Genomic DNA, 72,089 nt, shown 5'->3' on the forward strand with positions numbered 1-72,089 from the left:
GAAGATTTAATATGCAGCTGCAAGAAGAGGCATGCGGATGGGAAAATGTTAGCTGGGGAGCAGCGGTTTTAAGAGGACAGTCTAATCAAGTCATTTTGTTCTGAAAGTGCCTTGTTACCTCGGGAGGTTGGGCTCCTCGTATATAATAGTGATAACTACACAACAACAGAGTAGTATCTTACACTCATATGGTGCTTTTCATTTTTCAAAGTGATCCATTTAAATGGTTTTTTTTCCCTCTAATCCTCCTAATGGCCCTATATGCCTGGGAGGGTATGATTACTCCTATTTTATAGATGGAGAAACTGAGACTCAGAGAAGGGAAGTGACTTTGATCAGCGACTCTCATCTCAGGCATGTAGAGGTGAATTGCCAGGGGGTGGGCGGGGAGCGGGGAGAGCCTGCACTTCTAACAAGCTCCCAGTAAGGCACACTTTGAGGAGCAAAGACTTGATGATGTTTGTGTACGTACATGGGTTGTTACGGGTCTCTTCGAATACGCTGTGGCTTCCTTTCAACTGCCCTCCCTCTGACGACCTGTTTTGGCAGCTAAAACCTGCTGCTCATTGCTTCCCCAAGATCCGAGCATATTTCCAGTCTCCCCCTGCCCGTGCTGTCCTGGTGTACTTCATTTGTCTGCCTGCCTCCTCTGCCTCTGTCTTTGGTTTTTCCTTTTCCCTGGGGTGAGCCAGCAGATGCCTCAGCTCAGCGCTGCTGACAAACCCACAGTGGTCCTCGAACTCTCATGCTGCCCCTCTGCTGGGGTCCCCCAGAATTTTCAGCAGGGCCTCCTGCTCACCCCTCGCTGTGGCATCTGGGCTACGCAGGCTGGGGCAGGAGTCCACCAGCTGCAGGGGACAGGCAGCTACCTGAAGGGTGAAGGAGCCCTTCAAATCAGGGAAAAAGAAAGACGTGTAGGAATCATGGGGGCTGCAGGGCCTGCGGTGTGCACAGCCCTCTACAGTTACAAACTGTAGTGGCCGCCATGCACACCAGATCCTCCCAGCCACCCCAGGAGGAACTTCTTGGGTCAGATGAAGAAACTGAGGCTTCAAAAATTTCTGTGACCTTGCTCAAGGTCACAAGCCACTCGGGGCAGTGCCTGAACTCAAAATAGTTCTTCCAACTCCAAGTCCAGTACTACTGGTGGAGATCACCGGGGTTGCCTTGAAATACACCCGGGGCAGCTCTTTCTAGAGGCATTTACAGCTTTTCCTGCATTTGGGACCAGTAGTGGAAGTCACACTGCAAAACCATTTCTGGCTGCTTCCTGCCAGCCCATGGCACGTGGTATGAGTTCCGTAAATGTTAGCTGAGCTGGATGGCTGGACAGGAGGCGCATGAGGCACGAAGCCTTCAGTCAGATTGCCCTGCTTCCCCGGCCTCCTCCTAGGCAGCTCCGGGTTCTCACTTGCTTTCAAGAGCATCCCCTCTCCTGCTGATTTCTCCGTTTCTTTTTCTCTCTCCCCTTGTCTCTCTCTCTTTTTTTTTGGAGAATAAAAATGACTGGACTTGGCATTATCTGCTGGTTTCCATGGTAATAAAATCTGTTTCCGATAATGGCCCTTCCCTGGCTGTGGTTAGTTTGGGTAATTTTAGCAACACTGTTGCACAGGCCACCTGCATTTCAATACCGTGCAAGCTGGATTCGACTGCCGCTTTCAGGTTGAATAGAAATAAGGGAAAGTGCTTGCTCTCGAATTTCTAGGCTGGGTAAATGCTCAAGAAGAAAAGAAAAAGTTATGTAAACCCTGCAGGCTTGAATGTGAGCACAGCTTAAGACTCGCATGTGATCATGTTACTCTCCTGCTTAAAACCCTCCACTGTGACCTCTGTGCTTGTAGAGTGAGTCCAGACCTGGTACCCAATCACTGGTTCTGTCTCATCTCTGGGCCTCTCCTTCTCTAAGGCTCTGGCCATAAAACGCAATTTCTTGCCTTTGAGCCTTTGCATATGTTGTTCCATCTGCCTGCAATGCCTTCCCTACCTTTCCTGCCCGGTGAGCTCCTACTCAGTCGTCAAGAGTCCATCCATGCATGCTTGCATCTCTCCCTCATCTTTTTTTATGCTTCCCTGTAGCTTGTACATTCTTTTCTTATGCAAACATATCCCACCATATCAGAGTTTTTGTTTCTCTCTTTCTCTTCCGTGACCTAGCAAGCTTTTCAAGAACAGAGATGCCGGTGGGGTTCACCTGTGTGGCTCCAGGGCTTGGCACATAGCACGTACTCAGTGAATAAAAAATATATACGGTAACAGCTACCAAGGGCGGCTCACTCTCTCCATGTGCAGGACACTCAGCTAAACCCCATAAGCGCATCTTCTCACTGTCCCTTGCTCGCCCGATGAATGATCATGGAGGTGCTGCACCCTATGAGATACCATCATTCTCCCCATTTTACAGAAGAGCAAACTGAGGCTCAAAGGGGTCAAGATGCTGGCCCCAGATGATAAAGTTGGTTAATGGAATACGAAAATGGATGAATTCAGGTGAAACGTTTGAATGACTGGCTCTGCGCTCCTCCTTTTGAATCTGTAGGAAGATTTTCTAGGAAATCTTTAGGGGGAGCTCTGAGGGCTTTAGTTGCAGGCAGAAGTGGTTCTTGTCTACAGTAGGGAGGAGGGGGTAGGGTGAGGACTGGAAGGAGGGAGGATGGGAGGAGAGCACAGATGTGGGAGCTGCGTACACAGATTTTGCTGATGCTGCGAACGTCTGGGGAAGTTTCAGGGAGACCTCGGGGGAAAGGGCTGGAGCCTCAAGCAGCCCAGCCTGAAAATGGGCTCTCATCTCAGCCCTTGAGTGAGGCTTGATTCCTCCAGAGGCGCTGGAGAGGGTCTGATACGTGCCTGGGCCCCATGAAAGATTTAAGACGAGTGAGCATTGTCAGAAGGCTGAGAAGGCAAAGGCAAGAGAAGAAAGTGCAGGGACCAGTTGGAAGACCGCTCAGCTTCTTTCTGCTGACAGCCGCGCGAACCTTGCCGCGCGAACCAGCCGCGCTCTGATTCGTGCGCAAGCCCAGCCCACGGCTCCCCCAGGACCTGCTTCGAGGCAGCTGTACTTGGAGTTGAAACAGTTCTAGAGAAGCACTTAGCTGGGCCTGAGCCTATAACGGGGGCCCCTGGGACACTAAGACGTTTGGTTTTCTTAAGCAAGTCGTCGTCCCTACCCCTCCCAGTCTGCGGGATTGTGGCAGGAGTTTGCTGCAAAGCACAGAGCCCAGGGCAAAGAGAAGCCCTCGCTTTTATTCCCCGCTGTTCAGGGTCAACCAGGATGGGGCCTGCGGGGCCTTTTCACGGATCAAGGTCTAGAAGAGGCCGAGAGCAGTGGAGGTGTCTTCCGCTCAGGCTCTGGCTTCACGGGGACCGGAGTTGAGCCAGACTTCCTCTCCAGCCTCCTGAACCACACATGGTATCAGAGGGCATCCAACTTCATAACAGCTGATGTTCTTTCCTCATTTGCCTTCATGTGAGATTGGGTAAACTGACTTCAGAGGCTCTAGAAAGAGGGATGGCAGGAGGCGGTTACTAGTAATAACAGCAGGCACTTCTACAGCACTTACTATATGACAGTGAAGTCCATCCTAGTGTTAGTCCCATTTTACAGGTTAGAAAACTGAGTCACAGAGAGATTTAAGTTATTTGCCCAAAGTCTCACACACACATGGTAGAGCCAGGATGTGAATCTGGGCTCACGCTTTTTTAACTGTCAGGCAAGGAGTAACTGGTAGAAACCCAATCGGGACCTTGAAGAACATTTCTTCCTTCCTCCATTCGAGGAAGCACTTGGGAGCACCTTGATGGGTCGGCTGGGCTCCACTTGATGAAGGGCCGGGGAGGGTCATAGGGGAGGATGCCTGCTGGGCTCGTATGTTCCTTGGATGAGTTGCAGGCTGATGAGGCTGGGAACCCAGGGATGACCTGCAGCTGGGTTTGGGGATCTGAGACCAGGGTTTGACTCCCAGCTCAGCCACTTTCTACGTGCATGGTCTTGGGCAAGAGACCAGGATGCCTCCCAGCTCCGGTTCCTCTTCTGCCAAATGGGAAACACATATTTCACGTCAGCTCTCCTGCGGGTTGACCTGTGTCCCTAAGAGAAGATGAATGACTTTTAGTGTTTTATAAATGTAACGATCTCCCCAGGAGAGAAGGGGTTTTTAGAAAATATGAATTCTAGAAGGAAGGGCCCACGTTTCCTCAATGTGAGGACTTGACCAGGGACCTCGCAGAGGCACACTCCCTGTTCTGCTGCTGCGCCTCTTCTTCCATCAAGCCTTCGGCCAGGCTGCGCGTCAGGAATCACTTCTCTGTTTTGCACGTAATGATGTCAATAACTATTGAATTGAGACGTGAGCTTAGAGATACGGCAGTTGTTGAAATGGCCTCTGGCAGGCACGGCCAGTCTGGGACTGCTCAGATTCAATTTAGATCAACTTTTAACTCTGGCATTGAGAATTGCTGCATAAAGGTACTCTTCCCCAGTCCCATTTTGCAGAAAGTAAAGCTGAGGTACCCGGAAGTCCTGCCCAGCCAGTGGTAAGTTTGGAAAGTCTGACCTGCAACATGGGACATACCTCAGTTCTTGCTCAAAATTTTGCCTCAAGCCAGGATCTTTCTCTGGGAGAAGTTTGACTCAAAGTGGGACAGACTCATGAGTCACCCCAAGGATGCAGAGGGGCCAGGTGCCCCCACCCCCACCCCTACCCCCATGACTCTCCAGGCTCCTCTTCTCTGAGCTGGGCCTTCCCTCTGTTGGTCCATAATTCCTGCTTGGCTGATGCTCTGAAATAGTCTGTCCAAGCCTCTCCCAAAGTGGCACCTCTGTACTATACAGGTCAGAGCTAGAAGGACTTCCTAGTACAAGAGGGGAAACAGATGCCCAGAAAGGGGAAGAGGCTTTGCCCAAGGTCACCCTCCTAGCATCCTCAGTGAGTCCGTGTCTCTTGCTGGTTTCCTACGCTGATCCTTATGAAAGGACCACGGCACCCTAATTCCTCTTCCTGTCAGGTAATAACTGTCTTGTTTAAACTGTCTCTAGGATTAGTCAAACAATCAGAGATCACAGCCAACAGCCGCCCTGTTCTCTCATTACTGGGTACCTAAAATTAATATTTATAAACTGAGAGGGTGCTTGTCTTTCTTTGCCAAAACGAAATTCAGTATTTCCAGTCAGTGACTGCAAACATACAGCCTCTTGTTACCCATCAAGCTGGACTACTTCAGTAGACACACTTGTAATTGTAGCTGGCAGAGAACAGAACCCGGGGTGGGGGAGGCATCGGGCAGAAACCTGGGGTGAGGGTGCAGAGAGTTGGGGGGCAGGGAGACAGGCTGGAGGAGGAAAGAGAGATACAGGGAGTGTTCGAGTCACAGAGACATAGAGACACAGAGAAAGAAGAAAATTAAAAGCAAACAAATAAACAAAAGCAAGCAAGAAAGACTGTACAACCCCAGGGAGAAAGGCGGTTTCAGGCAGAGACCCAGGTGGAGTCGGGGTGGTGGCGAGGGGGCGAGAAAAGGACAGCAGCGGGGGAGACCGAGGCAGAGATGTACACCGGGGAGGCAGGGAGACAGACACACAGACAGAAAGATGCAGAAAGATTCAGAGGCAGAGAAAAGATAGGGAAGAAAAGGGAAAAAAATAAAGAGACTGAGAAGAGAAGAAAGGCAAAGAGTGAGAGTGAGGAAGATGGCAGAAGCCCACTGAGAGCAGTAGGATGAAGACACAATATCCAGAGGGAGACAGAGAGGCCGCCAAGTGACCTGGAGAAAGAGGCACACAGCGCAAAGTGACTGGCAGGGAGACAGAGGGGTCAGAGTTCTCGGGGCGCCTGCCATCCGGTGGGTGGCACCTGGCACAGAACCTGCACAGAGTAGGGCATTCAACCAGCCCATGACCTGGCACCCAGTTGCTTCCCAGCACAGATCCTGGCATCACTCACCATACAGTCTCTGACATCCAATAGAGACCCCCCACCCCCAGCAGAGATCTGGCCACTGGTAGGTGGTCCCCCTCTGTGAGTGGACAGGGCGTGGTACTGAATGAATCAGTAAAAGAATAAATTCCAACCTCTGAACTTTGGCCTCATGATCTATCCTCCTGTGACCAGCAGGGGGCAGTAGAAGGAGCACAGGGCTGGGAGTCAGGAAATCTGGCTCATGACTTGGCCACTGAATGGTTGACTTGAACAAGTCTATACTTCCTCCTGCCTCTGTTTCCCCAGATGCTAGTTGAGGGTTGGTTCCTAGTCATCTCTCAGGCTCCCTCCATATTCCAAATGCAGCTGAGCCACCCTCCCCTGTGTCCCCTGTGCTGTGGGGCCAGCCATTCTGGCAAGGACAGGGTTCTTCCCGGGGCTCTCTGATTCGCACATCAGAACTCAGGGAGGGTTTCTAGCTGTTCATGCCCCCGGACCTTGGTGATGCAGCTGGAGAAGAGGCAGCCACGGAGAAGAGGCAGCCTTGAAAGTGGGGCTCTCAGGAGCTATGAACTGGGCACTGTGAAAGTGGATGCCACATGGTTATTCATGAGGGCTGAGGCGAGGGGGCGCATGTGAAAGGGAGGAAAGGTGGAGAGGGCAGGGCTGGAGAGCTGGGAGCCGCTTGCTTAAAGGAAAACCAGGGACCTTGGAGGGAGATGCTTAAACCATCTCCTTTACTGTACAGATTGAGATAAATGCTACGTAACAAACCACCCCCCAAAACTCAGGGGCTTAAAATAACAGTTATTTATGTTCATAGATTTGTGGGTCAGTTGATCTGGGCTGAGCTTGACTGGGGACCACTCTGCTTCACGTGTTTCTCCTCCTCTCTTTGAGACCAGCGGGCTAGCTGTGTGTGTCCTTTTCAGGGCCATCGCAGATGTAAGAGAGCAAGCAGAAACACACAAGTTCTCCTGAGGCCCTGGGAGAGAACTGGGAGCCAGCCCGCCCTTGCCAAGTTGACCTCATGCTACTGGCTGAAGCAAGTCATGGGGCCAAACTCGAACGCAGAGACAGGGAAACACACCCCACCCACGGTGAGAGGGCACTACGAAGTTCTCGGCGAAGGGAGTGAAACTAGGAAGAGGCAAGGAATTGAGGCCGATCATGCAATCTGTCAAGAGCACCTCCTCTGTGCCCAGAGCTAGGGATTCACGGTGAACAGAACAAAGTGAATGCCCGTGGAGGTCACAAGAGACATGTGAATAATGAATAAGCAATACCATTGCAGATCGTGGAATTAAAATAAAGGAAGTCACAGAGAGTGTGATGGGGAGAAACAGGCGTCCACCTTGATGGTCTGGGACAGCCTTTGTGAGGAGTTGGTGTTTGAACAGAGTGGGAGGGTAAGAATAAAGAGATGGAGGAAGAGCATCTCAAATCGAGAATCTAGCGGGTGTAGGCTCCAAATCTGATGCTCTCTCCACGCCACCCTGCTGTCTCCTGGGGGAGGGCACCTGGGGATTCGTAGGGTGACCCCTTTTCTCCATCATGACCACTGCTGTCATCACCTCTGTCTGGATGACTGAGAGCTCCCCAACTGGGCTCCCACCTCCTGACTCTCCCCATCCAGTTAGTACACCCTCCGTGAATCTGATTGTGTTATGCTTGTCTCAGGACACTTTAAGTGATCCTGAGAGCATACAGGACACAGTCCAAGACTCTGAGCCTTGAATTTCAGGCTCTGCCCAAGCCACCCCGGCCCTCTCTCCAGCTTTGTCTCCTGCCCCACCCTTTTTGCTCCTTTCTCTTCAATTGGACCAAAGTTCTTTCTAAAACCTTCCCTCGTGCCTCTGTGACTTCTGCCTGTATTGCCCAACCCTCTTGTCAGTTCAGCTAATTCCTACTTTTCCTTCAAGACCCGGCTTTCTCAAGTGAGATCCCACAGGACCCTGAGCAACCTCCGCTATTGCTCTCGCCGCACTGTGTTGAAGCTGCCTGAGGGAAGCGCTCCAGGCTGCTTTGGAGCCAGGGAATTCAGTGTTCTCCCTACTGTACTAGCTGCCTCAAGGGTGGGGGAACCTGGGCTGGCTTTGGATGACCCCTGTGCTCCATCCCAATGCCATAGTCTCATTCTGCAACTGGGCTTCAGGCTCTTTGAGGGCCGGGGCCACATCTTAACCATCTCTGTGTCCCAGTTGCCAGTGTGATGACCAGCTCTCCCAGAGGAGGGGTCAGCCAATGTTGGTGTGACTACACAAAGGCATGGGCATGTTCTGGGGTGGCACCGTGGGCTGCCCAGAGGAAATTCTTCAATCTTTCTCCAGCTGCAGGAAACTCTGCACTCTTTTCTGTATGCTCCGGTCCAGCGGACCAGCGGTAGTGTGAGAGAGAGATGGGGCTTCTTTAGGAAACAAAGAGGACTTCCCGGCCCCCAAGCAGGCACTGGCTGAGGGAGATCCCCGCTTCCCTTCAGGTCTGAGGCAGCAGAATTCCAGGCCACGGCTGTAGGTGGAAGAGAAGTGAAGTCCCTGCCAACCTCAGGGACAAATCTTCTAGTGAGAAGTGGAGTGCCGGGCACAGAGTGGGGCGCTGTGCCATGATCTGTTGAATGGGCTGCAGGAAGATCTATGAAGTCTTACGAGCCTAAAGCCTGCTTCTCAACCTTGACGTTAGAATCACCTGGGGAGCTTTTCAAACACTTCAGAGCTTGGCTCCACACTAGACCCATGAAATCAGAATCTGGAGCTAGGGCTAAAACATGCCATTTTTCAAAAAGTCACACGTTAATTAAGGTAACCTTAGAGGCTGTAATAGACAAACGTGTGAATCTTAATGGCTAGTGCAGGAAAAGGATTTCTTGCTTATATAAAGCCCATTCCTCCTGGGGGTGGTTATGCTCCATGCAGTCATTCAGAGCTCAGCCAAGGGAGGCTCTGTCATCCTCAGCTCATGGTTTCCAAGGTCACCTGGGCTTCAGCATCTAGTCAGCAGATGGGGGAAGAGAGAGTGGAGGATGGCTTGGGAGGATTTTTATGGACCAGTTCTGGAAGTGAGGTACACGACTTCCACCCACATTCTGTTGGCTAGAGCTCAGTCAGTGGTCCCATCTCTATGCAAGGGAAATTGGAAAATTTAATCCTTGGCAGGGAGGCCACTTCCTAGCCACGCTAAGGGGGAGTCGTAAATCTTGGTGGCCAGCTGGCCACTCTGTCACAGCTTCTTGGGTGATTCTGATGCGTAGGAAGGGTTGAGAACAACTGGTCCAGAGCTTTACGGCTTGATTAGAATATTGTTACAATTCCTCCCCTAGTGTGATGGAGCTGCAGATAAACCCCCTCCTGGGTTGCCATGCCTTCCAACATCCCGCTGTTTCTCGCAGCCCAGCATATAGGATGGGTGGGATCTCGCAGAGAACCTCAGGATTCAGCCCTCTTTTCCTGGGGTGGTCCACACGAGGAAGGGTGGGAGATGAGGATGACCCTGGAGGGCTCTAAAAGCCAGCCTGGGAGGCTTGGCCTCTATTCCGAAGCCATCAAAGATTTGGCAGCAGGCAAGTGTCAGGATGCACATGAGCTTGCGAAGGGTTACTCTGGTGAAAGGGGGTGTGCAGAAGCCCGGAGGAGGTGAGGCTCCAGGGCTGCTGTGTTCAGATCAGGCTCTCTGTACGGTCCTGCCTGGTCTGGGGTCTCTTCTGTGCCTAAGAGGGTGATGGCCATGCGTAGGAGAGAAGCCGAGCCTCTGATAGCTTTAGGGGCAAAACTTTCAGGGAGAAGCAAAGGGCTTGGCAGATAGCGGGGCTCCATGATCTGTTTCCAAGAGGAAGTGATGGAGCCCGCACCTGCCTCGCCTCTAACATCCCCTACTAGGAAGTCTTCCTTTTACTGTTTACGATTGGCCACCCTGAGACTATTCAGAGGCATGTATTATACTCTGCAATTCTATAAAACGCATTTCTAATGTTTTATGCCATAGGAGCGCCGTTGTAAGAACTATTTATAGACTCCCAAGGGGATATCTTTGTAAGGGAAACACTCCTTTGTGGATACAAGGTCTGCTTTGTTTGTAAGGGGAAATCAGTACTTATAGCTAAATATATTCACTTGTTTATCTAACAAATACTTACAGAGCCCAGGTTTTATGCCAGGCATGAGGGACACGTGAGTGAGCAGGACAGGCCTGGAGGTCCCCATCCTCATGGAGCTGGTGGGCTTTCTCTCCTTCACTTAGAATCAGAAATGTGTTCATTTGCAGATGGCTCTACCTGTTCCCAAATGCCCATTCCTGAGCCCCGTTCAGGCCTATTCAAATTCAAGCCATCTGCGTGCATCCTCTGATAGAGATCTAATCAGAACATAGACACAAAGGTACCTTTACATCGCATGGAGTAAACAAAACAATATCCTCTTGAGAAGGTTTCGAAGATGGTGCCCAAAGCTGTTGAAAGTCACAGCACTAGTTTTCTGTGCGGGCAACGGTTTGTAACGCTCCTTTTCAGTCATACTTCATAGTCCTCGCAGTTTACAAAAAATGAGGTTTATTGTGTTTCTGATTATAAAAGTAATATATAGTAATATGTGAAACTAGGACATTTGGAAAACAAAGAAAATAGGAGGAAGAAAATAGTGATCACCCATAGTCTTATCTTTGAGAAATGACCAGCAGTAACATTTTGGGGTTTTTCCTTTAATACTTCCATTTAAAAAAAGTCACTGCTGAAACATTACATTATAAGCACTTTCTCGTTTTATTAACATTTATCATAAGTATCTTTTAAAATGAGTAGGATAAAATTAAAAAGACTAACAGCATCAAGTTTTGGCAAAGATATGAAACAACTGGACCACTCATACACTGCTGGTGCAGATGAAAATGGTACAACTATTTTGGAGAAAGCTTTGTACTGAAGATAAACCCACACATACTCCATGACCTAGAAATTTCACTTCTAGGTTTATACTCAAGGGAAATGAGTGTGTGACCATAAAAAAAAAGAAGAATATTCATAGTAGCTCTATTTCATTGTAGCCCTAAACTAGAAATGATCTAAATACCCATCAGTAGTTAACTGGATAAATAAACTGGTACTTACACGGAATGGAATATTATACAGCAATGAAAAGGAACAAACTACTGGTACATGCAACTGTATGGATGAATTTCATAAATATTAAGCTGAGTGAGAAAAGCCAGAAAAAATGTTCTATATGAGCTCATTTACATGAAGTTCAAGAACAGGAAAAATGAATCATTGTTTATTAAAATAAGAATGGGGGTTACTTCTTGGGGGAGATATAGCCTTGAAAGGTGCATGATGGAAGTTTATGGGGCTCCAGGAATGCTCCATATCTTGATCTTGGGAGATTACATGGATGTAGAGAAAAGTCAAAAAAAGTTACCAAGATGCACAATGAAAATAAATACATTTTATATACTTGACTGTGTGTAGGCTATCTTTCAGTTAAAAAAAGAAAGAAATTGGAGTGGAATTTCAATGACATAAGAAAGTGTCTCTGCCAGGAATTCAGAAATGCCAGAATCCAGCCTTCCCAGTTACTGGGCACCTGCATTTGAGGACTTAAAGAAGCACGATACCAGAAATGACAGCAAAACTGGAATCAAGTACCATTCGGTTCACAGCCATGCGAGTACCCAGAGTTCCAAATTCACGGCTCTAGTGCAAGTCCGAATGGGGCATGCATTAGTCAGGGTTCTCTAGAGAAACAGAACTGATAGGAGATTATATATATATATATATATATATATATATATATATATATATATATATATATAAAATCATATATATATATATATGAAGAGATCTATTACGAGGAATTGACTCATGCAATTATGGAGGCTGAAAAGTTCCACAATCTGCCATCTGCAAGCTGGAGACCCAGGAGAGCCACTGGTATAATTCCATCTCAGTCAAGAGACCTGAGAACCAGGAGATCCGAGGGCAGGGAAAGACTGATGTCCCAGCTCAAGCGATCAGGTGGGAAGAGCTGAGTTCTTCCTTCCTCCACCTTTTGTTTTATTTCAGGCCCTCAGTGGGGTGGGTAATGCCCAGCCACATTAGAGAGGGCAAACCATTTTAGTGAGCCCACCAATTCAAATGCTATTTTCATCCAAAACACTCTCACAGACACATTCGAAATAATGTTTAGCTAAGTCTCTGGGCACTCCATGATCTGATCAGGTTGACACATAAAATTAACCATCACAGGATGCATGGCTTAGGCTTGAGGCTTGAGTGCGGTCAAGTATGTCCCTTCTCTTTGGATCCAAGTCTTAAGCGCAGCATCCTCAACTGTGCCCACTAACTCTGTCCTACGGGATAGAAGCAAGAAGTACCATAAAGAGCTAAATTTAATGCACAACGACCCCATCTGCCAAAGGACATGGACTGATCAGCCCCCCGCACTATCAGCCAGATGGTGACTTCTCTTTCTTTAGGGGGACAGTGTGGAGTCCTAAAGGGATCAGGCAGGGGATGACTGGTATGGGGGTGTAGCTGAAGCATTTCTTCCCACTCCTGATTCCAAGAAGGGCAAAGGGAATGAACATTTTGAAAGTTTTAGTCAAATTGTCCTCCAGAAAGATTGCCTCAATTTCCACTCACCAACAGCACATAGGAAAGTGCGTCTCACCATGCCTCTGCCAGAACTGAGGATTGTTACTTTGTCAGGCAAGCTATGAGTCAGCAAGGTGCTTGCCCTGGATACCATCTCCAGAACTCATTCTCTCTTGCCTAAGTTGCTCTGACTGACACATGGTTGGGTGAAATGAAACCGGGCACTTCTTCTCCTTGGGATTGGGGAAATAGCTAGACCTCAGCTAGACCTGAGCATGACCCCAAGGACAGAGACAGGGTCTTGGAGTCCAAGCTGGGGGATCCTTTTTGAGTGGGGACCCGTCGAGTTCTCTCTCTGGGTACCATTCAGGTGGGCACAGACAACCAGAAGGCAGGCAGCTAGAGCTCAGCTGCATCCCAGAGTAGGCTGAGCTGTATTTTTTCTGTTTCTACTGGGTTCTGTGCCCACAGCAGCCAACAAGGGTGGTTTCCTTGTGACCCGTTCCACCTATTGACTTGATGGTGAACCCTTGACAGCAAAGGAATCTGCCCAGGGTCTTGTCTCTGCCTCCTGACAGACCTGGACTTACATGAGCATATTTTTTTTCAAAACCTTTTCTAATTTGACCTACAAAAGTGGTCCCTGATTGTTGTAATTGGCCTTTCTTTGACTATCAGTGAGGTTGAACCTTTCTTCCTAGGTTTATTGGCCAGTTGTCCCTCTACTTCTATGGACTGGCTGTTTCTGTCCTCTGCCAATTTCTTCCCGAGGGTTTCCTGGTAGTTTGACTGGCATCAGAGCATCCCCTCCTTTTCCTGCGTGGGGTGTGGTCTCCATCAGCACAGACCTTTTGGGTCGTGAGCCGTTCCGGGATGTATTTTCGTTGGTGGTGGTAGCACTTGGCATTTTTGTCTACAAGTACTTTCCTGGGAAGCTGTGTCAGCCCTGCAATTAGCTCCCTCAATCAGGAAAGCAGCTCATCGTGAGATTAGACACATCTCAGAGGCTGATTGCTGGGAATTTGGGAAAGAGCTGGCGGGCGATCATCTCCCACTTTCTCCCTTTCTCTGTGTCTCTTTTCCTTTTGCCATTTGAAATAACTGCTTGATTGTAAAGAGGGATGATTCACTACTTGAGATTTCTTCTGTAACTTTGTGGGGAGGTTAAGAGAAAAGACCTATCTCTCCTCTTCCCCCTCCCCTCACCGAGTCCCAGATCCCTTCTGTTCTAGTTGCTCCCACGGAAAGGCAGGGTGAGGGAAAAAAGAATGCAGCTCTGGCTGGGCCCTCCCCACACCGCCCGGGGAAAACCGGACAGCCTCCCGCATTCTGACTCTCTCTCTGGGAACCCACATCCTAACTGCAAATCTTCTTTCTAACCCACCACCCCATCCAGCTCCAGTACCTTACGTCTCTCATTGTTAAAAGAATACTTTCTATGTCTAACTCCAAACCCTCTTAAAGAATTTCGTTTGTTTGGTTCTCAAGTAGTTTATCCCCATCTTCTCTGATGCCCCTCTCTGAAAGTACTGGCCCTCCTTCTCCACCTCCCTCCAGCTTCCCTGTGTCCCTGCCTCCCTCCCTCCCTCTTCCTCCCTTCCTGCTTTCCTTTTCTTCTCTTTCTTTCCTTCTCTTCCTCCAACAGGTATTTATTGAGAACCTACCAAATGTCATGCATTGTTCTAGGCATGGAGGCTAAACATTGTACAAACCAGACACAATCCCTGCCCTCATGGAGCTTACATTCTACTTGGGGGAAGAAGACAATAAAAAAAATACATACATTCATATTGTAATGGCAGGTAGTGATCAATTCAATCAAAAAAAAAAAAAAAAAGGCAGAACAAGAAGGTGAATAACAACAAGGGATGCTGTTTGTGGTAGGCAGCAACGGCCTCTCCGAGGAGGTGACTCTTAGTAGAGAGCTGAATGAGGTGATGGAAAGGTCACATGGATATCGGGGTGGGGGGGAAAGTGTTCTGATGCAGGAGCAGCAAGTGCAAAGGCCCTGAGGCAGGAGCATCCTGGTGTGTTACGGTGGCAGCATCACAAGTGAAGGGCAGAGATTTTGCAATAAGCCAGAGAGATGGGCAAGGACCTAGTAGGCCATGATGAAGACTTGCTTTTTTATTCCAAATAGGATGGGAAGCTACTGACAGTTTTTGAGCAGAGTCACATGATCTGATTTACGTTTTTAAAGCCTCAAATGGCTGCTCTCTGCCGATTAGACTGTAGAGGAGCAAGAGTGGAAGCAGGGAAATAACCCAAATTACCTTTTTTTTCTCTCAGTGACAGCAGGGAGCATTTCAGCTGGAAGTGGCACAGGCAGCTCAACAACTGTTCAGCGAGGCAGAGCCCAGAAGACACTAAGGTGTAACTCGTCTTTTACAAAGAGAGAAGTTAAAAGGACAGATTATAAAATTCAGCCCAGTGTTGTGTTTTTTTACATACATAAACATCGGTAGAATTTTTTTTCTCTTTCAGATGTTTTGTTGAGCAAATTGTATTCTTGACATTTTGGGGACCTTCTATGTTTTCCCAAATGCCGCCTAATGATGCCACAGTGCAATTAAGACTAATTTGTTGGCAGAAATAATGGGAAGTTGTTCATTTCTACAAAAGAACAAACCTCGGCATTCTTATTATTATTATCCTTATTATTGAGGCCATTATTATTGCCAGAAGCGTGTGTCAAAGGGAGAGGAGCAGGAGGGAAGACGAAAAACATCTGGGAAGGGAAAAAAGGATGCCTCTGAGGAAGTCAGAGCACTTGGAGTTGAACTTTTAGGGGTCAGATTTCACCTGCACCACCTGCTCATTGTGTGAGCTTGGACAAATGACTTAACCTCATCAAGCCTCAGTCTTCTCATCTGTAAATTGGGTGTATTAATATTATCTCCATCATTGGATTGTTGAGGAGTAAATGAAATAAGATATTTAAATTATTGCCAGAGAGACAGTGTACAGCATCTAGGATTAAGTTTGATTGTGACAACTTCAAAATAACAATCTTAAACAAAATGTTTATTTCTCTTTCGCCTACAAGTCTGATGTAGGCAATGCAAGGCTGATGTCAAGTTTGCTTCAAGTCCTCAGGGACCCAGGCTGTGTCTAGCTCCCTGAACTAAAATAGTGGCCAGAAGTCTATCCGTCATACCTACTGTCCAGGCAGTGGGATGAAGAAGGGGGACAAAGAGGGTGTCAAAGGACACATGCCAGCTAACTTTAAGGCTCCCCAAAGCAACCATATGACATTTCCACTGTATCTCATTAGCTAGAACTCAGTCACATGGCCGTATCTGGCTGCAAGGGGTGCTGGGAAATGTAGTCTTTATTCTGGGAGGTCTTTTATCCAGCTAAAAACTTGGGATTTTAATATAATAAAAAAAAAGGGAGACTGGATACTAGGAGATAAGTGGAGGCTCTGCCATAGGTGACCCTAGAGGGAGGAGAAGGCAGGGAGAGAGACCCAGAAACCACCCCACACGTCAGATTTTGTTTCTCTTTCTCTTTCTCCTCAGTATCTAGTCAACCACCAAGCCCTGTTGGCTACACATCTTAAAAGACTCTTAAATCCATCTTGTCCCCCAAGTCTCTAGGGAAACAGCTCTAGTTTAGATTTTATCATCACTCACTAGGACCATTGCAGGGGCTCCCCACTGCCTCTCTTCCCAACCTGTGGTCACTCCTCTTTACTAGTGAGTTGCTCATGAGTGAGATCCAATGGGGTCCCCACTGCTTACAGGATAAAAATCCAACTCCCTGAGCTCAGCCTTCAAAGTTCCCAGGAATGACCCCCAATTTCTTGTTGCTTCTGCTCAAATACTCTTCCTGGCAGCCAGGCAGAACACTTCACTGTTAGCTGAATAAGCCACATTCTCTGTCTTTGTACTTGCTTTTTCTTCTACTTTTTCTCTCTTTCCTGCTTGCAAAGCTCTTATTCGTGCTTTAAAATCCACATCAAACTTCCCTTCTTTAAGAAGTTGTTAGAACTGTGCCACTTATTTTACTGCTTTGCCCTCAAATCCATCCCTTGTTCTTCCTCTTCTCTTCCTGTCATGAGGGGAATGGGATGGCTTACTCTGGCTGTGTTTTCTATGCTCCTGGCAATCTGCCTTTTGGCTGGGTTTGGCCAATAAGACACTGGCAGGAGACTGGAGGATGGAAGGGAGGAGCTGGGGGGCATTTCTCACCTTTTTCTTTGCCTGGAGCAGCATCTCTGGCAGATACATCTTCTGCTAGACGGTGGCCCCCTCTGAGGTTCCAGGTCCTCTGGGCAGCCTTCCCCAGGGTCTGGCTCTCTGTAGGGCAAATCTGACTTCTGGAATCTAATAAAACCATCTCATCTTACTGTCCTTTTATTCCTAGGAGTGCCAATGGCTTCCTGCTGTTGCTAATTTTTGAATGGTGCAAATTTGACCTTTAACTCTTCCATCACCTGTAACCAGTCCCCTGCATTAAATTCCCACTGTATGAAACAAATAGAATGGTTTCTGTTGCCTTAACCAGACCCAAACCGGTTCCAGTGCCTTGCCAAGTACTTGGTATAGAATATGTGTTTAATAATAGCTGCTGAATGAATAAATAACTAGAGGTTCCCCACCCCTTCCAACCATGGGCTTCCCCAGCTCCTCGGTCATTAACTGACTAGAGCATGCATTGCACTTGTTTGTGGATTCATCTTTCTCTGCTGTGAGACACAATTGATAGTTGGGGATGTAGACACAAGGATCCAGGCATTCTGACCCCTGGAAATGTTTCTTCCACCTTCTGCAGCTGGGAGCTGGGAAGAAAATAAGAAAATAAAATGGAGCAGGGTGGAGGGTTCTCTACGAGTCTCTCTCTGCCTCTCATATTAAACAATTTCTTCTGGGTTCAGGCAAGGATTTATGAGTAACATGAGGGGACCTTTGGGGGGTAATGTTCCCTGTCACAGTCTGACAGTCTATGGAGGAAGGAGCCTGAAAGCATCAGAAAGGAGGTTTTTCTGGAGTTGGCAGAGGTTCCTAGCTCAATTCCTGCCACTCCTGTAAATGTCACTTGGACACGTATGGGGGAAGAGGGGAGGTACCTGTGTGCTTGTTTGTTTGTTTGTTTGGCTGGATTTATTTATTTATTTATTTTGGGGCAGGATGGTGCTTTGTCAGCGAGGGAACACTGTATGAGTGTTGGATTTTAGTTTCGACTTTACTGAAGACAGAGCAAGCGAGTGAGGTTTCAACTGCAGTTGGGAGGATTTGGATTAGATATTGGGAGGAACTGTTGCCTCACCCTTGATGATGATGTGAAGGTATACTCGGTGCAGAACCTCATCAGTATTATCTCCTACCAGTATCCCTGTCCCCTCCACTCCAGCCCGGCTGGTCTTCATTGTGTCTCTCAAACGTGCCTCAGGGCCTTTACACTTACCATCCTCTCTACCTTGCCGGCCCTTCCCTCTCACTGCTAGCTCCTTCTTATTCAGATCTCAGGTTACCTCCTCAGGGAGACGTGCCCTGATAATTCCATCGAAAGTGTTTACCTTCTAGATTATAAGCTTCAGGAAGGCAGGAATCCTTTCTTTGTGTGTGTGTGTGTGTATGTTTATTTATCTATTTATTTATTGAAGTATAGTCAGTTTACAATGTTGTGTCAATTTCTGGTGTGCAGCATAAAGTTTCAGTCATACATATACATACATATATTCATTTTCATATTATTTTCACCATAAGTTACTGCAAGATATTGAATATAGTTCTCTGTGCAATACACTAGAAACTTGTTTATCTATTTTATATATAGTAGTTAGTATCTGCAAATCTTGAATTCTCAATTTATCCCTTTCCCACCCCCATTCCCTCCAGTTACCATAAATTGTTTTCTATGTCTGTGAGTCTGTTTTTCTTTTATAAATAAGTTCATTTGTATCTCTTTTTTTTTTTTTTTTAAGATTCCACATATGAGTGATATCATATGGTATTTTCCTTTCTCTTTCTGGCTTATTTCACTTAGAATGACAATCTCCAGATCCATCCCTGTGGCTCCAAATGGCATTATTTTATTCTTTTTTATGGTTGAGTAGTGTTCCATTATATAAATGTACCACAACTTCTTTATCCAGTCATCTGTTGATGGACATTTAGGTTGTCTTCGTGTCTTGGCTATTGTAAATAGCACTGCTATGAATATTGGGGTGTATGTATCTTTTTGAATTGGAGTTCCCTCCGGATATATGCCCAGGAGAGGGATTGCTGGATCAAAGGGTAAGTCTATTTTTAGTTTTTTGAGGAATCTCCATACTGTTTTCCATAATGGCTGCACCAGTTTACAGTCCCGCCAGCTGTGTAGGAAGGTTCCCTAAGAATCCTTTCAATTGCTTTTCCCACTCATATCTGATGCCCAGAACAGTTCCTGGTACATACAAGGTACTCACTAATAATTTTTTGAATGAGTGAGTAAACTGGTTAACATGCCTAAGAAAACTAATTATGCTGGCCCAGAAATGATCCTGGGTGGGCTTCTCTGAGGTCAGTCTGAGAGATCTTGCTGGGAGAGGGGAGAGAATGGACATAGTACTGGGCTCTGGGTGGTAGGCTGGTGCAAGGATCGAGGGATGTAATGCCTGCAAAGCGTTTAGCACAGGACCTAGAACATTATCAAAGGCTTGTTAAGTGTTGGCAGCTGATAGGCTCAGATGTGCTCCCTGAGGCTCCACGTGGAGACCCCCCGAGTGCCGCGGTGGGTGCCTGGGCTCTCTGGACTGAAGCTGGCTGGATACCAGGCCTGGGCTGGAGGTTGCCTGAGCTGGCCCTACCGTGGAGGTGGCAGGGCTGGAGGCCAGGGGACAGGTTGCCCTCTGGGGCCAGGCCAGACCTCCTGTACCCTCTGTGAGCCTCTGGGGATCTTGTAGACAAGCATATAACGCAGTTGCTGAGAATGTGGACTCTGGAGCTAGTGGCCTGAGTTTGAATCGTGGCTCTAACGTTTACTAGTTGGCATATTACTTAACCTCCCTGTACCTCAGTTTTCACACCTGTGGAGTTGGGACCATAGTAACATCTGCCTCATAGGACCCACCTGAGGACTTAATAAGTGTGTGTAAAGCACTTAGACCTGAGCTGGGCATGGAGTCAGCACCACATACGTGATGGCTTTCCCATCGACAGCAATCATTTTGTTGTTGATTTTCTAGGTGTTATGGGCTGAACGGTGGCTTCCTCCCCCTCCTCCCACAGAACTCATTTGCTGTAACTCCAAGCCCCAGTACCTCAGAATGTGACTGTCTTTGGAGACAGGGCCTCTAAAGAGGCGATTAAGTTAAAATGAGGCATTAGGGCAGTCCCAATCCAATCTGACTGGTGTCCTTAGAAGAGTGTCATCAGGGATGTGGACACACAGAGGAAAGTCCATGCCAGGACACGGAGAGAAGACACACCTAGCTGTCTGTAGCCAAGGAGAGAGGCTCAGGAGAGACCAAACCTGTCCACATCTTGATCTTGGACTTCGAGCCTCCAGAACTGTGAGAAAATGAGTACTTTTTATTGGTAAAGCCACTCGTCTGTGGTGTTTTGCTGTGGCACGCTGAGCAAACTGGGTGAGGAAATTCAGAGGCCCAGAGAACCGGGCTGAGTGTTCGCACCCTCTGGGACATCCCAAAGCTTGGGGCAGTCACTGTGCAGCCCAGGCCTCCCTCTGCCTGGACCTCCCTGAGTCCACTCACCTCTCCCGGGCATCAGCTCTCCCTCCCGCCTGGCGGTCATCATTGATGCGGCCGTAGGTCTGTCACTTGGTCTGCCTGTGACTTGCTCCTTGAATCAGAGCAGCTTAGCAGGATGAGGTCAGCCTTCTTGAAATCTATGCCTGGTGATAAGAAAGCAAACAAGTAAGGAGGCTGCTTTCTTGGACAGCTCCACAAACATAACCTCTCGACCATTGGTCCGTGGGCCGGGGCCACGCTCAGCTCTTTCCAAGGATGTCATCAGTTTATTTTGCTTCTATTGCAAGGATGCCCTGGGAGATTGAATGGGAGAGTGTGGCTGACTCTCCACAAAATTTCTCCACGTTCAGACTGGGGGAATGCTCGAAGCACCCATCCTTGTCCTGGCGGGAGGTAGCACCCAAGGTAAAGGCTCCCCAGACCTACAGGCTCTCAAATATCTAGTCTAGAGGGCCCTTAGAAGGACCCTATTTTACAGATGGGGAAACTGAGCCCCCAAGAAGGTCCTGTTGTTTACAACATACCAGGAATACTGATTCATTTCAGAGACAGTGACTAACTGGGGAGGGTTTAGAAGGGGAAGGTAGGATAGGAAAGGGGGCTTGAAACTCAATTTCAGAAAATCAATTTCAGAAAATCAAGTGAAGAAACAGGGCAGTCCAGCCTGGAGAAGATCAGACAATTCAGGATTGCTGAGGGCCAGAGGGTTCAGATGGAGGAAGGAGCTGGAAGGTTTACAAATGTAAGGAAGTGTCTTCCACAAAAGAATCATAAACTTGAACTCCAGTGGCCAGTCTCCAATCCCTTCCATGTCACCCATCCTCAGCTCCCAACTCTACCTCATCATTAGAGTCTTATATTCCCTTCTTGAACCAATCCCAGAGAAGCAGGTAGGAATGGGCAAACCTGATTGGAGCAGGGAGAGCCTTAAGGTGGGGCCAGGTGGCTGGCTGATGGGAAGGGCAGCCTGCCTTGGCCAGAGCTGTGGCTGCAGGGAGAGGGCTGGCGCTTCCTGCAGGGCAGGGTGGGCGGAGGCTCCAGAGCAGCTGGTCAGCTGGGGGCCTTTGGCACTGGCGGTAGCTCCACTCAGCTGGTGAAGTGATGCTCTCCTTTGATTGAGCTGATTATGCTGATTGAATTTCCTCCTCTCTTCAGGGCCTCCTTCTGCCTCCTTCTCTCTCCTGTCTCTCCCCTCCCCTCTCCTTTTTGAGAGAAAGGGAAAGGTTTCCTTAATGTGACTGGTAATTGTTATGCACACAGTGTCAGATGTTAATGCGGGCCGTGATTGACAGCTAATCAGCCCATCAGCTGTACAAAAGAGTGAATAACTTGGTAATTTGATTTCCCCTGATTCCCCTGCGTGGGATGGCAGGAAAGTCTAAATTAGCAATCAGGGAGCCTGTGGCAGATCCTGGAGGATGGTGGGGATCCAGGGGCTGCATGTGCAGCTGCAGCCTTGTGGGTCCCAGTATCCAGGGTCAGAGAGCCCCCATTGGCCTCAACTTGGGTAGAGGAGGAGCGTTGTGAGCTGCATAGACTAAATGTGAAGAGATGCTGTCAGTGGGAAAGTCCCCATCCTGACGGCTGCCCCTTCCTCGGTGGGGGTTGGGGAGCAGCCTCGGACTGGCCCCCTGGAGAGGGCTGGGGGTGCCTTCACCCTGTTATGTAGGAGACCATAATGGAAGTAGCTGGGATGTGGCAGGCAGGTGCCCCTACCCTCCCATCCTTTGGAGCTGGTTGCCAGGGTTTCCACGGTGTGACCCAAATTCTTCCAATTCAGAGAAAGCTGTCCCCTCACTCAGCTTCTGGCAGATTCCATTCAGATAAAATGGAGCACAAGAGAAGCACACATGGATTATTTGCTCCCAAATGAAGCTATCTCTGGTCCTCTTGGGCAGGCCATAGTAGCGGATCACAGTTAGCATCCACTGGGGACTCAGCGTGGCCCAGGAAACACACCAAGCGTTTCGTCTGCATCCATTGTATAAGGAAGAAAAACTGAGCACCTGAGTCCAAGTCCCACAGTGGGAAGGTGGTGGAGCTGGGATTTGAACCCAGGGTTGGGCCGGCTTCTTGGCTGTGGCGGTGGAGGCAGACTGAGCAGTTGTTGCCACCTTGGCCCAGTCTTGGGAAGCCACTTCCTGGTTAGAAGAGCTCCCAAGACTCCCTGTGAGGTCCTAGCTCTGGACACCCCCAGCTAGAGAAGTGGCCGTGAGCGTCTGTAGTCACAAAGACACGTGTGTGAATGTTTGTCCTTTTACAGATGGGGAAACTGAGGCCCGAGGAGGGCAGGGACCAGCTTGGGGCCCCGGCTTCCTCCTCTGTCTTGTCTCTCCTTCTGCTCCAAACACCCCCCTCACCTGCCCCACCACCAAGTGTAGGAGCCAGCAGGGAGCTGGGGTGGGGCTGGGCAGCCAGTGGTGTCTGGAGATGCCCAGGGAAAACTCTAGGGGGCAGCACTCATTGCTGAGAGGGAGCCGGCCCTGAGGCAGCTCCTTTGGGGGTGGGGTTTGGCCCCCCTGATGTTCTGAGAACATGGTGGCCTGGGCCTGGGGGCCAGAATGACTGGCTGTGCCTCCCATCAAACACGCCTGGCCCACCTCCAGCCTTGAAGCCTTATTTCTACATTGCTTTTCTGGATGCTTCTTGGGATGCAGGGATGGTGGGGGATTGGTGATGTTCCCTGATGGAGACCCATCTGCCTGGTCTGGTGGACTCAGCCACATCCTTGGACAGTGGGGCCCATTTCAGTCCACGCTTTGTGTGTGTGTGCACATTTGGCAAACCCAGATGCATGTGTATGTCGCCACACAGACATGTGTGTGAACCTTTGTCCTCGTCTTGGGGGCTAACGCACCAGTCTGTGTTTCTGTGTGCATGCACTCAACTGTACCTGACCTGCATTCATGCCAGAAGCATCACCCGTCTGTGGAGGTCAGGACCCACCCCTGTTGGGCCCCAGAGGAGCTTGGGAAGCTGGGCCTTCTAGACAAGCCACTCGGATGCGGAGAGAGGGACGAGGGTCTGGGAAGAGACATGACGCAGGAGCCACAATCTTTGTCCTCAAGGGTGCTTGGGGGGCTGGGTTTACAGAGGAACACCAGCCAGATGGTGCAGGAGTTGAGCAGGAAAGTTGTGGACCGTGGGCTTGACTTTGCAGGGTTAAGAGTGGGGAAATGGTCTTGGGAGGGGCTGTGGTCAGACCTGCATCAGGAAGGGGTGAAGCTCAGCCGGGGTGGGACTTGGAGAAGCCACGGCCCTGGGAAGCCTTGTGAGGCCGATTTTGTTCTAATTGATGTGCTGGCGAATGAGGGCGATTCTCTCTCAATGTGCAGATGATGAAACTGCGGCTCAGAGAGGTACAAAAGGAGCCATTCAAAGTCACACACCAAGGAAGAGGAAAGTCCAGATTGTGCTCTGCACTGAAGTTCATCCTTGTTTTCCCGTAAAACAGCAGAGGCTGGAGGCCAGGGGAGAGGAAGAGGTGGGAGCAGCTAGAGTCCGGAGCCTGAGCTCTGAGGAGGGGCACGAGGGCAGTGTTGAGCAGGCTGAGCTGCTGAACTCAAGTATTTACCTGTCTTTCAGACAACAGATGCTTTTTGGGAGCCCCAGGGACTGGTTTCTGGGCTGTTGAGGCCACTCAGTCCTACATTCACCCTTGACCATCTTGGGGGCCAGTGGGCAGCAGACCCTGCCGGCTGCCAACCTCTATATCTCCAAACAACATTTCCATAGTCTGACTGTTCTGGGCTGTGAGCTGTCCTTGGGGGCCACCTGGCACACCTGAATGGAAGGCTGACAGGGATCTCAGCTGGCAGAAGCATTTAGAGTCTGCCCCTGAACTCGCCCCTCCCCTTTATTTCCCTTTTTCACCAGCTGCTGTCCCCAGACTCTAGCCAAGGAGCTGGCTGGGGCTCTGAGGCTCCTGACCTGGGTCTCCTTGGGGACCCCTGGCCCCTTAGAGAAGCTGAGGGTCTGGTATCCCAGACCCATGAGCCCCATCTCTCAGCTCTAGCTCAGCTCCCACTGGCAGCCTTGGTGGACCCACAAGAACAAACTTCCCAGCAGTATGGGCATTTCCAGGGCTCTCTCACCCACACCTGGTCCTGATCCTTCCTCTCCTGATCTATCCTGATCCTCAGTCTCATCCTGTACCCTGGTGGCATCGGAGCAGACCCTGCTGACCTGCTGACACAGAATCCGTGCGTGTTACTGGAAGCTGGTATTGCATACCCATTTTACAGATGTGTGAACTGACACTTGGAGAGGATGAGTGCTTGCCCAAGGTAAGAAGCCGAGCTGACCTTCTGGAATCCAAGGTCCATATTCTGGAGACAGAAAGAGGTGCTGTTCCATTGCCTCCTAACCCACCTCCCCATCTTAGAGGGTGGCTGGAACCCCCAGCCCAGGAAGTCTGTTTGGGTGGAGGGGTCTTCCTGGTTAAGCTCATTGGAGGAGCCCTTGTCCCATGTCCAAGCCTGGATGGCTGGTATGGGGTAAGGTGGGGGGGGAGGGTTTTTAGGATAAACTGAGTCAGAGGCAGGCTTATGGGGATCCAGCTGGGTCAAAACTGCAAGCTAGAAGCAGAGGGCAGAGGCGCTGAGGGCTGTCTTGCACCAGAGTGGGGCCTGGAGGCTGGTCAGTTTTGCTGGTGAGCCCTCCCCCAGGGTGGGGCTGCAGTGGCAGCGGGCAGGGATGGAAGGGACAGCCATGGCGGCAGCTCCTGCCCTCGTCCCATCTCCTGCCCCCTTTCACTTAGGAGTGGAAGCTGGGGAACAGAGATGTCCTGTGAACCGCTGGAGGCCACATGGACAGAGGTGGTCAGTCAGAAACAAGGCCCCTGGTGTCTAGGGTCCCAGCCCAGGGACACCTGACAGCCCCAGGGGACCCTGCTTCCCAGGGCCAGCCATAGCAGCCAGCCCGAGCAGGGGCTGCATGAACTGCAAGACAGGAGACCCTGGTGCACGCGGCCAAAGGGCCCTGCGCGGTGGGGTGCTGGGCAGCAGGGCTGGGCCCCGAGCTGTGGAAACTCTCCCACGTCCAGACACTTACTCACAGACATACAAGCACAGATGTCACAACTCACAGATGTGCACAATCACACATATTCGTGCCCACCAGCTCTTCCAGCGGATTCACCGAGCACTCACACATAGACACACGCGCAGCACAACCAGGAGAGCTAGGGGCCAGGCTCCTGGAGTTCTGTGTCTGTCATGTCTTTGCTCTGTGACCTCGAACAGGATTGTCTGTTACTTTAAAGCCTTTTCTGGTAGCTCTCCCACCTCTCCATCCTCCAGAACTGACCACCTCCCTTGCACATCCCCCATCTCAGCACTCAGGACTCCTTCTTGCCTGCTTATGAGTCTGCTGCCTCCTCCAGGGACTGGACCACCCCCCGCAGGAGCTGCCCGGGCCTGACAGAAAGGAAGTGCTCAGCCAGTGCCCTCCAAACAGGACACCGAGCCATTTCCTTTGCCATAGGCCCGCTCCTCTTCCCAGGCCTCTAACTCAGGGCCCCTCACCAAGGATCTTGTTAAAATGTAGATTCGGATTTTGTAGGTCTGGTGGCTGAGATTCTCCATTTCTAATAAGCTCCCAGGTGATGAGATGCTACAGCCTGCGGACGCACTCCGAGTTCCAAGGCTCAGTTCTTCAGGCAAACCTTCATGGATCCCGCATCCCCTCAGTCACTTCCCACAAACAAAAATGGCTTAAACCCTACTAAGAACTAGATTGTTACTAGCCGTAGGGTGATGCTCCTTTACCATACAAATCCTGTAACTCAAATCCTCTTTTCTTCAGCAGGTTGGGCTCCATCTCCAGGAAGCCTTCAGGGATTGCAAACAAAGGTCAAGTCCTTCTTGATTTACTTTCCTCCTAGCTGGGCAGCTACAGTTCCTTCAGTGGGCCTGGGGCTCTCTCCTGGGTACATTTCAAAGTTGGTAAAGGCTTCCCTAAAGTGTGATGAGAGCTGTATGCAACACTCCAGGGAAGTCTGGCCAGAGCAGGTCAAGCAAGGCAATACCCTCCCTTAATCTGTACCTCATACTCCTATTGATACAGCTTAAGAGCGAACTATATTTCTTCTGCAGCCACCTCACTCTGGGGCCCATATGTACTTTGTGGTCACCTACAGACTTCAGACTTGCCCTTATACACATTCTTATCATGTAACAGTCCCAATGGGCTACAATTCTGTTGCATAAGTCCTAAGGAATAGGCTCAGTAAATGGGGCCCTCTCCAGTGCACACGTGGACTCAGAGCTCTCTGCAGTTTCCCTGTTGGCTGGCCCTTCAGTGCATTCTCTTTAGCAGGTTGGCGCTCCTTCTGCATTTTTGTCTTGTCTGTTCCCCTCTGCCCATTGCAACTCAGGAACTACAAACTCTGCTTGTTTTTTTTTTTTCTTTTTGGTCTCCCTAGTACTTCTGGAACCAGCTGCAGCAGGAGAAGATCTAAATTAGGGAAAGTGAGACAAATGCTAACCTGTCTTTTTCCAAGGAGTCCACTTAGCTCCCAGGCCTTGAAGACCTACCATGCACCATGCAGTGGGCAAGGCTCTGTTTACACCCGTCAGTTGCCTGACTTCAAAGCCCCCCCCCCACCTCCGCCCCGAGAAAGGGCAGGAGGAGATGGAGGGGATTGGAACACTTGATCCATTCATTTGTTCATTATTTATTCATTCGTTCATTATTCGTTCATCCAATAGATATGTACTGAACAACCACCCTGGCCAGGCACTGCTGTGGTGCTGGAGAAACAGGAGAGAACAAAATGAAGATGCGCCTATTTTCCTGGACTAGTGACATCCGACTGGGGTGACAGACAAGATAACCAAATAAAGATAAAGGGGAAGAAGCCACTTTAGTCAGAGGCAGTATAGCACAATGGTTAAGGATCCAGATGCTGAAGCTGGAATACCTGGGTTCAAACCCTAACTTGGCCCCGGATAAGCTAATGGCTCATGCCTCAGTTTTCTTACTCCCTGGCTTGTTATGAAGTACCCAGTGCAGTGCTGGCCCATGGTAAGTTCTTCTTGATACATGAGGTGGTCTAAGAAGGCTTCTTTGAAGAAGTGATATTTAAGATTAATCAGGAGCCAGCCATGCACAGATCAGGAGAAAAAAGAACAGCAAGTGCAAATGCCCTGAGGCAGGAATCGAAAGAAGGCCCACATGGCTGGAGAGGGTGAGTGGAGGCAAAAATCAGACTTTGGGTGGGGAGGGAGGAGACATAATTAAGTGGTCTGGCTTGCAGGTCAGTAGTTTGGAATATAAGCTGAGGCCAATGGGGCATCACTGAGGGGTTCCAATTAGGGATACAGCGTGCTTTGCTTTTTTGGGCTTTTGTGCTCTGTGGTGCAGGGAATGTCTTGCAGGGAGCCAGGAGGAGAGGGTGGCTGAGGACTAGAGTCCCAGTCTGAGGCCGGCTCTGAGCCAAACCCATCAAACCAGCCTGGAACTCTTGCCAATAAGGGTGTTTGGAGAAGCACCTCCCCACTGTTCTTGAATCTTCTTAAGTCTCCAGGTCCTTGAAGGGAGAGGCAAAGAAGCCTGGAGGGGAGCTTTTAAGGGATGTTATTTTGCATCTTAATTGTATGCTAACAGGCCCGTGGGCAGGGCCAGCTGCAAAGCATTAGCTGCCATCAAACTCCGGTGACTCAGGCCACAGAGTCTTAAAATATTTATTTTTCATCGCATTTGGAATTCAGCATCTGCGAGGGAGCCACCGCCGGGAAGAGGGAAGTGGAAGTGGGAACCTGTTGGCAACAGCAATCTGGAAACAATGTGGGGCCGAGTGGGTCCTGCCTCCTGAGCAGGGAACCAGCGCGGCAGGCAGAGCGATGCTCTCTGTGTTGATCGGCGGTGGCTGGTGGTGGCTGGTGGTGCCTTGCGCACTCCGCTGCCTGGCCCTCCCAGGCACCTTTCTAGAGATCAGATCGTGACTTCCTCCATTACAAATTGATTTTCCGCTTTATAGTCTGGGCCTGTAGTTTGCAGTCTGTCTCACATTCCTTCTGGGTCCATTTGAGGAAAAAAAAAATCTAACTTCGAGTCCTGGACACATGAGCATGTGAGTGGGCGTATTCTGGGAGTGTATGTGTGCAGCTGCAGTGACACAAGGATCTGACTCTCCCCAGGAACGTTAGCAGGCAGTCAGGTGGGGGTGGAGTTGCAGTTCACTCCCGCCACTTGCCAGCACTGTAACCTTGGCCCCGGCACCGTCCCTCTCTGTCTTTTATCTGAAAAATGGGACTGAAGCTCCCACCTCACAGGGCTGTCCTGAGGCTTATATGAGGTTATTCATGCAGAGCACCTGGCCCAGTGCCTAGCCCACCTGAGGTCTCCATAAATAGTAGGTATTAATATCATTGGTGCATTTTCTAGGGTGTGAGTCCTGCTCAGGGGGCAAGCCCGCATGTGACCCCTGGGGAGGCTGGCCATAGACTCCTGGGCACCTGGACACCGGGGGAGGCTTGAGCTGGGGACAAGACTCAGGGAAGTGGAGTTGATGGGGAACATTCAGCGTCCCCCCCATCCCCCTTCATACGCCTGACTGCTGGGGGGATGGGGCAGTGGGGAACTGAAGTGTTCGATGACTCAGATTCATCTCTTTTATCTTAGAGAGTCTGCAGAGGCTGGGAGCGGGGCTGGATTGCCGTGAAGTGCTCCTAATTTGCAGCGAGAGATAAGGAACTCATCACAACCAAGGGAGGGGGTGTTGTTCTTTGTCGGCAGCTGCTGCAAGCTGGTCCTAGGTGAGCCAGGCTCTCTGCACTCGGGGTGGGGGGCCTGGGCTCACAGGGGCCCATTCCAGGTGATCTCAGTCCTGGTCACCACGTTGTAGAGGGGGGAGGTGGCAAGGGAGGGACAGACACTCCTAGACAGATTTGCTTGGGGAGACACCTGGATCCAGAGAACCCTGAACTCATATATCTGAAAATTGGACAAGTTAAGAGCTTTGTGAAGGTTGGTCCTGCCTGAGGGATGCATGACTGGAAATTGGAGGCTGGGCTGCCATTCATCTACCTCCCTCCCTGTGTTACTTCCCCTACCCAGACACCTCAGGGGCAGGAGACGGTGGCCCAGCTTCCTTTAATTACTTGGACTTGGTCAGCACGGGGCCTGAGCGCTGGCTGCCCAAAGGACACAAGGCAGATCTTGGGAAGAACTTCTTAAGGAAGCATCTGGAGGGGCCAGTGGAATCCTAGCTCCAGGAGGGACAAATTGCTGAACTTTCTCAGCTCAGAAGGAGGTCAGGTAGCCAGAGAAAGGTCTAGGGGACTTCATCCTGGAGAAGCAAACTCATCTGAACAAGTGGAGGGTTTTTAGAGACGTAGTCTTGAAGGCTTCCTGTAGCAGTCTTGAGAAGTCGGAACCACCATCCCCATTCTACAGACAAGGAAGTTGAGGCACAGAGAGGGCAATCCTAGGAGGAAGGAGCCGGGATGGGGATGCTGCTCTTCAGGGATGGAGTCCTGAGCTCTGTCCCACAGGGCTGGGGGCTGGCCACCTGGCTGCTGCTTGTGGCTATAGTAGCAAGGAGAGGAGGGCCCTCCAGGGCAGGCGTCCCTCTGCTGCAGGAAGGAAGGCTCTGCAGGGCTGGGGGTTCCTGGAACTGAGAGACTGTGCAGCTAGGGGGTTCATGGAAGCTGCCTCCCTGCCGGTCAGTCCTGCTGCCTCGCAGGTGCTCCAGAGGGGCAGCGATGGGAGACTGTAGAGCAGAAGAGTACTGGCCTGGGAGTCTTGGGTCCTGGGTGGGAGTCCAGCCTCCACTCACTCAATAAACATTTACTAAACACCTTGCTATTACCTCATTATTGTCTCATCCTGTTCCCACGGCAGCTCTGTGAGGTGGATACTCTTTCTGTGTTTCATTGATTCCAAGCTGTACTCTTAGAAATGGGAAACCTGATTGATGGGGTCATAACTGATAGTATTTTTCTTTCGCAGTGGCCTATGCCGTAACAGTTTTATAGCCAACAAAGAGTTCTATGAAATACGGGGCTATTCCAATTTTACAAACAAGAAAATGATAATAATGGTAATTGTATTAATAGGTAATGTTTTCAAGTGTTGCCTGCATGCCAGGCACTAGATTAAGAACTTTGTTGTTGTTGTTGTTGTTATTATTATTATTATTATTTTGATGTTTCCCCTCAGCTCTTTATTTTTGTTTTATTTTAATTTTTTAAATTGAAGTATAGTCAGTTTACAATGTTGTGCATTTTTATGATTGTTTCCATTCTGCAGATGAGAAAACTGAGGCTGAAGAGGTGAGAAGAGGTCACACAGCATGTAGTGCAGGGATTGGAACAAAGTCTGGCTGACTCCGGCTCTGTGGGTTCTTGCCCAGCATGGGACTCCACTGGGTCCAGCTCCTCTGGGTGAAGCCTGTGTTGAGCCCTGAGAAGCAGCCAAGAGCCAGGCAAATGTGGCTCAGGTTCTGGCCTGCTCAGACCTTAGCAATCAGTAGTCCATCACAGGTGGGTGGCAGTGGAGGCTGAGATGGCTCTGAGGGCCTTCAGGAACTGCTGATGAGGGTAGGGGTATGGAAGAGGGGTGGAGTGGGTACTAGGGAATGCTCAGGAATGAGGGTTGGAGGTGCCACGTGGCTTTTGAGTGCTTGGTGGATAAGAACATATGCCTTGAGGTCAGATCAACTTCAGTTCCAATCTAGGCTCCTCCACTTACTCACCATGTGGCCCAGGCAAGCTTGGTGACATCTCTGAGCCTTGGTTCCCTCATCTATAAAATGGGAACAATAATAGCATTAGTTATCTATTGCTGCATAACAAGTACCCCCCCTAAATTTAATAGCTGAAAACAATACACATTTATTATCTTGCAGTTTCTCTGGATCAGGAATCTGGGCATAGCTTAGCTGATTCCTCTGCTCAGGGTCTCCCTCAGGCTGCAGTCAAGGTGACACTGGGCTGTAATTTCATCTGAAGTCTGTCCTGGGGAGGAATTCACTTCCTAACTCATGCACAGGTTGCTGGCAGGCCTCAGTTCCTCAAGGGCTGTTGGACTGAGGGTCTCAGTTCCCCACTAGTGGTTGCTGGCCTCAGTGTCTTGCCACATGGGCCTTTCTAGCTTGCTTCATCATAAAAAGCCAGAGAGAGAGAGAGTGCAAATGGGACAGAAGTCTCAGTCTTTAATAACCTAGTCTCAGAAGTGACATTCCATCACCTTTGCCCTATTCTAGTTACTAGAAGCAAGTTACTAGGTCCAGTCCACATTCAAGGCAAGAAGATTGTTACACAAGACAATGAAAACTGAGAGATAGGGGTCATTGGGAGCCATCTCAGAATACAATAACATCTGTTTGTGGGAAAGTCACGAAGATTAAATGAGATTCTGCACAAAAGTAATTAGCACGCTGCCTGGCACATAGTATATGCTCAATAAATAGCTACTGTTATTGTTGTTGTTGTCATTCTCAAAATTGGGCTAAGCTGAGACTAAGACAGGACAGAATCTGGCAACTATCCCCAGTTCTCATTGGCCCAACACCAAGGGAGATCACCCAGCTGCATCCCCACGTAGTCAAATCCCATCTGTTTCCCTGAGCTCGCTTTATATGCCTCCTCCCTCAGGAAGCTTTTCTCCTATCCACTGTGAGCTGCGTTTCTCTGAACACCCCCTCCCTTTTTGCAGGGAAGGGAGCACGCATCCCTGGCTGGGCTGACATTCACGAAGACCCCACTAGCCCTGTCTCCATCTCATAGACTTTAGGCAGTGTGGGACTACAATGATTGAGGTTTACAAATTTCTTGGACGTGGCAGTGGAAGATTTATATTTTTTATCCGGAAGGAAAAACTGTGATGTTTATATCGTTGCAAAGTAAACAGAACTGTGACTTCTGTTTCACAATGGACGTAGCTCCTTTGTGTACTTTTGACAGTTCTAGTGTGACAGTTACAAGACCTTCTCTCCCTCTGGAAAATTGGTGGCAGGGTGGGTAGGGTTCATGTGACACCTTCCCACTTAAAATGCTCTGGTTAAGTGTTTGGCCAAAGTGGTAGAACCAGGGTTTGAAGCCAGTTGTCTAGTCCTAAGCCTATGCATGGTCTTTGTATTATAGTCACTCATTCATTTATTCAAGAAATATTATTTAATCCCTGCCATGTGCCAGCCTCTGTGCCAGGTGCTAGGAACAGAGTGATGGGCAAGTTATTGTTCCAGCTCTAAAATGCTTTTAGTGTTTCCCTTCTCCCCTGACTCCCCCTGGATTATAACTTTTCCCAGTAGAGCCCTCACTTCCTCAACATCTCTCCTTCCCTGTGTCTACTACATAGCTTTACATCTGAAGTGTGATTGTGTTTAAGGAGGGGTTCTAGCAGCCATTGGTTTGGGTGGAAATGTAGCCGGAAACAGCCCTAAGGTCCTGTGGGAGAATTTGTCCAGATACAGAAGTCGGATGGAAGGTGGTCAGAGGCCCGGGTGGAAAATGAGGAATGAGGTCTACATCTTAAAGCAGCTGACTGACTTTGAACAGCAGGTCCTTTCCACCCCTTGCCAGCCCCAGTCTTCTCCCTTCTCCCCTCCATGGCCCTTGAGGAGTTAAACCCAAGCCACTGCCTTCCTGCCCAGTGAGCCAGGTGATGGGATTGCAGTTAATGGTAATTTGAACAAGTTTGGTCAACTAGAAATACATAAGGAGATTGGAAATGTGAAAATGTCCTCGAAATTTACACAATTGATATATTGTAGCTCAGCCAGCTGTTAACTCCATTGTATGAAAAATGGCAGAAATAATTGGTAACCAACCTCACGTTTGTTTACTGAACCTTTGCGAAGGAGGACATGGAGGAGTCAGCCCATATTACCAGGAATAGCCCTCACTCCCCTGGTATGTCTCCCAGAGCGATCCCTCAGCCAGGTACGAATCACTGATTGGTGGATCCTTCGGGTGCTGGGCACTCTGTCGGGCACTGGGCATGTGGTGGTCGACAAGAGGGACAAAAGTCCTGTCCTGGAGCATCTCACTAGTTGGGGACACAGGCTGTAACGGATAAATGAATACATGAGTGATGAAGCCAGGTGGTAAGAAATGCTGTAGAGAAAAGAAGGCAGGGAGTGGGTGTGGGGGAGGTGGGGAGGGCTGCTGGACAGGTCACTGGGGACTTAAATAAATCTTGAGATGTTGTAAGTGTGGGTCTCACCTGGCTCTCTGCTCGCCAGCTTCCTGTTCCATTTGCTAGCTGTGTATCTTTTTAAAAAAAATTTCATTCTTTTTTATTGACGTAGAGTCAGTTTACAACATTGTGTCAATTTCTGGTGTGCAGAATAATGTTTCAGTCATACATATACATACATATATTTGTTTTCATATTCTTTCTCATTATAGGTTACCTCAAGATATTGAATAGAGTTCCCTGTGCTATACAGTAGAAACTTGTTGTTTATCTATTTTATACATAGTAGTTAGTGTCTGCAAATCTTGAACTGCAAATTTACCGCTTCTCACCTCTTTTACCCCCTGGTAACCATAAGTTTGTTCTCTATGTCTGTGAGTCTGTTTCTGTTTTGTAAATAAGTTCATTTGTGTCTTTTTTTTTTTAGATTCCACATATAAACAATATCATATAGAATTTTTTTCTCTTTCAGGCTTACTTCACTTAGAATGACTATCTCCAGGTCCATCCCTGTGGCTGCAAATGGCATTATTTTATTCTTTTTTATGACTGAATAGTATTCCACCCATTCTATCTTCTTTATCCAGCCATCTGTCTATGGACATTTAGGTTGTTTCCATGTCTTGTCTATTGTAAATAGTGCTGCTATGAATTTTGGGGTGCATGTATCTTTTCAAATTATAGTTTTCTTTGGATGTATGCCCAGGAGTGGGATTGCTGGATCATATGGTAAGTCTGTTTTTAGTTTTTTGAGGACCCTCCATCCTGTTCTCCATTGTGGCTGCACCAGTCTACATTCCCACCAACAGTGTAGAAGGCTTCCACTAATTGTGTATCTTTGGAAAAGTGACTTGACCTCTCTGAGTTTCAGATGCCTCATCTGTCAAATGGGAATGACACTTGTTACAGGATTATCTGAAATAAGAAGTATTAAAACTCACTGTTCACTGTGAAGTGTTCTACCTATGTGAATTGTTAGGATTGCAATTGCAGTACAATTCATTCATTCATTCATTCATTCATCAAATATTTATTGAATTCCTTCTATGTGCCTTAAAGGGCACCCAGATCCTGATTTGATATTCTCACCCAAGCTTGAAAAGACTTAGGCCTAGTTGGGACTGGGCTGGAATACTTAAACAAGACTTTACAAAAGGCTTGAGGATGAGGACAGGGAAATACACAGGGTGTAACTTGCAGGTTGTGTGTAAATGAGTATGTGCAAATGTCTGTGTCTATGTGTAAATGGGCATATTTGTGTGTGTGTGTGTGTGTTTGTGTGTGTGGGTGAGTGTGTGTGTTAGGGGATCATGCTTCCTTACAGGGGGCAAGGTATCTTTGCCCTATTTGGGGTTTGTAGTATTTCCAAGCCTCTTATACCCATCACCCTGAAGCAGGGCAAACACAGAGGCTGCTATTCCCATTTGGCTGATGACATTGAGGCTTCTTGGCATCTCTGGCTTAGAGAAACCAGCATCACAGAGCACCAGGCTCCTGCCGTCTCCATGTTACATAGCATCCTGTATCCCCCACCTTGACTTCTCAGGGCTCCTAAGACTGCCCAGATTCTGTCTCATTCATTTTGGGGGTGGTGAGGACCTGGACTGGCAGAAGTTTTGCTTGGCTCTCCCTCCACGAGTGTTTATGTCAGTCCTGGGAGCAGACAGCCCACCGCATGGCAGCATGGCCCCTCAGCCTGGGGCCATGGAAGGAGCTTTGCAGCCAGACCTTGGCTGTGACCAAGCAGGTCTTTTAAGCCTCAGTTTTCACATCTGTAGAATGTTCCTAACTTCTCATGATTGCAGGGAGGTTGTTAGAAGTAAAGGGACCCCTGCACAGGGCCTGGCCTCAGGTAGGTGTTTAGGAAATATTCATTCCCTTCTTCCCCCAACACTGCTACTATTCCCAGTCAGAGGGGCTTCTGGTTCTGACAGATTCTTCTGGTTCTGACAGATTCTCCCAGGACAGCAACCCAGTCCTGAACTTTTTTAAGGAGAGTGGGGTCCTGGGTCGTCTGCCCAATTCCTGTCAGATTCCTCCTTCCTGGGGGCAGGACCATGCCCCCTCCTGGGCACCTGGCAACTGACTGGGGCCCTGAATGTGCTCAGCAAAGGCAGTCTTGGCCCATAATGCTCTGGCCTTTCTATCAAGCTCTGAGTGTTGCATCTACCCAGAAGCACCTCTTGCACAGTCTCTAACCCCCATTGGGCTTCCAAGGGGCGAGAATTCTGGCTGACTCCTCCATGTTCTCCTTTACAAAGATTCAGTAAACAAATGTGAGGTTGGATGCAAATTAGTTCCACCTCCATGTGGCTCTCTAATTGTCTTACCTGCTTAGCACTGGGCCTCAATTGCTAACACCCTCTGTAGAGGAACCAGACCTTGGCCCAATCCCCTCCCACCAGCTCAGTCTGTCTCCATTCTCTGCTGGTCCACCCACCACGGGATTCCAACATATTAGGGCAAAAACTTCTGTCCGTTCATGTGTGTCTGGCCTCTGGAGTTGCACGTGATATGTGCCATCCCTCCTACCTGTGACATCCTTTAGAGCTTTGGTTCTCAACCTTGGTTGCACATTAGGACCATCTGGTGAACTTTTAAAAAATATTAAAGCCTGGGTCCACCTCAGACCAATCGAATCAGAACTTCTGGGGAAGATGTCTGGGTACTGGTGTTTTCTGAATGTACCACCAGATGATTCTAAGACACAGCTAGGGCTAAGAACCATTGCTTTAGAGAACGAATGATTGCTAGCTTTGATTTTCCCCATCCTCATCACCCAGGATCTACTTGCAACTTTCACAGGATTCAGTTTTCAGACTCTCACCATTCTAGCCACTCTCCACTTTCTATATCCCAACTAGTCAACATCACTTGGGAAACATGACTCCCTACACAGAGCTGGACACTCTAAGGCAAGACTAAAACCTCCCTTCTCATGATATTATACCTCTATTAACATGACCCCCAATCAAATGAGCTCTTTCTCTATACTCCCAATTCCATAACTTATCTAAGGTCACCCAGCCTCTTCCCTTCAACAGCTCCTTCTCCATTTTTCTACTCTGTTTCCACCAATGTAATAACACCTGTTCAAGCAGAGTGAAAAGTTAATTCCACAAACACATGCCATCAATCCTAGGAAAACCTTCCAGGACTTGGTGGAGCTTTCTGCAGGGTTCAGAGCGATTATTGGCTCTCCTTCTATTTCAACAGGTCTATCCTGAGGTTAGCTCCATCCATTGCCCCTGATTTGGGATACACATAACAGGTATCTAACTCTCATACATTCAATACGCGCTCTTCTTAAACTTAAATAACAGATTCCATTAAAAGAGCATTAGCATGGCGCTCCAGTAATTAATCTTCTCCGGAGAACTAATAGTTCAGAAGGCACGCAGTGGAGCGAGGGCATCATACATCACTAAGCTCATTTATCCTAATTGATTTATCTAAGAATTGCTGGGGCAGCTGGCCTTGTGCCTGCTGACCCATGGTGGGGGCCCCATGAGTGCCTAGAGTTGGGGAAAGAGCAGTGTGGATGGAGCCAGGGCCAGCAGGCGCTAGCTTCATCCTGATCACAAGGCAGCAAACAACATAATGGGCCAGCCTCAGAGGCGGGCCAGCTCAGGGAAGCTTTTAGGCTTTTTTTGAGGCTCTCAGCAGCCCTTGTAGTGCACCCAGATTACACACGGAGCTATTTCACATCATTAAACCCTGCTGTTTTGTCCCTGGGTGCTGCACACTCTCTCTGCATCAGGCTGGGCTTCAAAGTAACTGCTTTGCCAAAGCAGGTGTAGCCACTGCAGCAGGCTGACCCTGGGGCACAGGGACACATTTGCTGGCTGTTTGTTTGTTTGCTTGCTGGCCTCCCAGCCTTGGAGCTGGGGATGATGTGCTGGGGACCTGTATCTGCTCAGCCTGCCTGTTTTCGAGCCTACTGCCATCAGTGCCAGGGGCTGGGGGGTGGGCATCACTGGGCTCCCAGACCCATCAGAGGTTGCTGTGGTGATAATCTCCCTGCCCTCCCCAGCCCCCAGCTCCCAACTTATCCCTCCTTAGGCTGGCCAACAGTAGTTGGGCATTGGGAATGTTCCCCTGGTGCAGGACAAGCCTGGTCTGTGCTTGATCCTGCATCTATTTTCCTTAAGAAGCAGGAAACAGGGCACCAAAGAGAGAGAGCACAGACCAAGGGGATAGGCTCTCTGGCCTCCTGGAGCTCTTTTGCTTGGTGCTTTGTGCCAGACCTGACCCTATCCCAGGCTCATCTGCTTTTCTCTCATAACCTCCTGTCTGGAGCCCTTCCTGATTCCCCACCCATAGACTATGCTTGATTCTGCCTCTGAATCTACCCCCAGCCAGCATTTGTGTCTTATCTCCCTGCTTCCAGGCTCCAGCCCACCCTGATCTCCATTCTCCCAGGCTCCATACTTCTCAGCCTCTCCTTCCACACAGGCACAAGCCAGGAAAGTCCCTGGACTGCAGTCCCTGCTGCCAGCCCCTGTGCCATTGCCTGGGTTTTTGTGCTGCCTTCTGCATTGATTTCCTGGTTGTGTCTCCCAGGTCCTTGTTGGAAATAGAGTCCTGCCCTGCATACCAGCCCATCTGTCTGGAGCAGTAATGTGCCCAGTCACCATCCAGTTTTTGCCAGCTTTGTTCTCTCATTGGGGCTGAATCCCATTCTCTGTATCCCTGGCCAAACCTGATAGACCATGAGAAGTTATGATGTATCTATCCTCTGTCCCATGTGCCATTTTTGTACCCTACCCACTAGATCTGATAGATCCTTGCATAGTCGACAAAGGTCACTCTTCCTTGATCCTGAAAATCCTGGATCCTGTTTTTTTCCTTCCCCTAATTTCCCCTGCTATAGACCTAACTTGCAGGCAGGCTGCAGAATGAGGGACATCTGCAAACTTAGTGGCTCATGCTCAAGTGACCTTGGGCAATTCTCTTTCTTTCTTTGAGCTTCAGTGTCTTTATCTGTGAGATGAGAAAGTTGGAAGTAATGATTCCCAAGGATTCTTTAACCTTTGAAACAAAATGGAAAACAAGAGACCCTGAAGACAAGAGGGATTAATATGGTGGGTCTACCCTCCTCTCTGCCTGGGGCCTCCACATCAAGCAGGACTTGGCAGTGGATTTACAGAAGACTCTCAGCACAAGGGCCCTGGGCTCTCACCTTTGGAAAATGGTGCAATTTAATGGTAATGCAATTACAGATGTGCTGAGATTGAAACAGCCCATCTTATCTCAAACTCATCTTCCCCACAAAGTATCAGGGCAGGTGCTGATCCCTAATAGCTGCTGAAATGAATTCACCAGGCAGCTGTGGGCTCCTAGAGAGGAGATCTGTGTGCAGAGGAAGAGAAGAGGGGAGGGGGAAGAGAGATAGAGTGAAGGAGAGAGAAAGAGAGGAAGAGAAATGACACACTGAGAAATGAAGGAGAGATAGAAGAAGGGATCGAGGGAGGGGATGGCAAGGAAAGAGGGGGAGAGAGGGAGGCAAAGGGAGAGAGAAAGTGACAAAGCAGGGAGAGAAGTAAAGAGCTAGTTAGAGTGAGGGAGGGAAATAGGAAGGAGAAAATGAGAGGAAATGAGAGGGAAAAAGAGGAAGTGTAATGGAGAGACAAAAAGGGAAAGACTGAGAGAGAACCCGAGGGAGACACCTAGGTTGGGGGAGGTAGGGAGAAAGAGAGAGGGAAAAAGAGAGGAAAGATTGAAAAAGAGATTGAGAGTCAAGAGTGTCAAGAAGTGGGTAGAAAAGAGGGAAAGACCAAGATAGGGAGTGCGGATGATAATGAGACAGAAAGAGAAATAGAGGATAGGAAGCATGAGTAAAGGGAATAGAGGTAGGTTTGTATTTCTAAAATATTGAGCTTCTCAGACCCACCGGAGGCTCTGTGCCATCCTAAGGAAGAATCCAAACAAAAAAGAAAAGAAAAGAAAAAAACAGAAAAATCATGAAATAGCTAGTAAGAATGAGTTCCTCAGGAAGAAGGCAGCCGCCAGATAGAGCAACCATGAGAGAAAGCACCTGAGGATTGGACCCAGAACTAGAGAGAGGATTGGGAACTCTGGAAAGAAGGAAAATGTAATGATCCAAGACCCCCAGAGTAGGCACAGCTCCCCACACAATCAGCCAGTCCCTCTAGCCTGGTTTTCATTCCCACTCCCTGACAATTCTGGGACAACTTGGCTTCAGCACCACGGACAGCTCCAAGCGTCCCTCCCGGATTCAAGCTCCACAGACTAGGGCAGCTGTAGGCTGATCCTTCCCTGCAGCCCCGCTCCCACATTGGCCCCTTGCTTCCCCTGAAAATGGCTCTTTGGGGCGGTCGGAATGCAGGCCTGCGAGCTGCTGAATAGATCAATTATTTTTCAGAACATGGTTTTGATCCTGATGTTACTTCACTGGATCACTGAGTGGAAAGGGCTCGCAGAGAAAATGGCATTTTTTATAACCCTGGCAAAATGCTCCCGCACTGATGAGATGAGCCACCCAGCGAGCGCGCGCATGCACATATGATACATAACTAACCAGAAGCATAATCTTCCAAATTGAAAGCCATAATGTTTGCTGTTGGAGCTAAATATTAACAGGGCGTTGTCTACCAATGACCCTCGGGAGGCTGCTAGCTTAGCGGGAGGCTGTTGTCATATTCAAGCAACTTGATTAAATTCCTTTCTGCCACCAGAATTAAGAAATGAATGGTTTTATGCGGGTCATGCCACAAAGGACAGAGAAATGAAATACTCAAGAAAGAGGGCGGGGCTAGATGCCTGCCAGTACCTGTTTTGTAGTTCTGGAGGGGAGCGTCATCACCCTTTCTAGGGCTGGCTCAGGACTGCAGGATGACTGCTCTCTCCTTCCTTGGGGCATCCTTGCTGACCTGGCTTCTCAGCCCTCTTCCTCTCTGTTTATCTGAGAGTAGAATGGATATGTGGGATCCTCCTCAGGAGGCCTCTCAATGATTCACACAGAAGGCAGTAAAACCTAGTAGCTTAAGTCATGACCTCTGAAGCTAGACTATCTGGATTCAAATGCCAGGTCTGCTGCTCACTAGCTTTGTGATCTCAGGCAAGTCACTTAACCTCTCGGTGCTGAAATTTCTTTAGCTATAAAGTGGATTTATAGTAGTACCTACCCTGCAGAGTTGTGAGGATTTAATGAAAACCAAGATGCTTAGAAACGGGCTTAGTATATAGTAAGCACTACATAAGCATTTACTATTTTTATTATTATCATTATTATTTGATTTAGGTTGAACTATATAAAACTGCTGTTTTGTAAATAAAAAATTCAATACTGGCAACTTGATATGAAGTTTATACAGCAAGATTTTTTTCCTTCTGTGGCCATTCTTTCTTGCCCTGTGGCCCAGACTCAGCCTCAGCAGCATTGCAAAGGTTCTGTTACATAAAGATACACTAACAATGTACTACTTTTATACTCAGAAAAAATATATTTTTTTAAATTGGAAAAATTCCAGCTAACCTCAGACTCAGAAAGTTTAATCTGCATTTCTTGTGGAAGAAGGAAGGTAAAAGGAATTGTTATTTATTGGCCACTGCAGTAAGTAAATATCATGCCCTAGGCTGGCCATATGTTAAGTATGTTAAGTTGTCCCAGTAATTCTGTGAGGTGGGCATTAGGTCCCCACTTTTTCGATTAAGAAACTGAGGTTCAGTGAGGTTGAATGATTTGTTGAAAATTGCACAGCCAGGGAGGCAGAGCAAAAATTCAAATCCATTACCTTATTCTGGAGAAAGAGGGTGGAATGGAATATGTGTTTGATGAAACCTGTCTGACCTCATCCATATCTCTCTTTGGATTTTTCCTCCTGCCTTCCTCCCAAAGACCCCCCTTGCATCTGTGTCTTCAACATAGGCCTCTTCCTTTTCTATTTTGCAAAGTGATAAAAACATAAGATTATGCAAACTACCCCACTGCTTGCCCAGAAAGCCCACTCTGACATTTAACAACCTGGTCTTAGAAAGAGCCATGTTTAAATGGGTGATCCCAAACTTCTGGAGACCGCTCCTGCAAATAAAATCCTTTCCATAGTAAACAGTCCAGACAAAAGTGAGAAGGAGTGGGGATTAAGAGAACTTGAATGAATGGGATGCAGGGGGGACTTGGAAAATAGCTACCTGAAATGTCATTTGTATTGGGAAAGAAATAGTCCTGGGGAATGGGCGGTAATGTGTGAAACCCCATTTTTTCTTACTTTGAGTCCATTTTTAGCCTAAGAGAGAAGCAGGTAGAGAGCATTCTGTTCTGACCATGAATATATTATGGTCAGCCTGACCTGGGGAACTGTCTCTAGCGGTTCTTAGGAGGGTGAGGGAGAAGGACAAGTGTCCGAGACAACTTTTGTGTGTGTGGGGGTAGGTGGAGCCAGCACGAGGGGCTAGCTTGCAGTTTATAAAGGCGCTGAGTCCCACATGTGTCTCCCTAGCAGGAGCTCAGCCTGGGAGGGCCTGACCTTAGGAAGTACTCTAGAGGCAGTTGGGATATTAGATGTGACCAGAGGAAGAGACAGATAGTATCATCCATGCTTTTATATCCTTAATGCTCATCACAACCCATAAGATTGGTATTATTATCTCTATTTTATAGGGCAATTATTAATCAAAATAGTAGTAGTAGTGGGTGGGGGCGGGTAGTCATGATGGCAGCAGTAGTAGAAGTAGCTGTTGTAACTACTAACTATGCATTCCAAAATATTTCTGTAAGCACTTGTAGCTGTAAGCAGACTTCCCTACACCTCCTCCATACTGTAGAGTTGTTACTGGGAAGTGCTACCCAGCCAGGGACTGTTTCTATTCCCAATCCACCTTACATCTATATAGGACCCCTACTTGGTCTCATTAATGGAATGTGAGGGGACATAATTCATGTTCCTTCTGGTCCAAAGTGGATAAGAATAAGGTGTGTCTTCTCCAAATTCTCTTTCCTGTCTATTGGCTGGATGCAGAGAGTTACATGCCTCTAGGGGATGGCAAAGCCCCTAGATAGAAGTGTGTGGGGGGGTGCCAAATCACCAACTAAATTGAAACAATCTAATTCAACTATTATGCAAATGAGAAATAAACTTCTATTGTGTTAAGCTACTGAAATATCAGGCTTACTTGTTGCAGTGGCTACCATGACTCTAACTAATATATAGACATTATCTCATTTAATCTTTGCAACAACATTTAGGGGTCAGGTATCAAGAATCCATCTTAAAGACAAAGCAATCTTAACTCAGAGGTTAAGCGGTTTGCCCAAGGCTATGCCGTTAGTAAGTGATTCAGCCAGGATTTGAACCTAGATCTCTCTGACTCTAGGGTTATGGAATCAAGTCACCTTCAACTGTTACCTTCAACTGTGGGGTGAGCACAGAAAGAATGATGAGACTTCTAGGGTGGAGCTGCGATAAGAAAGCCTGTCCTTGCCCCAGAATTAGAACCAGTCTTGTGTGTGGATTTCAGAACAGCTTTAGGGCTAATGAGTCAGAAAGAGAAACCTTCAGAGACCATCTGCTGGGCTTGGATCCAGGAAATGGAAGGCAGGGAAAAGAATGGCATTTTGTGGGCCCTGAACCTGAGAACTCAACATAGGCTGGAGGGGCCTCCAGGAGGCTAAAGGGAGGACTTGAAGCTACATGAGCTTGCTCTTTCCATTCCAGGGTCCTTCCTCTGAGACATAGGAAACAAGAACCAGAACGATGATCATAATAATTATAACAGGAGATGTAGCAGAAGTGGTGGGAACTGGTACTTCTATAGCACTTACCGTGTGCCAAGCACTCTTTCTCCACAATCCATGCTCATTACCTCCCAGGAAGAATGGAGCTGATTACAGAACTATGACTGGGGCCAGCACTGTCTGGAGATAAGGATCCAGGTCCAGCCTTAAGCAGAGCCACCTCGTAAGACCAGTGGGAAGATTTAGAGCCCCATGTACCTGGGTTTAGATAAAGCTGACCTTAGTGGCTGTCTAGATTTGCCAAGAAGCTTTCCAAGCTCTGGCTTAGTTTTCTTGGGCAATTGTCTCTGAAATTTCAGCTGACTTCATCTGGGGTCTCTCTAGGGGCAAAGAGTGGGTGAGGTCATTAATTGGGATTTTCTAAGGAAGAGAGTTTACGGTGTGCATGATGGTGGATCCAGGAATATACTTTTTCTATGTTCTTCAGTACTTCAGAACTGAGCAAGTCCAGGTCTTTGCGGTGAAGAAATCACCCAGGCCGGATCAAAGCTCAAAGACGGCAGAACAGGGAGAGAGGGTGGGCTTGACTCTGTATGGAAACACTCCCTGTCAATCATTCTTCTGCAGTGAGAATCAGTGCTAGCTGTATCAGTTAGTTTTTGCTGTGTAACAAACCATCCTGACACTTGGCGGCAACAAGGCAATTCTATGATCTGGGTTCACCTTGGCTAATCTCAGCTGAATCACTTATGTCAGCTAGGCCTGGATGGACTCAAGTGACCTCACACACATCTGGTGGTTGGGCAGCTGTTAGTTGGGGTGATTAGGGTGGCTAACCCACGTATCTCTCATCTTCCAATAAGCTAATCTGGGCTTGTTCATGTGGTAGTTGAAGGAATCCAAGGACAGTATGAGGCAACACTCAAGGAGCAAGCACTTTCAAGTTTCTGCTTGTGACATATTTCCTAAACTGTCCCACTGGTGAAAGCAAGTCACATGACCAATCCTGGAGTCAACGTGCAAGGGGGCGTACCCAGGTGCACAGATCCAAGGAGACGTGAACAAATTGGGCCATGACTTTTCTTTGCTTCAATACATACATCTGTGGTAGAGGTTGTGCAATTAAGAATAGAGTTTCTTAGGGAGACTTTCTCTAAAGAGCTTTGGATTTAGGAGATCTTGGTTGAAGTCCTGGGTTTATGCCTAAATGTCCTAGGACGAGTAACCTCAGTTTCCCTACCCATATATTGGGTGGCAGCATTATTATGAAGATCAAATGAGGTGAAGCTTGTGGAAGTCTTTTGTGAACTGTAAAACCCAGTGCAAATGTCAATTGTTACTTTTCTTCCCCACTAGGGATGTAGGTGGGCCTTATTAATTCCTTGCTTAGAAATTATCCACTTTGTGGCAAAACCTCAGCCTCCAGGATGACTTAACTTGGCTCCCCACCCACCTCTGGAGCGGCCTCACTCATCACCAGTATACTCAGGGAATGCAAAATCACTTTAATATTGGCTGGAGACAAGAGTAATTAGGAAGGTAAATCTGCTGCAAAAAAATCATATTATGCAAATATGATTAGCAATGACTTTTGGTTTCTTTTGTTATCTGAGTGTTTCAGTTCCTTGGCACAAATGTGGAGAGTTTGCTGCTGTGTTCACTGGGGTGATTCCTAGTAGGTGCTCAGGGAGTGGGAGCTTGTGCACCCAGAAGTGAGGAGTGGGGCCTGCCTGGGCATTGGGAAGGGGGCTCCTCTGTTAGTCCTGCAGGAGACGCTGTGGGTTCCCCAGTCAGGTCCTGAGCTGAATCTCTGGAGGAGACCCATGGAGCAGAACTTCACTGGTGATAAGGCTTCCCAGGAGGGGAGGGGCCCTTTCTTCCAGGCTAGAGCTGAACCTAAAAAGAAAGAGCTGGAAAAGTGTTTCCAGGATCACTGGTTTCTGCAATGGGGCAGCCCCTGTTAGGAGGTTTTGGCATGACCATGGTTTGAGGGTGTGATCTTGGCTCTGCCCTGTGGGCCACCAGGAGGTAGGTGGTCAGAGTCTTGGGTGGCCTCATGCCTCCTGGGGTCTGGTGTATTAATTTACAGCAGGGATGTTCCTTCCCAGGATTAGAACACACAATGGATTCAAGTGTTCTCTGGACAGGGCTGGGGGTGGCACGCACTGTGGTTTTTGGCGCTCCTTTTATAAAGTTGGTGATGGTCCAAAAAAAATGAGGCACCTGCTTAGTGAGTACTTATTAAGTACCAGATGCTGTGCTAAGTGCTTCGTGTTATTACCTCCTTTAACTTTCCTTACAGTTCTATAATGTGGGCACTATTATCATCTCTATTTAGGTTAAGAAACCGAATGACACGATGGATGTTCACTAAACTTATTGAGGGAATCATTTAACAATAGATGTAAGTCAAATCATTGTGCTGTACACCTTACGCTTATAGTGCTGTGTGTTATATGTTAATAAAACTGTAGGGAAAAAAATCAATGAAAAAACAAGAAGAAGAAACTGAGGTGCAGCGTGGTTAAGGGATTTTTCTCAAGGATGCCTCTGTCAGTAACAGCTTGATTCTGAAATCTATGCTGTGAACCTGAGGCTGTGCTTGGCCCATCCTTCCCTGTGGGGTGTCCCATGAGTTAGAGGTAACTCTTTCCTGCACTCACACTTCTGTCTTGCCTCCACACCACCCTGCCCAAGTGTGGTGACCCTACTGAGTCTCTGATGTTCTCCAGAAGTTTCTGGAAGCTGGTGGTCCCTGCTCTACCCTGGAAGGGTGGCCGTGTTTCTACTCTCGTTTTTTGTTTTTTCCTAAGTATCAACCTTTTTTTTAAAATTAAACTTTAATTAATATTTTTTGGCAGGGGGAGGTAATTAGATTTATTTATTTATTTTTCCTAGGGGTACTGGGGGTTGAACCCAGTTCCCCATGAATGCTAGGCATGCGTTCTACCACTGAGCCATAACCTCCCCTCCACTATTCTAGGCTTTTATACAGTGATTTCAGCCTGCTTCCTCAGGCTGTTGGGACATCTGGATCTGGAGTGGGTAAGGGGTCCTGGGGTAACCTCTGAAATGGCCTTTTGGTCCCCCTTATAACTCACCCTCCAGCCCAGCCCTTCTCTAGATTTCTGAGAACCCACAATCTCTTTGTATGTCCCCATTTCTCTCCTGTCCCTTTGGAGGCTTGGCGCCCCCAGTGTGACACCCTCCCCAAATTCTGAAAGGACGCCAAAGCATCAGGGAAGAATCATTCCCGCCCCAGGTGTGCTTGCATCACTACGCAGGTTGGGGCTGGGGGATGGAGCAGTCAGTGCCCTCTTAGGGCCAGGGCAGCTGTACTAGGGTGGGGAGAACAGATGCCCCAGTCCAGCCTGGGGTCCTCAAGTCCCTGCAGGCTCCCTCAGTCCTCTCTGGCCAGCGAGCCAGGCACAGACAGGACTTTGCTGAACTTCCTTTCCAACAACCACTGGGTCATCCTCCCTCCTGGAGCCGCTAAGACCTGACATGACCAGAGCTGGCCTCCTCTTGCCCACAGACCTGGTTTTGTCAGTGCTCCGCATTCAGGGATGGCATCCATGACCCTCTTCCCATCCCTCACTACCACGTCGACTGGAGGCCAAATCTCTCCATTGCATGCTGCTCCCTCATCCCCCCTCCACCCACACCGCCTTAGACCAGCTCACCGTCTCTCTCCTGCATTATTGCAAAGACCCCGGGATGGCCCAGCACATATCTGGCACCAGTCTCATCCTGGTTCACTACCGCCCTGAGGCCACAGTGATCTCCTAACCCGAACTGTTGATGGGCTCTCAGTTGCCTACTAGTGACATCGAAGTCACTTGGACAGCATCCAAGGCTGCCATGATCTGGCCTTCACCTTGCCAGCCCACGTCCCATGACGCTCCTCACAGCATACTCCACACCAATCTGCTTGTCCTTATAATGGACTCCCTGTGTGTGCCATGCTATCCCCCTTCCCCTCGGACAAATCCTACTGCCCCGCCATCTTTGCTGGCTCCTGGGGCAATGTGGCTCCTCCCTGCCCCCACCCCCACATTCCCCGAGCACCCTGTCTGCTTCCCTATCACAGCCTGGACTGCATTGCAGTTATTAGTTTGCATGCCTGTCTCCCAGCTGGCCGTCAGCTCCTGGAGGGCACGGACGGACGCAGGCTTATTTATTGCCAAACTCCCCGCCCAGGAGAGGACCCTGCACATAGTAGGTGCTCAATTAGTGTTGATTGAATTGAATTCCCTCAAAACTCTTGAAATGGATTCAATTTGGAAATGACATTGAATCCAGAGAATTGATTTTTGCCTCCCCCAAGGGCCTGTGATGATACAATTCGCCTCCTCACTGGTTGCTCTTTTTATGGAAAACAAAACTGTTTCTGGATAGAGTTGAGCCTGCAGACTGTGCGGCAGGGGCAGGAGGCCTTGAAGTGGAGGGAAAGGTGTGCGGTGGCTGAGGCACCCCACGGTGTCATTGGAGATGGAAGAGTGGGGACGACTGTATGACTTTCTATAATCCCGCCAGAAGCTAAAAGTAGCCTTCCTTCCTTCCTTGGCTGACAAATAGGGGGAATAAATTATCCAGGCACTAGAAGTTGCATTAGGCAAATAAACATTTCGACAAGAATTATATGTGGCATTCAAGCAAAAGCAAATAAACCCTAAGTTATGGGGACCTGTCAACGCTCTAGGAGAATTAAGTAACTAAAAATCGTTAGGAGCGTCTGCGACAGGCTCTTAAACCTTCTCTGGCTCCCGCCCCCGCTGCAGGGGAGATACCGCGTGTTCCCGAGAACTTCTCAGGTTCCTGGGACCTCAGATCAGGAGGAACCTCAGAAAGTCTGCAGGACAGTGCTTTCAAACACTGGTCCATGGAACCCTAGGGTCTTGCAGAAGCACCACAGGGTCGGCGGGGAGGCAGAAGCCCCCTTCTACACCCCTGCCCTGCCCCATCCAACTGGGGAAGCTCCACTTAGATTTGGATTATATTAAGAAGCCCAGGAATCTCTATTCTAGTAGAAGGGTCCTCGACAGGGCCTCCAGACTTCCAGAATCTCATGACAACTAAGAATAAGACAGCTCCTAACACATGCCGGGCTCTGTTCTGAGTGCCTCACACAGAGTAACTCCTTGAATTCAGACAACAGCCCCGGGAAGTGGGCAGTGTTGCTGTCCCCATTTTACAGATGTGGAGAGTGAAGCCCAGAGAGGTTGCCCAAGGTCACACAAAGCTGGGATTCCAGATTCTCCATGACGAGCTGGGAGGGAGCACCTGGACATGGTTGCCAGGCCCCCTCTTCTCCCCTCTGAGGTGACAGTGATGGAGAGGTAGGAGGCAGGACTGACCCAGCGTGGCCTTTTCTCACCTTTGTTGGATCCATCTTGGTCTTTCACTCCCACGAGGCCATGACGGGTTCATGGGAGGGCTGGGCTGAGCTGCTGTTCCCTCCGGCCAGGATCAGGGCTCTGGGACAGTGGGGGACAACCACGCCGCTGTTACAGGCAGACAGGTTCTGGTTTGAGTCTCAGCTGTTCAAAATCTTCTGACCCCGAGCAGCCTCCTTAACCTCTCCGAGATTGTGTCCTTATTCAGAAAACAAGACTAATAATGCCTTCCTCCCAGGGTGGTGCTGGTGGTGGCGGTTCCCCTCCAAATCCACCTCCTCCTGCATCACCCTTCTCTCGGCCAGCAGTTGTTCCCTTAAGGCCAGGACTTGTTCTAGGCGCTTTACCTCATTACCCCTTTAGCCCTCACAGCAGCCCTGCAAAGTAGATATTTTGATTCCCACCAGAGATGATGACACTGGAGCCCAGAGAGGCAAAGCAACTTCCCTGAGGTCACTCAGCTTGTAAGTCAAAGAGTCAGGCAGGACTGGACAAAAGCCAGATCTGCTTCACCACTCTGGGCTCCCCATCCCTGTATCTTGTGTATCTGGCCTGGCACACAGTGAGTACTTGGCACACAAGGGTTTTACTTCTCTTCTGCTCAATATTCCTTTGGCAGAGAAGTTTTCCTTCTCGGAGTCCCACCTGCCAAGAGCCCCGGGCTTTCTGCTGCCAACTAAAGGCCCCAGTAGTTCTTAAGATAGGGCAGGAGCCCTGCTCGCCTCTTCCCTCCACCGTACTGCAGCCCGACTGAGCATCCCCATTCCAGGGACCTGCCCTCCCACTCGAATCTTTGCCAGCTCCCAGTGAGCTCCCAGCCCTCTGCAACAGGGGATCTATATTTAGACCCTGTGCTCTGTTAACTCTGTGAATAATGCTAATTAGCATAACAATTCTTCCTGCAATTAAGTTGGGGAGGGGGGTGTGGAGGAGGTGCTTTGTCCAAGAGGAAATTACACGGGGAGGCCTCTCTTATTGCTAGTTTTCCGAGGACTCGCTCGAGGTGTCTACTTGGCGTGGCTCTCTTTTTGGATGGCTGGATCCAGAAAATTCCTATTTGGGGTGGAGGGAGGGAGTGTCTGCCTCTAACCTTATTGTGATGTGTTACTGGTGCATGTATTAAAGTGCAGCTTGGAGCCCTGTGTGGCAATGAATTAGGTTTTGTAAGCAAGCTGTCACCTGCTCTGAAAAGTGTGAAAAAATTATGAACTGCATTGTCCTGGAAACCACCAAATAGCACATCCTCCCTGAAATAAACACCTAAGTTTGGGATCTAAAGTCAAAAGGAAGTTCCACTTGGAATTTAGATGATTTACTGGTTTAGGGACATCTTGCCAGTTCTCTTGCCAGGTTGTCTGTCCCGGGGGTCGGGATAACTCTTTCGTCCAGAGCTACCCACTGGACCCTGAGACTCCACCTGCTGCTCTGTCCTTCCCTGGGGGATATCAGAAGTCTGACATCGCTGGCCTGGAGGAGAGGGTAGGCGAGGAGGGGTCTGCCAACCCTCCAGCTATTTGCGAACAGCTCTGGTGCGTTCTGAGTCTCCTCTCCCTGGTTTTCTTGAATACTTTCACAACAAATTTTTTGAACTGATCTCCATTCTCCTCTCCTTCTGGGCATTCTTTCTGTGTAGCACAGACCAGCGAGGGGCTCTTTCCTCCACTGCTCTGGCCATGGTACTGCTGTTGGTGCAGCCTAACTAAGGTCACTTTTTTTTTAAGGAACAATGTAACTCTCTTGGCTCTTTCAGAGATTGCGGACCCTTAAAACTGGAATGAATGAATGAATGAATGAATGAATTCACTCATTCCCCATTTGTGTTAGGCATTTTGCCAGACTCTGGGGATGTGGGTAAGAGGTGAATCAGACCTAGTCCCAGCCTCGGGGGAAGGCGCAGACCACCTGTGGTGAGAGAGAGCAAATGGAGAGGGACTCGCTGTGAGAGGCGCTGGCCGGGAAGCATGTGTGGAGGGGCCACCTGGGGAAGACTTCCCCTGTGGGCGTGAGGGCTGGGCTGGGCTTGAAGGATGAGTAGCACTTGGGCAGCTCAAGTTCACAAGGACTTCTGCCAATCCAAGACCCTCTGTCTCCTTTGCCTGAGACTCTGTTTGAAAGTTGGGGCAAGATGTTAGATTCATCCTAATTAAGGGACTGTCTTGGTGCTGGACCGTCAGTGGTGAGCCTGGGATGTGTCGTTCAAATGAATGAGCTCCCTGTCTTGTTTTGGGTCATTCATAGAATTGACCCAGGTTCTTTAAGAAGTCCTCACGCATACCACACAGGAGCACGGTAAGTAGGAGAGGGCCAGTCTGTGGATCTTTCTATGGCTCAATCGCTCACATCTATTCCTCTGCCTTGCTCTTGCCACACCTGTCCCCTCATGAGAGGTTACCAAAGCCCTCCCCACTTTGTCCACTGCCCTGACCGCTCTTCCCTCTGCAGGTGCTTAGCCAGCTGTCCCTTACGGCCCTGGGACTCATCACTGCCTTATGCTGCGTGCTTTCTCCTGTCTGAGTGCCCAGTGGATGCAAAGCCCTCGGGGTAGCTATCATTCAGTTTGTCCACTTTGTTAACTGAGGTTTTAGAAGCTTCGATCTTTGACCCAGGGTCCCAAGGTTGGGAGGTGGGAGGGCTGGCATTCAGCACCACCTCTCACCCACAATTCCCTCCTCGTCCGGGCAGAGCCTTTGAATGGAGATTCCAAGTCACCTAATCTATTCAATGGCTTTGATTTCTGTTCTTTGTTTTTTTAAACATTTTTTCATTGAATTATAGTCACTTTGCAATGTTGTGTCAAATTCCAGTGTAGAGCACAATTTTTCAGTTATACATGAACATACATATATTCTTTGTCACAGTTTTTTTCACTGTGAGCTACCACAAGATCTTGTATATATTTCCCTGTGCTATACAGTATAATCTTGTTTATCTATTCTACATATGCCTGTCAGTATCTACAAATTTTGAACTCCCAGTCTATCCCTTCCCACCACCCTCCCCCGATTTCTGTTCTTTTTTAAAAATTATTTTATGTTCTTTTTTCTTTTTTGGGGGGGAGATGTAATTAGGTTTATTTATTTATTTTGAACAGAATTAACTGGGGATTGAACCCACAACCAGTGGGCTATACCTACCCTCCAGTAGCTTTCATTTCTGGATGTCAGCTGGGGACTTGTAGCCTGGTGAGTGGCGTGATACAAGGTCTGACCCATGTTCTCGCCCATATGTCCTGCCAACAGGTCTGGCACATGACCCGCTGTTTGGTGGACACTTGGCCTGACCCATCTCCTGCCACAGGGCCGAACACGTGGACAGATGGACACAGAAGCTGAAGTCCAGCCCATCGCAGAGCCTTGAGTTGTCGGGTTATCCTGCTCCCTGGACCTTAAGGTAGGACAGACGCAGACAGATGGGCCACTGGTGAGAGGCAAGACCATATCCTTCCTTGTGAGGATGAGGCCCGCCGGGCAGATGGGACAGCACTCAATGCGCGCACGTACACACATGCATACACATGCAGGTGCACACACGCGTGCGCACATGAGGCCTGGCACCCTCTGCACTGCCATGTGGAGCGAGCTGCTGGCTCTCGGTGATGATGGATGTGTCTCCATGTGTTGCTCTGCTCTGCCGCCCCCCATTCTGCACACAGGCCTCGCTGAGTAAATGGATCCGCCTGGCTGCCTGGCAAGGGCGGTAGGTGGAGGGACTAAAGGAAGGAAGGAGGGAGGGAGGGAGGAGTGGAGCCATTTGTCTGGGGCACCGGGAGGGGAGTTGGCCACTTATGGCTGTGATGGATGGCGACTCTGTTCTGCCATCTGTTGGGGCTGGCAGGCTGCTTAGCACAGCACTGCACACCTGGCTGGGGTGTCCCTGTGGAGCTGGGGCCACCTTTGCTGGGGCCTGGGGACTAGGTTCCCAACACACTAGGGCAGGAGGCTGGTGGGCAGGAGCTATGTGGTCCTCCAGGGCCCTGGCAAAGGAAGGATCAAGAAGAGGGCCTGGTGGGCCAGTCCTGCCTCTCACCTGTTTTCCCTTTTATCAGCCCAGAGCCTCTGTGATGAGAAGAGAGGCCATGTCCGGGCATTTCTGGGCCCATTAGAAATTAACTGCCCATCTCCCTAGGCAAGGAGTATCCGCAAAGCCCTTAGCACAGTACCTAGCACGAGCATTCTCAGTAGAGACAAAGCAAATTGGACCACGCTTTGCACTCAGCCCTTGGGAGTGTGAAGTCATGAAGATGCTTTCAAGGTCATCTGGCTACTCAGGTGGAGAATAGGAAGGGTCTTCGCCCCTACCAATCTCCTCTTCATCTACGCTGTACCCCTCTTCTAGGACCCCAGGATGCTGGAGTTACAGGGATCCCTGGAAGTCACCTATTCAAATCGTCTAATTTAATGGGAGGCTGAGGTCCAGAGAAGGGGAGGGCCAGCCCAATGGCTTGTAGCATCCTGTCCTCCATGCTCTGACCCTCTCTTGCCTCCCCAGCCGGCCTCGCCCCAGGGCCTGGACCTGGACTTAGTCAACCAGGCCCTGCTTTAGTGCATGGGCTTAAGTGGTGCCTCCTCCTAAGGGGTCTGCTGCCCCATCCCCCACCTTCATCCGTCAGGCTTACCCCACCATTCTCTCCTGCATGCATGCATGGGTTCTAGTCTCTTCCTGGGAGCCAACTCACTCTCCATGTCACAGGGTCCAAACTTCGGGACAGAATGACAGCCTTGTGGGGTGGAGCTAGACTGGGTTCAGGTTTCCTCCAGGGAGGCTCCTTGAGTCCTGAGGGATCAATTGTTCCCAATTGACCAGAGATGAGTTGACCCCCAAGTCAGCCCGTGAGCCTCAGCTCAGGACTGAGTTTAGATTGAGTCGGAGGAGAACGGAACACAAGACTTCATCCTCACACCTGACTCTCCTGGGGCAAACCCAGAGTTGGTCCAGGCATATGCGCTGATCCATTTTAAAGTGGAGTTTGGAGTGCTTCGGTTGGAAGGGACAGCACGAGTAAAGACCTGGTGGCCGGAAAGTCAACTGAAACTGTAACAGATTCTGTTAGGCTAAAATAGACCCTGCAAAATGGCATCGTAATCTTGCCCCCGCCCTCTTGGAATTGCTTCATTGTGGAGAGGAGAAATGGGGGCATATGGTACATAGCACAAGGGAGAGAGTAAAATTCTTATAATTCAGAGGGCATCAAGAAGAGAGGAGATGATACAGCTGTAATCTCGCAGGGCTTCTCGGAGGAGACAGCAACTTAACTTCTAGGTCTTGCTGGAATCTCCTCTCGTGTAGGAACTGGCACATGAGACAAAAGCACAGCCTTGGGCCTGAGATAATAAATAGTTGATCTCCCTACCCTCCTCTTTCTGAGCTCTAAGGAAGGTAAACCCCACTGGCCGGCCCAGTGTGTGCTGAGCAGGTGGAAGGTGCAATCCTTTAGATCATATTCTCAGAATAACCTTGGGACAGGCATTACGGTTTCCACTCTGCAGCCCAAGAATGTGAGGCTCAGAGAGGTGAAGCGACTTGCCAAGGTCACACAGCCAGGAGGCAGCATAGTGGGGACTGCACAGCCAGGTCTCTGACTCCAAAGATAGCGTGTGCTTTCGGCCCCATTAACCCCCTGTGGGAGACCCAGCTCCTGGCAGGTGAGCGGAGCTGCCTGGTGAGGGGCTGGCTCAGCGGGGGGTGGCATTGGCCGCTGGAGGTGAGCGCTGAAATGCCAAGCCTGCTTCTAGACCTGACAGCTGCTCTTTGTTTGCGAGGCAGCTGTGGGCTGCAGCATTCCTGGAAGCTGGGGAAGACTGGCTCTTTGCAAAAAGCAGGGGCATAATTTGGCTCATTTTAATTGATTTGCAAATGTACCGAAGAATTGTGGTAATTCCTCTTAAATTTTACTCTCATTCAAATTTTGGAGGTAAACATAATGAGAAAGGAAAGTCAGCACCATGTAATGGAGGGAAAAAAAGGTCTAGCATTTTATTTTATTTTTACCCTGGGCATAAGAAAAGCCAGCTCACTGTGAATACCTCATTATTTGAATTTCAAATATTTCTCTGGAGTTGAGCACAAAAGGAAACTTAAAAAAATATTAACACACACACATACATACCCCGAATCATTTCTCCTCTTGAATATGTGACTCAGAATGTCCTAGTTTTTATAATAGCCCAATTGCAAGAATCAATCAGCCCTAGATAGATGTGTTTACTCAGAAGTGCTTAGAAAGGAGACCAGTCAAAAGAACATTAATATCTTAAAACATTGAAATTATCTTTACCAAAGAACATTAGCTATAAGCACTAATATTTGGGAATTTTTTTTTGTATGCAAAGTGCCTACATTCAGCTGAGCCCAGAGGTCAGGTGTGGGGGAAAGTGGGGAAGTAGTGACTCAGATGGAAGCCCAGCATGCTAGAAAGAGCTCAGGAACCCCAGTCCTGCATTTATTCACGTGACAATTATTAAGCAGTCAGGTCAGAGTCCAGATGAAAACCCTGGGCTTGGCAGTCAAGCAGACTGAAACCCCCCCTTCCATTGCTTGATTAACTGTGCCACTTGGTGTGAGTTATTTAACTGCTCAGGACCTCAGTTTTGACATCTGTAAAATGGGATCAATAATAGTGTTAGGCAGAGAATGACCTTTCAACACACTCAGCACAGGACCGGTACAAAGCAAGCCCTCGCTGAATGTTAGTGATGTCTTTGCCTTTTCTGCGGAGGGTTCCTATGTGGGGGAAAGCGGCGATGACATCAGGTTGCTCAAAAGATTGGCTGCAGATGCTGGCCGAACACACTTCTCAGCTGTGTGACCTGTGCTGCTCACTTTGCTACCCTGATCCTGACTCCCCATCTGTGAAATGGTGAGGAAACTCTGCCGCTCTCCATCCGAGAGGTTATGAAAACCAGGGAGATTAAAGCATAGGAAGGCGTTTTGGAAATATGGAAGAGTTCTGTTGGAGCATAGTGAGATCTCAGCCAGCGGAGGTTTTGTCTGGTGTGTCTCACCCTTCCATGCTCGGGACCCCAGTGGAATCAGGAATAAACACCAAAGAGTCCTCTTCCTTCTGGGCCAGGTTTCCAGGACTCAGTTTACGATTGAATGGCCTTATGTGGTCCATGATATTAGGAGTTTGTACATTATCCTGAGGCCTATGGGAGGCCAGTGGAGACTTTAAGGTAGGAAAGTGATGGGTTCAGACTGAGTTTGGGGAGACAGTTCTGACAGTGTATGGAGGGTGGGTCGGAGGGAGCCTGGGGGCAGAGGGCTCAGAGATAGGTGACAAGGACTCTGAGCAGCTTTAGTCAGGCTCCTCTGAGCATTCTTCTCCACTGGCCTTGTCCTTGGTTTGCCATCCTTTGTCTGCTAAGCTCAGTTAGCACGAATTCTTCCAAGTCACCTTAGCAAGAACCCACTCACTTTTGATATGTAATCAAGTTCCTCTTGGTGATACAGGAAAATGGGGTGCGAGAGAGTGGCTGTGTCCCAGGTCTCGGTTGAGTTCCTGTGACACATCTTGCCAAGTGAGGTCCTTGGCTTCACACAGGAAAGAATTCAAGAGCGAGCCATGGTTAAGTAAAAGGAGATTTATTCAGAGAGATGCACATTCCGTAGACAGAGCGCAGGCCATCTCAGAAGGCAAGAGAAAGGCTATGAGGTGTGGAATTGTTAGTTTTTATGAGCTTGGTTATTTCATATGCTAACAAGTGGGAGGATTATTCCAAGTAATTTGGGGAAGGGGATGGGATTCCCAGGAACTGGGCTACTGTCCACTTTTTGACCTTTTATGGTCAGCCTTGGAACTGTCATGGCACCCATGGGAGTGCCATTTACCGTGTTAATATATTTCAATGAGCGTATAGTGAAGCTCAAAGTCTACTGGATGTCAAATTTCCCTCCATCTTGGGCATCAAGGTCTATCAGGAGTTGAATTCTCTGCTATCTTGGTGCTAACTGCTGTGTCATTCCTTTAATCGCTGTGCCCTGCCCCCTTCCTTTCTGTCTCATTAGTAATTTTCCATCTATTGACCCTCTCACCCTGCCCATTGGCTATAAATCCCCAGGTGCTCCTGCTGTATTTGGGGTTGAGCTCAGCCCTTTACTGAAGTCTTTCTCCCCTACTGCAGTAGCCCAAATAAAATCTGTCTTGCCATTTTCAGCAAGTGTCTGGCACAATTTTACCTTGACCTGGGGCAAATACCAAGCCAGGTATAGTGTAATGAAGACTGAAAGGAGGGAGAGGTGAGGGCACACTTTGGCAGTAGAACGGACAGATCAGGCAGGGTGGAGGAGAGGAAGGGGCCGAGGACCCATCTTCAGGTGGAGCAGAGGGGCTTTGGGGAGGTGAATACCAAACTTGGTTTTGAACTGTTGGATTTGGTCTAGTTTGCCTTTGCTGCAATCCGCTTGGTGTTTTCCATCCAGATGTCACCCTTTTGAGCTTTCCCACCACATTCCCAAGATGACCACTGAGTCCCATCTGGACTGGCTGTCTCTCAGCAGTCTCCCCTTCCCCTGCTCCAAAGTCCTGTGTCTCGTCCCCTCAAGAACCTCTCTCCCCATTTCAGGTGCCTAATTTAAACAGCAAATCTGGGCTAATGGATGTGTGTGCGTGATGCAGGAGCTCCTCCGCTCAGTGGATGCATTTGCATTTTAACAGGGCCATTTAGGAGGTAATTCCTTTACCCTGAAGACAATGAAATGAGGTTGCACAGGCCACAGACCAATGGTGGAGGAAAGATTTCCAGATCGGTGCAAAGCGCATGGGCTTTGAAACCAGGCGGGCAAAGGTGAGTTCAAATACAGACTCAGAGAAGTCCTTACTCTTGGCTTGGCTACTCTGGGGGCTGGGGGACACTGTGCCTCCTTTGAGGAGTTAACCTATCATACCTGGGGCATGCCCCTCACCTTTCTGGGCCTCATGGGGAAAGGGGATGGTCATATTTCCCTCATGAACGGCACACACATCTCCCCCTTCCCAGGAAGTGCCTTCTCATTCCCATCCCACCCCCAATACACACACTTGGGTCCTTTCCCTCATGGGTGGCCACCTGCACACTAGACCCCTTTCTTTCCCATGACCTTTGTGTGTGCTGGGTGTTTGGTCTGAATTCTCACTGAAGGAGAATTCCAGCTGGAAATCTTGTTGTTTCAAAGGATGGGTGGAGAGGCCCACCCTTGCTGCACTGCAAGCCAGAAGCAGCGGAAGCCGGGGGCTCACAGAAGGTGACCCTATAATTAATCCCCCCGGCATTCTCACCACCATTGTCTCTTCCCTGTTGAGATCAGCCAATTAGCGGTTCCGCACTCCTCTGCGTGGCAGCCACTTATTAGAGAAGACAAAAGCAGCATTGATTCCAATTTGTCCTGCATTTGGCTGTCTCTGAAGTTAAGGACTGCACTTGGGTAGTAGCGCTGGGGAAGAAACGCAAGGCCAATGTAGAGGGAGCGCCTGAAATTAGTTGAAATAATTTTAGCTCTATTGTGAATGGCTAAACTAAATATAAATAGAAGAGAGAAGAAAAATCTTTGTAATGTTAATTACCATAAGCATTAAGTACCCCAAAATGAGGCACACGATCTGTTTGGTGACACTCTGATAATTAAATCATTTTCTCCCATTGAGGCTTCTTGCAGGTCTGTGCCCAGGTTGGCTCTTTCTGAGTGGTTTTCTCTGGCCCCGAGGGATGCTCTAAATTCTGCCTCCTGGGTTTCTCAGTCCACAGTTCTTCTTCAATCCAGGTGAGCTAGTCTGCTACTGTTCACTTGAGTGGTCAGTTAAGTGGTTACTGGATCTTGGAGCAGCCTGAGACATTTGTGGATAAGGTTGAGGTTGTAGCTGACGTGGACAGGAAGAGTGTTCGCTGTCCATCTACTCATTCATCCATCTGTCTGTCCACCTGTCCATAACCATGCACTTTTTCATTAATTCATTCAGTAAGCATCTTCATTTGTGCAAGGTGTCTACTAAAAAAAATGTACAAAGCAAGAGTTGTGAGTTAAGTTTTGTTTGGGGCAAAATGAGGACTGTAGCCCAGGAGACAGCATCTCAGATGGCTCCGAGGAACTGTTCCGAAGAGGCAGAGGGAAGGTCAGTGTTAAATATGATTTTAGTGGAGCGGGAGATGAATAGTCAAGCACATATTTTGGCAGAGGCTCGTTGCTAGTCATGAGAAGGTTGCTGTTGGTCACGAGGGGCAGCTGTCTCCGTTAATGATGTTGGTGCTTTTCTAGATATGAGAAGATGCAAGAATTTGGGATCATAAATTCTTCTCCTGAAAATACCTAACTATCTGAAGGCCTGTTCTGCCAGTTTTTCGCAGAGCACAGAGCGCCTCGCTCTGATCTCCATCCTGAACTCCTTTCAGGATGTGTGGAAGGTCAGCAACTGCAGTGGCTAGAGACTTACCCTTGTAGAGGCAGATGGCAAGTGCCAGTTTTTAGCTGGCAAAGTCATTGAGGATATAGAGATAAATAAGAAACAGTTCTCACCCTCAAGGAGCCTAGTTGGGGAGGAGGAGGATGAAACACATGTAAAGAACTACTTATAACACGATGTCTAAAAGCCTTGTAATGGAGGTATAAGTGAAGTATTTTTAGAGCATCATAGAGACAGATTCATTTTGCCCAGGGAGTAGTGGAAGACTTCTCGGAGGAAGTGACATTAGAACTGGGCCTAAAAAGATGAGTAGGAGTTTGCTGAGCAGGAAAGTGGGAGGAGGGACACCACCACCAGGCAGCACAGAGCAGGAGCAAAGGCCCAGTGTTTCCAAGAGCCCTGGCAGACTTGAGTGAGGGTGAGAAAGCTGATTTAGGAGAAGCGGAAGGTGGATGAAGGAAATGGTTGTAGAGGAAGCGGCAAAAACATTCATGACGACAACGTATTTATTAAACTCTCACCACGTACCTGGCATGGTACCAAATATCTTACCCTAGTTATCTTATTGAACCTTCCCCTCGTCCCCCACTCCAGGATTTATTATTCCTCCTTGTAGAGATGGGGATACTGGGGCTCAGCATTTACAAAGCTGGGAAGATCTATCCGGTGACTCGAAGCTGTTCTCTTCACCATGATACCATTCTGCCAGGCTGTGGACCAGACTGGGAAGACCTTGGATGCCAAGCTTAGGAGCTGGGCCTGATTCTGCAGTCAGTGTGGATGCATGCCCAAGAGAAGACCCTGACCTTGACCCACCCACTTGGTCTAGTTGAGGAGTGAGGACTTTGTCCAGTGAGGGGGTATGTACCTTGGTTTTTCTGCCTGCTCGTTCCTTCTCTTAGCTCTGGAGTGTCACTTGCCCCTGATGTCCATGGCGCCAACAAAGACACCGGTGCAATAAGGACAGAGGTGTGCCTGGTGACTGCATCACACACTGTGGAGCCCTTTCTTTGCGGTATTGCTTTTTGCTACACGGGTCTCATCATCCCATTAATACTGAGAATGCTCAACTCTTAGAGATGTCACGTGGCTTGTCAAGGTCACCTGATCTGTGTTTTGGTCCTGGACTCTCATCTGGGTCTAAAGCAAGAGTGGCTCACTTTTCCAACATTATCTTTCTTCCTACCCTGTCATAAAACTCACCCATCCTATAACCTTGGGGAGATTACATGGTTTGGAGGAAAGAGATTTTGGAAGACGCTCCTCAATTTCTCAATGTCCCTTGGGATGTGGGGCCTGGAACTGAAAGGAGGATGATCCCAAGGGGGCCTGAGCAGGACTGAGCCAAATAAGGGTGTCAATTACTGCATCTCAAGTGGCACCAGGTCTCTTCCAGCCACCACCCCATTTACTTTGCTCTCTGGTGTGGCAAAAGTGTTTCTTCAGTTGCTGGCTCCAATTCTGCACTTCCCATGCTCTCTTTAACCTTCTCTTCTCAGGCTCTGGCCCCATCACTCCACGGCAATCACTTTCGTCAAGCTCAGTAATGACTGCATGACCATCTCTCGCCATCATTTCACCCCTCCCTTCAGAGCCTCTGCTGAGCGTCCCCTCTCAGACCCTCTCTGCTTTGGTTTCCATGATCCCAGTCTCACCTGCCTTTCCTCCCGATGCTCCGGCCTCTCTTTTTGGGCTAGATCATTTTCTCTTACAGAACCCTCAGCTCCATGATTCTCTCCTTAGCTTGCGTGGTTCCAGCCACAGGGTTTTCTTTTGTTCTTCCCTCGCAGTGGGTTCCTTTTTCTTTTTAAAACCACAATTCACAGTAAGAAATTCATCTGCTATTTTAGCCAGTGAACCATCCCTCTTTACAAGTGAAACAAAAGTGTCACAAAACAATATATTAATCCTAACTAGGTGCAATGCAAGCTGGTATTTTTAGCTGATTCTGCTCTATTTTATTTCATTTGAAAAAATACCCATTTTTGACCCACTCAACCAATTTTGCAACCCACCCATAGGTTTTGGTCCCTCATTTGAAAAACACTAGTCCAAGTTATCAAACCTGAGGGCCTTTGCACTTGCTGTCTCATCCCCTAGAATGATCCTTCTCCAGAGAGCCTCGGAACTGCCTCCTTCTTTTCTTTCATGTTTCAGTTCAAGCATCTGTCTCAAAAAGTCCCTCCCTGACTATCCCATCTAAAGGAACTGCATTAGCATTACTGCATCTTTCTTTCTCCCCTGACCTTACTTATCTCCACTACACCTTTCACTATTTGAAATTAATCTTTTCCTTTCTGTCCCCCTGCCCTAGAGGAGAGAATCTGTTTAGCTTGTTCACTGATGTGGCCTCAGTGTCTGGAATAGGTCTGGCAAACAGTAAGTGCTCAATAAGTGTTTGTTCATTCAGTGATAAGCTCTAGCTGTATTTGGGCAGCTGCTGGCCACGCTAACTCTTTCAGCAGTTGTGCCAAATCACTGACTCCTACTATGGGACGTCCAGGTCCTTGCACTGGCCTGCAAAGGTACTTACAGTGTAGAATGATAGAAAAATGATCTGAGAGGCCAAGTTCAAAGATGAAATGAGGTGAATAAACAATAAAGCCAGGGTGGGTCCGTTAGGCTGGTTTTGGCTGTAAGTCTGACCCCGTTTATTATCTTACATAAGAGGAAGTCCAGAGAGGGTGACCCACAGACACACATTCCTTCTGTCTCTGTTCTGTTATCTTCTTCTTTTTAACAAATCTTTAGACTGGCAGCATTTCCAGGGATCATACCCAGACATCATGAGACCCAAAGGAAGAAGAAGGATCACCTCTTCTTAAAAGAGTGGAAACTCTTCCCAAATCTCCCAAGCAAACGTTCCCTTACTACTCTTATTGGCTGGAATTAGGTCCCTTGCTCACTTCTGAACCAATCATGGACAAGAGCAATCAAATTTTCATGGCTGATTTTTACTAATCATATGGGCTGGAATGAATATTGGGGCATTGACTATAAAGCTCATGACACCTGGGGCAAGGTGACATAAACACCATGAAATACCCAGAAATACATATCATGTGGTCTTGGATAGTTGCTGGAAGTGGGCTGCAAATTTCACTCTGAGCTTCCCAGCAGCCAAGGCAAAAATGGGAAGCCAAACTGTTAAACTGTTTACAATGCAAAGTGCTAAGAATTTTACAGGAGCCATATGTTTTAAATAAACCAGATGCTTAGGAGAATCCCCACTTTTTCTAATACTGACATCTGAAAATTTCTCCATTTGTCTTCATAAGTAAGATATTGTGGTGACTTCCAGGTTATACTCCCATATTCAATGCAGTGGTAAGTTTCATGTAGCTATTTCTTATATAAATATAGCATATTTCTTATACTTCAAAGCAAGTGAAAGAAAAAATTCCAAAGCCCTAGCACCAAAGTACAATTAAAAAAAATTTTTAGGGGTAGAGGAGAGAGAAAGTAAGAGAGATAGTCTGGAGCAGGTAACCTAAGTTACGTACCTGGCTTTCTGATGGACTGCACTGAATTTTACCCAAGGGTAGAATTTAGACTAGCTGAAAGGATGGATGGACAATTTGTCTCTCAGGCAGCCCACTGTGAATATCATCTCTCTCAGCAAAGTTTTTGATAAAGAAGGGGCGGCAGAGAGTTGGAGGCTGTGTTCCCTGACAAGGATCCACAGTCAGATTTTCTCAGACATTCACAGGTTTTGATGGTTGGCAGAGTAGGTGAGACATTTCTAAGACAAAAATGGAGGCTCCTGACTAGAACATGCACATGAATGGATGTCACAGATGCGGGTGCTCTTACATTCAGTCTCCCCTGTGCTCGTGAAATTGATATTTTAAATTCACGTTCAGGACTTTCTACCTCTCTAGGGTGACATATCCCAGCAACCCATTTTCAGTCAGTATCCCATTTGCTCTTAAATGTGACTATTTGCAGGTAGATTATATGGCCATTCTGTGCCTATCCTGACTGGAGTTTATCTTGTTAGCCATCCAACCCAGCCGGATCTCTGACTCTTGAGTCTGTTACAAAACGTGTTTGCTCCTCCACCAGCAAATCTGACTATAAACAGTATTATCCTTGACTTAATTGAAGGCCCACAAGTGAGAGATTGGATAGGGATGTACAGAACATAAGGTGGTGTGTGTGTGTGTGTGAGAGAGAGAGAGCGAGAGAGAGGGCGAGAGCATAGACCTATCTGTGTGAAGGCGAGGGTGAGTGTTTGTGAACGTTCTTCTGTGTGTGAAGGTGAGTGTCTCGGCATGTAAGTGTCCCCACTGAGCAGGTGTGTGTGAAGGCAGGGCATCCATGTTTGCTCAAGCCTTTGTCTCTTTAGATGGCCCGCCAACTTCCAAGGTCAAACCCTGGGTTTCTTTCTCTTTGGTCTCCAAAGATGACACATAATATACCTCCTGGGACTTGTGCCCTTGCGTGGTCCCCTCCCATGTAGGATCTGGGCTGGCCTGTGACTCAATGGACAAAGAGAATGCAGAGAAGTAGTGCTGTGCTCCATCCTGACCTCAGCCTTGGGAAGTCCTGAAGTTTCTCTTTTTGTGCTTTTTGGGGTCCCGAGCTGGTGACCGTGCTGGAGAGACCATGTGAAAGCCCACATGGAGGAGAAGACCAGAGACTTCACAGAAAGGGACAAGAACCTCAGCCTTCCATCCACGGGCATCAAGCATGGGACGTGTGACTGAGCCAGCTTGTCTGTCCCTGCCCAGCCTGGTCCTGGATAAGTGCATACTCGGCTGACATTACACAAACAGAAGAACCAGCCAGCTGAGTCCAGCCAACCCTCACAATCAACCATGAAGACGTGGTTGATGTCTTGGGGCCCCAAGTTTTAGGGGTGATTTGTTAGTTGCCATAGAGAATTGAAACACTTGGGTGACAGTTCCTCTCACCACCCCTCTAGCCATAAGGAGAAGGGCTGCTGACTTGTGGGGTGGGGGTGGGGTTGTGTGTGGGGGAGTTAGGGGCACACCCGGTCCCAGAGAAGGCAAAAGCCACTGCTCCCTCCCCCGCTCCTTCCTGTCCTCCCTTTTTTTCTTCTCATCCAGCCTGGGTAGGAGAAGCCTGAGCTTGGCCTGGTCTTAGTCTAAGTGAATGGTTGGCGCCTGTGTCTCGCCTGCCAGTCTTCTCGGAGCAGGTTGCAGGCCTGTTGGAATTCTGGCAGCATGCCATCGGGCAGACAGGCAGCTGTTTAAGTGGGTAATTTCATCAAGGGGAGAGGCACTCTGCACTGTGCCTGGAATCCTGATGGGTCAGGCCACTCAGCAAACAGAGTTCAACCTGGGAGCATGGTGACTGGGTCCGAGCTTGTGCCTAAGCTGTGGTCCCCACTCTGGGAGTCAGACCTACCTGGAACTGCAATTAGAACAGAATGAAAGAAAGAGGATTTGATATCTACTTACACAAATGTCCAAGAGCCTCCTGGAAAAACTCACTTTAAGAGAAGAAAGAGAAGACGGTAAAATCAGTTAGAGGCCTTGGACCAACTGGGCGGGGAGATCTGAGCTCAGGGGATGTTTTCTCTTAGAGGGGTCCCCAGCCCAGCCCCTGGGCCTGGCTTGAGCTCTCGGGCCAGGAGGCTGAAATAAGAGGAACTTTGTTTTTCTCCTTTCTTAGGCTGCAAGTAACAGAAGCCCATTCGAGCCGGCCTCAGCAGAAAAGAAACTATGTTTAAAGCCAGGTGGTGTCTCCTGGAAGCCAAAGATAGGCATGCAGTTGGGCCCCCGAGAACCAAGAGTCGGGAGCTCCCCCACTTCTCACTTCTGTTTCTTTCTCATCTCTCTGCACATCCCCTTTCTCTGCTTCTTCATACCCAGAGTATAAAACCTAACACCTTCCAGAACCAAGGTTTATGTGCATAGTTGCAGCCACCCGCAGAAACGAACTGGCATTTGACAATTTTCATTTCAAATTCCTAGGAGAGAGATCTGACTGGTTCTGCTGGGTCTAGAGCCTCCCTGACCTAGTCTGCTAGGGTTGCTGACCCGGCATCATTACAAAGGTGGTTTCCTGGGCTTACTTCTTAACAGTCAATCACTGACATCTGGTTTCCTGAGTTACCATCTCATCCACAATTGTTGTGAGACACCGAGCATTCAGGGTATTGACTGTGTGGACCGACATTTTTGGCTGTGCTGGGCAGGGCTGAGACTAGAGTGGCACAAGCAAGGCACCGAGGAAGTAAAATTTAAGGAGGCTTTCACGGTGGATCTTGTGAAAGTGCACGGTCAGCCCCTGCACGACCCTGAGACTTGGCACAGCCTTAAATTTTGCACTCTGGCAGGGGAGTCTGCACCCCCTGCTACATGCAGCAGTGATGTTCTGGACACTGGCATCCTCTGAGCAGACAGTGGATGCCCACAGGCTAGTGTCAACGCACTGAGAGGGTGCAGATGGCATCTCTGTCGTGTGTGGGTAGGCAGTAAAAGAAGCACCATTTCAATGATTCATAGGGTAGCAGAGGCCACAGAGTGGCATGGCTATACATGACACACTCCTGGGAGGTCCCAGGGGTTTGTGGGAGGACTTGAGGTGGGGTGGGTGTGGGGTTCTCCTAGACTGGGTGGAGGGCAGAGCGAAGAAATGCCAAATTATTGCTGTTCCTATGAGCTTATTCTTACCTCGCAGGCTGGGGTGGCCTGAGGTCACATCGCTGTAATGCCCAGCGTCACACTTTCCCATGCCCGTCATCACCTGGTCATCGCAAGGATCCTTGGCACAGACAGGCATCATCCCTTCGCAAGTACGTCTGAGCAAATGGAGGCTCAGAGGGGCTTTGCCATTTACTCAGTAGTTTGCATTGAAGATATTTTAGCTCTGTGTTAACCTCCTCTCTGTATACAGAGAAACCGAGGAGTAGAAAGTTGAAGAAGGTACTCACTGTCACACAGTGAGTTAAGTAATGAAATAAATCCCATTGAATTTAACTTCCAACCGCTGTCTATCTTGCATAACCCACCTGAAGCTGGACCAGTGCACCCTGAATTTCCAAGCTGAGGACAAATCCTCCCAACCTTGTGTGTCCACAGTTAGTGCCCAAACGCTTGCAGACTGTTTTGGCATCTGCACCAGACTTCTCTTCGGCCCGATTCCCCACTCTTCTCCCACCTCCTCAGTTGTCTCTGATTTTAGCAGACATAGGGCAGCTTGACTAGAACTTGCCAGAGATCCTGCTTAGCTAGAAGATCCCAGCCCTGTTCCTGGTAGCTTTCAGGGGTTCCCCTTGTTAAGGGAAAGCAGAAGGACTGAGATCAGTCAGGCAGCAGCATGAAGGACCGGGCAACCATGGGCACCCTCTCTTGGCCTGACAGTCCATGCCCGAGCCCCAGGTTCCCTGCCAGGCAGTCACTGCAACTTTGAAACTTGAGCCTGTGTTACTGTTCTTTTAAAAAGTGATAAATTTTAAAGCAGTAGAATCTGCACATTAAACACCTCATCCTGGCTGCAGTGGCAATGGCTCCGACAACCGTCCGGCTCACTTTCGAGTCAGCTTTGCCAGGGGAGCTTCTCTTATCTCCAACCTCTGCAGAATGGCTTCTAAAAGCACATTTGCAAGGGATATACTGTGGGTTTGAAGGAGATGAAAAGCAATATTCTTCTGAATAACCCTCGGGTCAAAGTGGAAATCACAATGGAAATAGAAAAATATTTTGAACAGGAATGAAAATAGGAACAAATCAAAACTTGTGGAAAGGCAGTTAAAAGAACACTCAGGTATTCTTAACCTGGGGTAAGAATTCAGGAACCCTATGAAGTTGGTGGGGAAGTATAATTTTTTTCTTAAATAACCTGGCGCAGAAATTTAGCCTTTCTTTCAAATTGGAGATGTGGGCGGCAGATCGCAATTGTATTAGTGGTACTTGTGATGCCACCAATAGTTATTGACACTCTCCATCAATTTAAAGATCCAGGCAATTTATTTTCTCTGCCTTGGTCTCACAATGGTCTCAGGCTTGCCTAGGTACAGGGACACAAACAGCAACAGTTTATATTTTTTATTGCTTTATGAGCTATGTCAGCATAAGCACTGAGGAAATGCCTGAATTTTGCCAAAGAGGTGGCATGGGCAAGATTTTCAGGCTACCATACGCGGGAATGTCCGCAGGTACATCTTGCAAACAGGCCAATATACTAGACTCTTACAGCGGTCTGAAAAGATCTCAGATCCACCATCAGCATTATTTACAATAAAAAAGAAACGCTTTTTATCTTGAATAGTTAAGATTCACAGAAAGTTGCAAAGATGGTACAGAGAAGTCTAGTGGAAACGTCATCCAGTTTTCCCCCATTGTTACATCTTATGTAAATATCAAAACCAGGATATTGACATTGATAGAAAATTTGTATATAGTTTTATGTAATTTTTTTATCACCTATGTAGCTTTGTGTAACCACCACTACAATCGAGATACAGAGCTTTTCTATCACCACAGATCTCCACCATACTACCCCTTTATAATCATGCCTGGCTTGTGATCGTCTCTATCCATCCTCCATCGTTATAATTTTGGCAATTACTGACATGCCCTCCTCCGTCTTTATAATTTGGTAATTTAAAAAATGTTAAATAAATGGAATCTTCCAGTATGAGACTTTTGAGACTGGCTCTTTTCACTTAGATAATGTCCTTGAGATCTATCTAAGCTGTTGCATGTATCAATAATTTATTCCTTTGTAGCATAGTATTTCCTGGTATGGATGTATTACAGTTTGTTTAATCATTCACTAATTGTAGGACATTTCTGTTGCTTCCAGTTTTTGACTATGAACAATTGTGTACATGTTTTGTGTGGACATTTTTTTTCTTTTCCTCCTAGTGGAAAGAGTTTATTCATAATTGAAGTTAAGAAATATTTTTAATGTGTGCTGAGAAGACAATAATATTCCAAACTTACAGGTTACCATCTGATAAGGAATACAAGATTATGTTGGGAAAGGCTTTGATGTGGTTTGCAAATATTTTCTCCCAGTCTGTGACTTATCTTTTTTCCCTCTTAACATATGTTTTTTTCAGAGCAAATTTTGTAATCTTAATGAAGTTCAATTTATTAATTTTTTTCTTTGATGGATCATGCTTTTGGTGTCATGTCTTAAGAACTCTTCACTAATTCCTAGAGCCAGAAGATTTTCTCTTATGTTTTCATCTAAAAGTTTTTATAGTTTCATGTTTTAAGTCTATAATACATTTGATTTAATTTTTAATACAAGGTGTTCAGTTTAGGTCAAAGTTTATTTATTATTTTCTGTGAATATCCAATTGTCCCAACATGACTTGTTGAAAAGACTACTGTATTCATTTCTTTAGCCTGTTAATATGGTGAATTACACTGATATTTAAATATTGAACTAATCTTGCCTCCCTGAAATAAACTCCACTTGATTGTGGTATAAAATTCCTTTTATGTATTACTTCACATATTTTGCAACTCTTTTGTTTAGTGCACGCACATTTAGGATTACTGTATGTTCTTGGTGGATTGACCCCTTTTATCATTATATGATGTCTGTCACTGTCTCTTATAATTTGCTTTATTCTGAGTATTCATTATCTATTATTGATATAGCCGGTTGTACTTCTTTTTGATTAAAATTTGCATGATATATTTTTCCATCCTTTAACTTTCAACCTGCCTATATTATTATTTTTAAAGTGAATTTCTTGCAAACATCATATAGTTGGGTCATTTAAAAAAATCTACCCTGCTAATCTCCATTTACTTAGTATATTTAGATAATTTATAGATAATATAATTATTAATATGTTAAGGCTTAAGTCTTCCACTTTATTCTTTTTGTTTCTGTTTGTTTTCTCTTGTTTTTTTGTTTCCTCATTTGCTTTCTTTTTCTCTTTTACTTATTTCTAAATGTCAGAGTTCTCCGTCAGACTTGAAAATTACCTTGAAACAAGTCCTTGGCAACCTCCAGTTTATTCTTAGTGACCTTAATATCCATCTGTGTTTCCTTGTTTTCTTTTTCCTGACTTCCTGTGGATTACTTGAACATTTTTAAGGACTCATTTTGAAATATCTATGATATTTTGAGTCTGTATCTTTGCATAGGTTTCTTTTTTTGAAGTGGTGACTCCAGGTGTTACATTATATATACAAAACTTATCACAATCTACTGGTGTCAACATTTGTCAGTTTGAGTGATGTGTAAGGGAGAGATACTTCCCTTTGATACTCTCCCTCGTATAATATAATTGTCTTAAGATTTTCCTCCACATACAGTGAGAATCACATCAGACAGTGTGATAACTTTCACTTCACCATCAAGCATAATTTAGAAACCTCAAAGAAGAAATATCTATTTGCCCATATTTTTACTCTTTCTGTTGTTCTTTTTTCTCCCTGATGCTCTAAGATTCTTAATTTTATTGTTTCCTTTCTGTATTCCCTTATTGTCTTATCTCCAAGTCATTCTTCTTGGATGTATCTGTTGACTATAAATTTTCTCATGTTTCTTTCATCTAATAATATCATGATTTCTTCTTCATTTCCGAAGGACATTTTTTCTGGATGTAGGTTCCTAGTCTGATGGCTCTTTCCTTCCAGCATTTGAAAAAATTGTGCCACTTTCTTCTGGCATCCATGGTTTCTGATGAGAAATCACTTTCATTCAGTTTTTCCCCTATAGGTAAGGTTTTGCTTTTCTCTGCTTTATATATATATAAAAAATATATATATATATATATTTTTTTGGTCTTTAGTTTACAGAAATTTAACTATAATGTATCTTGGTGTGTATCTCTTTGAGTTTATCCCGTTTGGGGCTGCAGCTTCTTAAATTCATTGGTTTGTGTCTTTTGCCAAATTTAGGGCATTTTCAGCCATTATTTCTTTGAATTTATTTTCAGTCCACCCTGTTTTTCCTCTCCTTCTAGCACTCTGATGACATGAAAGACCTTTTATTAAAGTTCTAGAATTCCATGAACTTCTGTTTGTTTTTCTTAGTCTAGTTGCTCTTTTTTTCAGATCTGGTTATGTCTATTCTGCAAGTTCGCTGGCTCTTTTCCCTTGTCCTCCTCATTCCACTATTGAGTCAATCCATTGAATTTAAAAATTTCAGTTTTCGTATTTTTCAGTTTTAAAATTTCCATTTTTGTACTTCTTTATATGAGTTTTTTTTTAATTTGCAAAGTTTGTTTCAAATATGCTTGTAATTGTTTGTTGAAGTATTTTTATGATGGCTGCTGTAAAATCCTTGTCAGGTAATCCTAACATCTGTTGTCTCAGTGTTGGCATCTGTTGATTGTCTTTCTCATTCCAGTTGAGATTTTCCTGGTTCTTGCTATGATGAGTAATTTTTTTGATTGAAAACTGGACATTTGGCGTATACTGTTATGAGACTCTGGATCTTATTTCAATCTTCTATTCTATCTGGCCTCATCTGACACACCTTTGCTGGGGGAAGGAGAATACTGTGCTGTTACTGTCAGGTGGGGATGGAAGTGCAGGCTCCCTGTTCAACCTCCAGTAGTGTCACAGTGAAGGGAGGACTAGTGTTATCATGGTGTGGAGGTAGGAGTTCACGGCCCCCTAAAGCCTGGTCTCTACTCATGCCACCCTGGCTGGAAGAGGTGGAACTGCCTTGTTTCTGCTCTGCACATGGCCTCTACTAACATGATGGAGGTGATGGTGACGATGGTCATGGTGGAGAGGCCTCATTAACTCTGGGTGGTGGTGAAAGTTTTGACTTTTCTCTCGGCCTCTCTGACACCACCTCGGCAGGAAGAGGGAGGAGCACCTTGATACTACGGGATGGGGGTGGAAGTCCAGGCTGCCCACTTGATCTCCACAGACACAGCATAGAGAAGCCTCAGTACCACGTAATGGGGGTGAAGGTCCCAGTTCTCCACTTGACCTTTTCTGACACCACCCAGAGAGGGGTGGGAGAGGGTTGAGAACCTCATTATCACCTGATGAAAATGGAAGTCTAGGCTCCCTACTCAGCCTCTTCTAAAAGTTTGGACTAAAGATTTTCTTAGATGTTTGGTTGGCATATTCCAGTTATTCTCCAGAAGTTTTCTGTCTTGTTAAGCTGCCCCTTTCTTGGTCGTTTGTCTAGAGAGAGCAGACTTTTCTCAAGGCATCTTTTGTCTGCATCCACTGACATTTCCAGGTTGCCGGCTTCACTAGCACCCAGTGGGTTATATGAAGCAAGAAGAAAATTTAGGGAGCTCACCTGAGTCATTCTTTGGGTCTTGCAGTCCCTAGCCAGCTTGTCATCTTCTCTTCACCTTTTATAGAGTTTTATGTTTGTTTTGGATATAATTTCCAGGGTTTCAGCTATACCTGAGGAATAGGGAAAAGTATGTCTGTGCTATCTTTCTGGAAGTAGAAGTCCCATCTCACTTACTAAGACAATGACCTAAGACAGACAGACAGACAGACAGACAGAAAGAAAGAAAGAAAGAAAGAAAGAAAGAAAGAAAGAAAGAAAAGAAAAGAAAGAAAGAAAGAAAGAAAGAAAGAAAGAAAGAAAGAAAGAAAGAAAGAAAGAAAGAAAAGAAAGATCAAGTTCTTTTTGCAGATGATGGGGCATTTAGATTATTTTGCCCTAAAGTTATGTCAGCAATTTGGAGAGTCAGTTTGCCTGAAGTTCTGGGCGTCCCCATAATTAATACCAGGCCTTGGTGTGATTATTAATAGAGTACCTTCATGGTTTGGCCTTACAGATTTTGATTGAGTATGTTCAACCTTGAAAAAAGAAACTTGCTAAATAAGCTGGTTTTGTGAGTCACTTTATCATCAAGGGGGACAACGAATTCATTCAGCTCATCGATGTTTTCACACTAGGTTTTGATGTTTCAGAAACACTGGCCAGCGGCCCTCCTTGCAAAACCGGTGTATATTAGTGAGGTACAACAGGCTTCTCAAGGCACTTTCTGCAAGATAGGTATTCTAACCACCCCTTATTACAAAATTCACCTACTTATTTCCCAATTGGGAACACTAAGGCAATGAAGTAGCAGACCTTTTGAGGGGAAGCATTAACATAATTGAGTCAGTGGTTCTGGCTCATTCAGGATGTGCCTGAGCCACTTCTGCGATTGTGCAGAATTTTACCTCCATCTGTTCACTTTCTCCAACTGATACCATGGTTTGCTCAGAAGCTCATATTACCTTGTTTAAATTTTCCTAACCAGTTATCTCACCATCCAGAAATTTGCATTGAACATCTTACAGGCATCATCATTATGAACATTGTGAACAAAGACCAATAAAATGCCCTAAACACCAACATCTGTTCAGCCACATGACTGTAAGG

Source organism: Camelus bactrianus, chromosome 13 (genome assembly GCF_048773025.1).
Source record: "Camelus bactrianus isolate YW-2024 breed Bactrian camel chromosome 13, ASM4877302v1, whole genome shotgun sequence".
NCBI classification, from domain to species: domain Eukaryota; kingdom Metazoa; phylum Chordata; class Mammalia; order Artiodactyla; family Camelidae; genus Camelus; species Camelus bactrianus.